Source organism: Ovis canadensis, chromosome 24, assembly GCF_042477335.2.
Source record: "Ovis canadensis isolate MfBH-ARS-UI-01 breed Bighorn chromosome 24, ARS-UI_OviCan_v2, whole genome shotgun sequence".
Taxonomy (NCBI): Eukaryota; Metazoa; Chordata; class Mammalia; order Artiodactyla; family Bovidae; genus Ovis; species Ovis canadensis.
Window position 1 is genome coordinate 49,460,865 of NC_091268.1, and position 67,809 is coordinate 49,528,673.

At 55.0% G+C, this 67,809-nt stretch overlaps 2 protein-coding genes across 2 annotated transcripts; both read left to right on the plus strand.

The window, feature by feature from the left end:
• Window positions 1-7,975: 7,975 nt before the first annotated feature.
• On the plus strand, window positions 7,976-39,229 carry SRRM3 (serine/arginine repetitive matrix 3). Its single transcript, XM_069569823.1, has 14 exons — window positions 7,976-8,208; window positions 13,352-13,453; window positions 19,698-19,826; window positions 19,948-20,028; window positions 20,435-20,464; window positions 20,935-20,997; window positions 21,101-21,136; window positions 23,169-23,219; window positions 23,781-23,885; window positions 24,451-24,628; window positions 34,697-35,052; window positions 35,647-35,862; window positions 35,950-36,087; window positions 37,685-39,229. The coding sequence occupies exons 1-14, from the start codon at window positions 7,976-7,978 to the stop codon at window positions 37,908-37,910; spliced, it is 1,944 nt and encodes a 647-aa protein (XP_069425924.1). The 3' UTR covers window positions 37,911-39,229.
• Window positions 39,230-46,335: 7,106 nt separating this feature from the next.
• HSPB1 (heat shock protein family B (small) member 1) lies at window positions 46,336-48,342 on the plus strand. The gene is made up of 3 exons (XM_069570749.1): window positions 46,336-47,134; window positions 47,866-47,929; window positions 48,028-48,342. The coding sequence occupies exons 1-3, from the start codon at window positions 46,783-46,785 to the stop codon at window positions 48,215-48,217; spliced, it is 606 nt and encodes a 201-aa protein (XP_069426850.1). The 5' UTR covers window positions 46,336-46,782; the 3' UTR covers window positions 48,218-48,342.
• Window positions 48,343-67,809: the final 19,467 nt, after the last annotated feature.

The following is a 67,809-nucleotide window of genomic DNA, read 5'->3' on the forward strand; positions in this document are numbered from 1 at the left end:
CCCTTCCTTAGACTCATCCTTGGACCGCTTCAAACACCTTTGCTCTTGTGAAACCTTCCCTGACCATAACAGGCAAATGAGACCCACCCTGGTCTCTTTTTTGCTCCTTTGGCTTGGGACAGGGTGGGGACGGGGGTAATCAGGATCTGTCTTCAGAACAAGCTTGTCACTGAAAGAATGAATGATCCCACCACCCTGTGAGGGAGGGAATTTTTTATTTTTTATTTTTTGCCACTCCACAGAGCATGTGGAATCTTAGTTCCCCGACCAGGGATCAAACCCATGTTCCCTGCGTTGGAAGAGCAGAGTCTTAAACACTGGACTGCTAGGGAAGTCCCGAGGTAGGGACTATTGTCTCCACTTTATGGATGAGAAAGCTCAGGCTCGGGGATGTTTGGTAACATTCCCTGATCACCCAGGGAGAACTGGTAGAAGCAGAACTCGAGCTCGAATCTTCTGATCCCAAACCGAATGCTGCTTGTTCCTGAGCCAGTGGGAGGCAGCAGAAGGATCTCAGTGGCAAGGTGGTTGAACTGTGTGCACAGGTTGAGAGTTTACGGGAAGCTGTAGGAACCTGTACCTTTGAAGGTGCAGAAGCCCTGCGCCCTCCCGTCATCACTGGGGAGCTGGGCCTCTGGCCAGCAGGGGGGCGGGGAGAAGGAGCCCCCCGGAGAGTGATGCTGCCCGCTGGGGGAGAGAAGTTTCTAAGCTTCAGGAAAAAAAGGGGTCCCTGGGTTGGTGCCATGTGGGCTGGGGACTGAGACAGTGCACGTGAGATGGGAGATGTTTGCTGAGGCCAGTGGGGGCGGCAGGGGGAGCCGGCGGCCCAGGCCATCCTTGCCCTGGGCTCCGGCCTCTGCCCTCTTCTCCCCCGACAAGCAGCACCTTGCTCATCCTTGGGTCTCAGTCCTTAGCCCCCAATCATAGCTCAGCCTTCTGGATATCTGGATGTCCAGGGACTCCTCGCCCCCTCCACGTCCGGAAGAGGACGGTCACCCCTGACAAATCACCGCTGCTTATGAGACATTCGCGGCATGCCCTGTGCTAGCATGCCACATGTATTAGCCCTTTACCACGGCCCTGCAAGGAGGGCGCTGTTATTAGTTCCAGATCATCAGCAAGGAGGGGCTCCCCTCGTCGCTCAGATGGTAAAGAATCTGCCTGCAGTGGAGGAGACCCAGGTTCGATCCCTGGGTTGGGAAGATCCCCTGGAGAAGGAAATGACAACCCACTCCAGTATCCTTGCCTGGAAAATCCCATGAACAGAGAAGCCTGGTGGGCTGCAGTCCATGGGGTCGCAAAGAGTTGGGCACGACTGAGCGACAAACACTTGTGACTTGTGTGATTAGCAAGGAAACCAAGGCACAGAGTTTAAGCTACATGATGAAGGTCACTCAGCTCATGAGTTCCCAAAGGGCACAGCCCTGTTTCCCGGCCTCAAGCCAGGTTCCCCAGGGCAGGACCCAGTCTCCTCAGACGCATACCTGTACCTCTGTTCCCTCCCCCCCGACCTGGGCCGGTCACTCCCGCCCTCAGCATCTACCCCTCTGAGCTTCGGGGTGAGTGATGAGCTCATTAACTCAGAGACCTCTGTGCCTGTCAGCAGGCTGGACCCTGCAGGACGGATGGGCTGTTGCCCCATCAGTTAATGTCTACCAGCAGGGCTGGACTTGCAGGTACCAGCTGCCAGACTGTGTTCCATCCTGTCCTCAGCCAGGCCTGCTCAGGGGACCCAGGCTGGGGTCTGAGGGAAGGAGGCAGGCCCAGGGACTCAGCTGTGAGGCTTGGAAGTCAGAGCTCAGGCCTTTTAACCACTTCCTGGCTGGCAGAAGGGAGGATGCTCCTCCTCCCCCCATGACTTAATCCGCACATGGGTTTGGCCTACCCGTGGGACCTGACCCAGTGCTGGGACGGCCCCAGGCTGAGCTCTGGGCAGAGCTGGTGTGGCTCTGGCCACTGGCTACAGATGCAGGGAGGAAGCGGGCTGAAGGCTTGGCTCATACATACATTGCTAGTATAACCTAGACTTCCGGACAAGACTTGTGGGGTCTTTGAGTCCAGCCCCTCATTGTCCAGTGACGAAGCAAAGGTCCAGAGATAGAAACAGACTCATTCAGGGTCTCACAGCCAAACGGGTAGAGAAAAGACTTTCCATTTGTTGCCCTGTCTCCAAGGAGATGCAGCGTCAATGTCCCCAAGCGTCTTAACAAGTCAGGGTCAGGGTCAGGTTCACGGCTCTAGACCTCACTGCTGCCTGTTTGACCCCACAAGCCCCTCCCCCTTAACACAGCCCAGTTTATCCTCCATATTCTCCATCACAGCAAATGGCTGCACCTGGTCACCCAAGCCAGGGACCCAGTATCATCTGAGGCACCTTCCTCCACCCCACACCCAGTCTTGCCCAGTCTGTCTATTTATTTCTCGAATCCTGGTCAGGCCCCCGCTGCTCTGGAGTCCCCGTCTCCAGCTCCTTCCGCCCCTTCTGGGAAGCCTGCCCCGACCAACTGCCTGGAGACGCAGACTCTTCTCAAATTCTCTTCCATCACACTATGCTGTGATTACCTATGGTTTCCCAAACCAACTGGTGAGCACCCAGAGGGCCAGGATGGGGTCTTGTTTGTCTCCAAATCTCCAGTTTGTTGGTAGGGGAGGGAGAAGATGGCAAAGAAGTGTGTGCTGTGTTGTCAAGTGAACATAATAGTCTAGCTCCTATTTAAGCAGCTCCTGTAATGGGAAACTCACTCATCCTGGGATGAGCCACCTAGCTTTTATTTAAATTAAATTACTTATTTGTTTGGTGGCACTGGGTCTTAGCTGTGGTGCGTGGGATCTTCCACCTTCCTTGCTGTGTGCAGGATTTTTTTTTTTTAGTTGCTGAATGTGTGGGATCTAGTTCCCGGACCAGGGATCAAACCCAGGCCCCATGCATTGGAGTCTTAGCCACCGGACCACCAGGGAAGTCCCCCTACTACTTAGTTTTTGTAAAGTTTTGTTAGCGGGGGAAAAATCCTATCTTGGGCTTATATGAAGTCCACTTCCTCACAGGAGTCCTGGTTTTGTCTTCTAAAACCATCCCGTTTGGCTAGGGGCTTGCTCCTTTAAGTGGGGTTCAAGATCTGGCAAAGAGGAAACTTGTTAGAAAAGCAGATTATCAGCACCCACCCCAGATCTACTGAGTCAGAAATTCTAGGGGTAGACTCTGGTCATGGGCTTTCCAGGTGGGTAAAGAATCTGCCTGCCAATCAGGAGGTGTGGGTTCGATCCCTGGGTCAGGAAGATCCCCTGGAGAAGGAAATGGCAACCTACTCCAGTATCCTTGCCTGAGAAAGCCCATGGACAGAGAAGCCTGGCGGGCAACCGTCCATGTAATCTCAAAAGAGTCAAACACGACTTAGCAACTAAACAAGACCCTGGCCATCTATGGTTTAACAAGCCCTTCAGGTGACTCTACTAATAAGATTCGAGAACTGCTGTTCTAGACACTGGCTCCCAATTGCTGTTCCATAGATGGTCTGTATCAGAATCACCTGGAGAACACTGACAATTTCACCCTCAGAGATTTTGATTCAGTAGGTTTCGACAGGAATCATATAAGATACAAGACACTTAGTTTAATTTGAATTTCAGATAAACAATGAATAATTCTTTTTAGTATGAGGATGCCCCAAATATGAAATTCATGAAATTCAAATTATTTTAACTGTGCATCCTGTATTTTTATTTGCAACATCAGGCATCCCAACCTACTTCTAACAAGCTTCTCAGCAGACTCAGCCAGGTTTGGCCTAAATTCTCCAACCACTTGTATATTCTTATCACTTCCCCCTTCCAGACATTATATTTTTGTTGATGTAGGCTAAGATAACATGCGCTTTTGGCAGCCACATTATGATATTGACTCAAATTGAGCCTATGACCACTGAAAACCCCTAAATTCTTCCTAAATATGCTCCTTCTAACATATGTCTACCTCACTCCAATTTTAGAAAGTTCATTTGGGACCCAGCGTCAGGATGTGGCATTTCTCGTTATCCGGCTTCACCTTCTCAGACTCCTCCCATCTTTTCCGTCTGTTGAGTCTTTTTAGATTCTGACTCTGGATTTCTGAACCTTCCCAAGTGGTCATCTCAGTGAATCTGGTCATCAGGTTTTCAAAGTTCTCTCCAGTCAATGGTGAACATACTAGATCAGACATGGGTGAGGACTGAGCCCTGCGGTCCTTCTCTAGATACCCCCATCTAATGTGACAGGGACCCATTCATCAGCTCCCTCTGAGCACAGGTTAATCCACCCACCAATTAAAATAGCACAGAATATTAGTTCCCACCAATGCAGTGTCTCTCTCTCCTTATGAAATTTCACAATAATTCTGTAATAGATAATATCAGATAAGGGCTTCCCTGGTGGCTCAGAGGGTAGAGTCTGCCTGTAACTCGGGAGACCCAGGTTCAATCTCTAGGTCAGGAAGATCCTCTGGAGAAGGGAATGGCAACCCACTCCAGACCTGACATCTGCAATAACTTCCTGGTCTGCTGGTCCAGCAACCCTGACTAGGAAAGAAGTGGGCTCAGCATACAATGATTTGGTCTTAGGGGCCTGGCTGCTCCGCTAGGGGCTCAGGGGTCATTCTTTTAATAACGTCCCTCAGATTCCTGCCTGGCGCCCTCCATTCCCAGGTGAAGCTGGCAGAATTCACCATCTGTGCTAGTGGAAACCCAGACAGCATCCGTCTTGTCTTCCCGCCCCTCTCCTCTACTTCAGTCGCTTCTGAAAAACTGCCCCCCAGCAGCCTAGCCATCTCAGCCAGGCATTCTCCTAGTGCTGGCGATGGGGTTTCTCAGGGTGTGGAGACCTGAGTGCACTCAGAACTGCTCCCACCAGCTTCCCCTGCCCCGCCCTCAAGGAGCTCAGGCCAAGTTCTTGGCTGGGGAGCCTCCCCCACATCGAGGGCAAGCATGCAGAGCAGCATCACTGAGAACCTACCTGTCTCCACGGCTCTCTCGGGGCCTGAGCACTTTGCTCCCACACCCCCAGTGCATCTTTGGCATTGCCAGGTGCTGGGTAGGCTCAGGGGAGCTGGAATGAAGGGCTGGTCCCCTCTCCTCGAAGGGCTAGACCAGGGGTCAGACGCAGACAATAAATTGAGCCTCAGTATCTAAAGAGGTGAGAACAAAAGCTGTGGGGGCACAAGGAGGGAACGGCTCATCCTTCATCAGAAGCAGGGAAGGCTTCCCGGAGGAGGTGACATTGGGACTGAACTCTGAAGGATGTGCTGGAGTTCCCCAGGTACGGAAGAGAAGCAATGGAATTCTAGCACTGGGAACCACATGGGCAAAGGCTCAAAGGAGTGGGAGTGCATGTTTGGGGACAGGTGACCCAGGCTGAGGAGCTGGATGTTGGAGCTTCAGGATAAAGTTTAGCACTGGATAAAGCTGCAAGATTGCATAAGAAGAAATACAAAGGGGTCTTGAAGGCTGTATCAGGGACCCCACCTATAGTCCTCAGTCCTATCTCCCTTTTTTTCAAACTTTAAATTTTTCATTTTGTATTGGGGTATAGCTGATTAACAATGTTGCAGTAGTTTCAGGTGAACAGAGAAGGGACTCAGCCATACGTATACAAGGATCCTTTCTCCCCCAAATGCCCCTCCCATCCAGGCTGGGACATAACACTGAGCAGAGTTCCAGGTGCTATACAATAGGTCTGTCTCCCTGTTTGTCTCTTTATTCCGCTCATAGGCACTGAGCCCCATGTGTTTCAGACGCTTTGCTGGCACCAGGAATTGGGGCTAAAAAGCCCTCAGCCCACAGGTGGAGTGAAACCTGTGAGCCCACGATGACAGTGAGCTGGGAGAGCGCCAGAGAGGGGAGGAGGGAGGCTTCCAGAAAGTGGTGATGCCTGTGAGCAGTGACTTTGAGATCATGCCAGAGTCAAGTACAGAGCATCCTAGGGAAAGGGAGCAGCGGTGGGAGGGAGGGGAGGCCTGGATGCAAGAGGGATGGAGGATCTGTGTGGGCGTGGCAGTGGACAGGCTGGTTCAGGAAGCAGGTCCAAGCTGTGTCAGGACTAGGAGCCAGGGTGACCGGAAGCCACTGGAGGCTGTTAACTAGGGCATGGCAGGGTCTGATTTGCTCCTGGCCCAGTCTCCCATGTTGCTGATGGAAGATGAACAGAAAGAGGTCAGGGCAGGGGGGTGGGCAGACAGGATGCTGATGCCAGAATGGACCAGAAGCAGAGGCTTAAACTGAGGTGGTAATGAGAGAGAAGGAGATGGGTAAATGTGAGCAGTGTCAAGATGGAATATGAGACCAAACGTGATGCTGGTAAGCTGTGGTGGGCCAGGACAATGGGGGTCTCCAAGCTCCATGCATGTCCCTGGCTCAGGGCATGAGACAAGCAGAGCTCTGTGTGGGGCTTGGTGAGTGGGTGATACTTGTGAGTTACCCTCGGAGAAAGCGTGGTAGAGCTAGGGTTGCAGGGCTGGGGTAGGGACAGGCAGGAAGCAGGCAGGGCTTAGAAAAACAGCTTTGTTCTGTAAAGCCCAAAGAGCCTTCCTGAAGAATCTGGATGATGCTTCCAGGCACAGGTTGAGAACAGAGGCTCAGAGAGGGGCAGGAACATCCTCACGGTCACACAGCAAGGCATGGAGAACCCTGGCCTAGACCCCGACACTTGGGCAGATGAACATGTGAAAGGAGCTTGTGTTACAATTGTCACCTCCTGTCACTGTCTCCTTCAAGGCCTTTTTCCTCTCCTGGTCCCCCTCTCTCCTCTCTGCCTTTCAGACTCCATGGCTCTGGACACTTTGAAGCCAGTGAGGAGAGTATGTGTTGTGGGGGCTGGGGGGGTATTGCAGGAAGGCCCCATCTGGGATGTCCAGACATGCCCGGTTCCTTCTCTTCCCACCTCCCTCCACCCCTTCCCTCCCTCCCATCCCACTCCCTGGGAAGGCGGCCTCCCTGTTGCTTAGCAACTAGCAGAGCCTTGGAGAAAGGAATTGGAAATAGCTCGGGAGGTGCCTCCCCTCTGTTAAGATAAGTCCATGGTGTGTAGGTGCTTGTGTGTGTGTGTATGTGCGTGTGTGTGTGTATGCATGTCTGTGCAGGGTACATACAGGTGCACGCTCTACTTTGGGCGGTGGAGCCACCACTTCTCACCTTGCAAGCCATGCTTACTCCCTTCCCACCCTGAGCTGGCGAAAGGATGTGGCTGCCTAGAAAGTTAATGTCAGTGCCACTTCTGGTCTCAGCCTCACAAGCGATGTTTCCAGAACAAAGGAGGGGACGGCCCTGTGGGCTTCAGCCCAGATAGGCCCCCACCTGGAATGCTGACTTTGGAAAAGTTAGCCAGATCGAAGCAGGAACTGAAAACTGCATCTGTAGTGAGAATGGAGGTGAGCCTGGAGAAGGTTCCATCTTCTGGTCTCTGCACAGCTGTCCTGGAGCAGACTGGGATGGGGAGCACGTGTGGTCTGTGACTCCAGGGACCAGAGCCAGAAAAGTGGGTACTGGGGAGTGAGAAGCTGGTATTAAACTGAACCTGAAGGAAAAACAAGAATAAAACCTGGGGAACTGCCAGGTGTGCAGGCAGGGAACAGGCAGTGACCAGGCAGTCAGGCCCAGGCATTGGAACCGGGGCAGAGAGCTTTGTCCTGGATGGTAACTAGGTCCCTGAAGGAGACAAACCTCCTTTAGAAGCCATCTAGTCCGCCTTGAATCCACCTCACCTTACCGATGGGGACAGCCCAGTGTCCGATGCCCCCTCATGCCCTGAGGTGTGACCCACAGGTGCAAACCTGCCACCGCCCGGCTCTGCAGCCAGAGTGGAAGCGGATTAGAGCCTTGAGTGGGCCTTTAAATCTCCAGGATTAACCCGCGCCGAGAAGAGCTTAGCAGGTGGCCGAGAAGTGACCATCCCGCCGGATGTCTGTGTGTGTCCCGCAGGGCCGAGGCCAGCCGCTCCAGGGGCAGCCACTATGTCATCCACCGTGAACAACGGGGCGGCCAGCGTGCCGTCCCCGCCGGACGCGGCGAACGGCTTCCCGCAGCCGGGCGCCTCGTCGGGGGCCTGGCCGCGGGCAGAGGAGGAGCTGCGCGCCGCGGAGCCCGGCCTGGTGAAGCGCGCGCACCGCGAGATCCTGGACCACGAGCGCAAGCGGCGAGTGGAGCTCAAGTGCATGGAACTGCAGGAGATGATGGAGGAGCAAGGGTGAGCGGGGAAGGGGGCGGGGCGGGCTGTGGGCGGGGTCGGGAGGGACTCGGGGCGGGGCCAGCGTTGGGATCCCGGAGCCTGAAAGGTCAGAATCTGAGCTATTGCAGGCCCAGTAGAACTTTCATTCATGTGTTACTTTATTCTACCAATAAGCTGTCTTGAACTCCTGCTCTATATAAAGTTCTCATCTGGGCTTAGAGTCACAGCAGCCAAGGAGACACAGCCCATGCCTATGAGAAACATCCAGTCTGGTGTAGGAGAGGGGCATGTAAACGTTAATGACAACTTGAGGCCTCAGTTTTCCCGTCTGTAAGATGGGCATTTCGAGCTGCCTGGTCTATAGCCACGTGCGGCAGACAGGCAGGAATGCACAGCGGGCCCCTACTACGTGTGAGGACTGCCTGTGATTTCAGCAAGGGAATGTCAGCCAGCATCCACACCCAGAAGCTTAGATTTCACCCTGTCTAGTTCAGAACCAGGGGCACACAAGTGGGCCAGATGCTGTGCTGGGCAACACTGGTCCCCAGAGCCGAATTGGAGTCACTTCCTCAAAGACTCCTCTCCCAACCCCTATTCCTTCCCCATCTCAGAAGGGAAACAGGCATGTTAACACCAACTCCACCATAAAATAGGTTAGGATCAGGATTATAGAAAGGACAGCAGGACAGGAAAGGTCAAGTACTTCAGGAGCTCGGAGGGGAGATTCTGATAGAAGACATTTGAATGGGCCTTGAGGGATGAGTAGGAGTTCGTCAGGCTGAAAAGGAAGGATAGTGCATCAGTCAGTAAGGATTTAGGGACCTCCCCTGAAAATCCTGTGGAGATGGGACAGCCATCGTAATGTGGAACTGGAGGCAAAAAAGAAAAAAAAAAAGAGAAAAAAACAGAGTCATTCCCATCTCTACCTCTCCAAGGAAAACTGGAGTTCCCAAGGCTCCTTTCTGCATTTGGCTGAGTACTTTGAAACTACTGGGCTTGCTGTTGAGGGAGTCAAAGTGGGGAGCAGGGCGTGCCCAACAGGCTGGCACTGTCAGTGAGCTGAGAAATCGGAAAGGCCCAGTGCCTTAGTGCCTGGAGCCACGCAGACCGCCTGTGCACAGCGGCCCTTCCAGACCACACCTGTGTCTGTTCATCCCCAAGAGGCAGCCAGGACAAGGCTCACTCTCCCCTGTGGAGCCCAGAAGACACTGAGGCTCAGACAGAGACTGTCACTGCCACCACAGGCCCTTAGGAAGGCAGGGCCAAGGCTGCCAGGCAGGGCGGCTTGTAAGAAAAGGGCGCAGGAATTTGCTGTTCACCTCCAGCTGGAGACCAGGTGGGGGTGGGGAGGATCCCTGCAGAGAGGAATGGATGGGCGGAAGGCTGTTGAGGACAGAAAGGAGATTTCCAGCTAGTAATGAAAACAGGCTTGATGAGCTGTGGATGTGACCGAAGAAATGAGATCCCTGGGGGTTAGGGTGGGGAGTGGAGTATCCTTATGCAGAGAGAGTCCCACACCTTAATTAAACCTGCAGATCCTGCTGAATTGAGAAACTCCGGGAGTGGAGGGAGTGTGGGCGGGTGGGCGTTGCTAGGGAACAGATGCCTGGGACAGATGAGACCCAGCCTTCCGTGCTGCGTTCTAGGGAAATACCCCTTTCCCCACACAAGCCCCGCCCCTTCTCCCTCACAGAGCCCTGCCCACTTCCCCTCACAAACCCCGCCCTCTTCCACTCTCAAAGCCCCGCCCCCTTATGGGGCCCTGCCCCCTTCCTAAACGCCACCTTCTTTACCTAACTTTGTCCATAGGAAAGTTCTCGCCCCAAGCTTTCAGAGAACTCCTAAGGGCCCTCACTCATGGCAGACCCTCCCCACAAGTCCGCTATCTCCCCCTGCCGTGGCAGGGTTATTATCCCAGGGGGGCAGCCTCAGGTGAAGGGGGATGGCTGTTGACCCTGTCTTTGGTATCTAATCACCTGGCATCAAAGGCTCATTCCTCCCTGGGATGCTCCCAACAGGTCGTCTCCAGATATTCTATCAGGGGCCCTTCCACCACCCAAGCCCTCACTCCAGGTGGTCCTTAGACTGGAGTCTCCCATAAAGCTAGCTCTCCGGTTATCAACCCGCTCCCTCTGCCATCTCTCTTAGCGGCTGCCCCGGCGGTAGAGGCCACAGCCACTCTGGAACCCAACAGTCGGGGCTTCCAGCTCTGCCCTGTGACCTTGGGCAAGCCGTAGCTACTGGCCTGTTAAGTAGGGGGTTGTTCTGAGGGGCCTGTGGACTAAGGCAAGTACAGGGCTCCTGCACCCCACTCCAGTCCCCAGAAAGTGCTCCACAAATGCTAGGGATCTTTGCTCTGCTAAAAATCCGGTCATTAATATCTGTTTCAAGAAACACTGGTTCATTTGCATATATTTACCTGGTTCGCAGGCATTTGACAAATATTCCTGCTAGTCATTTTGGAGAAGGAAATGGCAATCCACTCCATCACTCTTGCCTGGAAAATCCCATGGACGGAGGAGCCTGATAGGCTACAGTTCATGGGGTTGAAAAGAGTCGGACACGACTGAGCGACTTCACTTTCCCGCTAGTCATGGAAACACACATTCTTTGGCCCCACTGAAAAGCAGTCCCTTTCTTAATACTGATGGATGGTGGCTAATTCACTGGTGATGGATGCTGCCTTTGGCGCCATCTTCCTGGGCAGTCTCTATGAGCAGCCCACAGTCACTGTGGAGGCGGGGACAAAGCCCCCAGCCTCTATGAGGTGATGTTCCAGCCTTGGCCCCAAACATCCCCCTTCCCACATCCTACCCACCATGCCCCTTCTCATGAGGACTACTAAGCTGGGCTTGGAGCTTTGAACCCTCCCCTCTCCCTGCTCTATTTCTTCATCTGTAAAATGGGCCACTACCACCACGTGATGAAGATCAACTTAATGACCAAGGAAGTGATTTTCTAGGAAATGCTGGATCTGGGCAAAGGCAGGCAGAAGGAGACATTTTCCGCTCTGGGGAGCTCTTTAAAAATGTATTGTCCCCTCACCCCACCCCAGCCCCAAAGGGCAACCCAAGAAGTCCCCAGAGCAAAAATGAATTTGATGCATTTTTCCCAAATGGTGGAAGTGGCAGTGAGGGAGCCAGACTGGCTGGGGAAGGAGCTGAGCCAGGAGGCTGGGGCGCTGAGACAGGCATCCTCGCCCTGCCTACCCTCTTCCCCGTCCGAGCCCTTGCCTGTTATCCAGCTGGGCCTCCTGCATGGCCTTGAGTTGGCACGTGCTGTCACACCCACAGGGCATGGAAGGTTTGGGTACCAGCCTCCTTCTCCATCTCAGCCTTTGCCTCCTGGGAGAGCAGAGGGGAGAGGTTCAGGTGATTTCTGACCCAGGACCCTGCTGACCTGCGAGGGGTCTAGGGTAGAAAAAGGCACAGAGCCTGGGACAATTAGACCCTCTGTCCCCATCGCTCTGGGACAAATAATCCTCAATCACCACCATTTCTTGAACACCTGCTGTGTGCTAGGCACTGTGCAAAGTGCTTTTACGTATCATCCCCCTTAATCCTGCAACAATATTGAAAGGCGGGTTACTATCCCATTGCACAGATGTACAGACTCAGACTAAGAGAAGCATGTGGACTTGTGCAAGGTCACAGATCTAGAAAGTGGGAGCACTGAGATTCAAAAACTGTCACGCCAGAATTCAAAAGCATTTTTGGAGGCCCCATGTGGCAGGCAAGGTGCCAGATGCTGGGGACACAAGGTCAATTCAGACAGACAAGGTCCCTGTCCTCGGGGAATTCTCAGGCCAATGTAAGGTGCAGAAGAGTCAACAGATGAAGACTAGCCCAGAAACCACCCCTCCAGGAGGAACCAGGAGGCTGAGGTTGCTATGGAAACACAAATGTTAGCGCCCAACCTGGCTGGGGAGGCAGGAGGACTCGTCCTGCTGTAAACTTCCCATGAGTCACATCTTTGTGTTCAGCCATGGTTGTTTCCGCAGAGTAAACCTGGAAGTTAATTTATGAATCAAAGCTGTATTCCTTTTTTTTTTTTTTAAGGTTTTTGAAAACAATTGCGAAATTGCTCTCCAAAAAGGCTGAGTCAATCCCAAATGCTTGTTGAAGGAGAGGAGGGAAGAAGGGAGAAAAGAAATGGGGTCCCTGACAAGGAAGGATGTACCGTTTTCATGGATAGGGTTGGGGGGATGGGCTTGCTGTGTGCACAGAGAGCTCATAGCCACATGACAGATGGGGTGGGACTCCAGGTCCTATTTGGCCACCATGGTTTCTGTCCAGGGCAGCCCAGGAGGAGGAGAGGGTGGCAGCTTAGGAGACAAGACTCAGTCAGCAACAGCCACTGACAGCTGGTGTGTGCTGGGCACAGGGCCAGGGGCTGGGTGAGCACAGACGCCCCAGGGGTCAGCATGGACATGGGCTGGGAGGCCTGGACAGCTGTCACACTGGTGGTGTGGGAGAGGTGACAACGACCCCGGATGTGGGAACAAAGATGAGGAGTAGGTGATTCTGGGCCTTGGTCCTCAGCCTGAGACTGGGCTCAGGGAGGGAGGGAGGGCGGAGGAGAGAAGTCAGGAGCCTCCATCCAAAGCCCAGACTACATCCCCCCCACCCCCATCCCAAGCTGGGTAGCCATGGATCTACCTCTGGGATCCTGGACCGGCCACTTGGCAGCCTTGACGTTGTAGAGGCAGGGATGCCCTGAGGCCCTCCCCAGGATATGGTGAGGAAGGCAGAAAAGGCCACATATGTGTCAAGGTCAGGGGTCTCACTTCTCCCCTAAAATGTCTCCAGAGAGGGACTGCAGCCTGGATGTGGGAGGGAGGCCTGTCCCAGGGTGGGACAGGGCCAGGAGGAAGAGCCCGGTCTCCCCTGGGAGATCTCCTCACCCCTGGGAACACCCCTTTAGTTTAGGTGTTGGCTTGCCTGGTTGTTGGCTTAGTTGGCTCGTTGACTGATCTGGTGCAAAATGGGTCAGCTTTGAGCTTCCCCAGTGCTGAGAACCTTGGTGGTGGTGTGACCTTGGACAGGTCATATCAAGCTGGAGAGTGCCTACCTGACTGAAGGCTGGGAGGAGGGGCTGGGGGGGCAGGTGGGGAGGAAACCAGAGCCCAGACTGCAGCTCTCACCTTCCCTGTGCCCCGCAGGTACTCAGAGGAGGAGACCCGGCAGAAGGTCAGGACTTTCCGGCAGATGCTGATGGAGAAGGAGGGAATGCTCACCAGGGAGGACCGGCCTGGGGGCCACGTGTGAGTGCTGCCAGGGCGGGGGAGGGGGCAGCCTCCGGCCAGCCCTGGGCAGCCTTCCCAGGGCTCACTCAGGTGGTCGGGGCTGGAGGTGGGAAGAAAGAAGAGGAGACAGAGAGGGTATGGTTCTTGTCCACTGGAGGGCACTAGGCAAGAGCCGCTGGGCACCTGGGCATCACTGAAGTCCTCTCCCTGCCAACCTGGGTTCTATGTCTGGCCTAGTGGTGGGAGAGAGAGCCCATATCTCATCTCTGGGAATCTTGGGCTGCAAACCAGGAGACTAGAGAAGTGTTCTGCCCTCAGTGTTGTTATTGGCTGATAGTCCCTCCGCCCCAACTATTATCACCTAGATAGTGGACTGCTGAGTAAACACGGATGCTGGAGAGAAATGACCAGCGCACCAAAAGCCATCACTGGCTCGGCCAAAGGCCCATCTGGTAAAGAGAGCACAGGCTCTGTAGGGGTGACATCTCTGCAGCTGACACAGGACAGGAGCACTGGGTGCCGTGGGCTGCGGACAAGACAAGGAGGTTACAGGGAGGCAGACTTCTTCTCGGAGAACTATCAACCGCTCGAAACCATATAAAGTTGAGCAGCTGCCGTAGGAGGGCAGGGCCAGCCTGTCTCTGCGAGTGTCCTGTTGTGACGGCAGGGTGGGCATCTTGCTGAGGCCTTAAGTCCCTGGGCACCTTTGTTGGCAGGAAAGTAAAACAGCAGCAGCGCCTTCTGAATGCTTTTCCTTGCTGTTGTCTTGAGGGCAAACAGCATTGCAGGAAGAGATGGATCTCGAAGACAGGAAGCCCAGCCTATAGAAATTATAGACTATTTCGGGTGAGGGGGTTCCCCTCCTAACCCCACTTAATCTCACTTCTCTGGCTTGAGCAAGAGCACGAAGCAGAGTCAGTGACGGTCCAACAGTTAGGGCTCCACGCATCCACTGCAGGGGGCACCGGTTCAATCCCCAGTCAGGGAACTAAGATCTCAGATGCCATGTGGTATGGCCAAAAAGGGGGGAAAACCCCCAAACCAGAGTCAGGCCAGCCTCAGGCTTGTGGGGGTTTGTGGGTGCTCTAGGGGAGCCAGGCTCAGCCGGCCTGTTCTCTCCCCTCAGAGGTCACACCACACCATTGTCTCCCGAGCCCCCCAGAGCCCACAGCACCCCCTCGGCAGGGGCTGTGGCTGCCTCAGTAACACCCCGCAGGCTCATCCCCGCCCCCAGGCCAGGGTGAGCTCCTCCCTCCCTTCCCTTCTCAAACCTCCAGACAGCCAGATCTTTGCGCTACAACCCGTACCACCTCCAAAACCATCAGGTCCTGCCTGTCTGATCCGTGCCCCCTCAAATGCCCCCCAGGGCTCCTCTGGAAAAGCAGCCACCCTCTCCCCTTCCATCCAGTGTGAAGGCAAGAGGCCTCTTCCAGAACCTGCCTTTGCCACCTTCTCAGGGTCCTTCCAGCAATAACCGCCCCTCCAACCCACACCTTCCCTTGGGCTCCTTCCTCTTAGTCGGCTTCCGGTCCTTCCCCAACTCTGCTTTCTCCTCCAGCTGCCAGCCCACACGTTTCTCTCTTTTCTCCATCAGATTTCTATAGAGCGTGCAGTACACATTGTCTCCGCTTCCTTAAGCCACGGAGATCCGGCTTCTGCCCCCGTGACTCCCGTGACCTGCTGCAGCTGTCTGAGTCTTGCTTGGCCTGGCCCGGGTGCCTCCGCAGGCCTGGCCTCTCCTGGCACGTGCCACCGCTCCGTTTCCCCTCTGGAAACCTGCTTTCCCTCTCCCTGGCTTCCAAGAGTCAGCCCTTTGTGACTGTCTTCCTGCCCCTCTGATGGCTTTCTGCCCCTCCCTTCCTCCTGCCCACTTCTCAGGTCTTGGCTCCCCACGAGGATCTGCTAGGTCCTCAGGTCTGCCTTCCCTCTTCTTCCTGGGGATCCCATCCATCCCCAGCTGGAATGCCCTCCTGTTAGTGGATGACTTCCAAGTCTTTTCCAGTAGTCCTGATCTTCTCTTTCCTTGAATGAATGAATAATGCATTTAAGAACCAGGACATGTTGGGAAGGAGGTCACGGAAAGGTTGCAATGTCCACCGTCTGAAGAAATGTCCTTGAGGGTCTGTGCTGTACACCCAACCCTGTATTAGTGCTATGAGGTGGGGATGGAAAAAGAAAAAGACACGCTCCCTGCTCTCTGGGTGGAAACACAAACCTCCAAGGAGGACTCCTGCTCTGGAAGCAGGGGAGAATATAGACTTGGCAGGGTCCCAGGATCCTACTAAAATGTTAAAGACATAGAAGACAAGTTTGTTAGCAGTTTGTTTGGTGGCTGGGACAATAAAGAATCCACCTGCAAAGGAGGAGACCTGGGTTTGACCTCTGGTTCAGGAAGATCCCCTGGAGAAGGGAATAGCAACCCATTCCAGTATTCTTGCCTGGAGAATCCCATGGGCAGAGGATCCTGGTGGGCTACAGTCCATGGCATTCCAAAGAGCCTCATATATTTGTCCTGTGCTATGAGGAGCTATAGGAGAGGCCCCAGGCCTGATTTATCTCTGTTCCTGCCACCCTTGCCCCTCCCCCCAGCCCCAGTAGGCCTGGCACCCAGGCTGTGAGCAGAAAGGGCCTCCCCTTTGCCTGGAAGCCTCCTTCTCCCCTGTGTGAACTCAGTCATCTGTCAATTGGCCATTAGGCTCCTGGCAAAAGGGAAACAGAACTAGTTAATTAGTGAAACTGCTGTCAGGAGGAAGAGCGTGTGACAGGCATCTCTTCCTAGGTCAGAGCCCTTCCCGGGAGCAGCCGGTCCAGCAGGTGTCCCGGGTGATGCTGGGTTCAGCCCCGATTGGCCCTTGGTCCCTCTGCAGTGGACTCTGGCTGGGCCTGCTTTGGTCAGCTCTGTGGGGCTCGGTGTGTTCTGTCGCTGGGGAAGAAGGCCTCCCTGGCCTATTCCACAGACGTGGTGAGGGGTAAACTTGCTAACAAATGTGAACTTAAGAGCAGAAATCACTAAATAAATCTAGAATTCAGTGCAGACACTCACAACTGTGTCTACAAAGCAGGAAGGGGACGGCTGAGCTAACATCCACAGTGAGGAAGCCCAGCCGGTAGAGTCCAGGGCCGGCCTGTGTGCACATGAACTCTCAAAGTCAATTGCTTAGGTGAACTTGCATTCTTAATCAAAGGTCCCCAAACCATAGATATTTCTTTCCGTCCCTGGGGCCTCAATTTTCTCATCTGTGAAATGGGAGAATGCAATTTCTCTAAATCAGGGATTGGTTCTGAGTGGAATGTGAACCATGGAGAACCATTTATACATTAGAGAACATTCTCATGAGTGGCATTATTTATGATATATATTATAATGAGCCAGGAAGGTCAGAACAGGAGAACCCAGTGTCCTGGCCCTGAGAGAGCCTGCAAAGTGGATGTGGTGGCACCAGCTGCACAAAACCAGCAATACAGGCCTCAGCCTAAGTCTGTTTACATCACTGGAACTGCCAGGACAAGTCTTACCAGAAGGTTCTGAGACCTTGTATGTCTCTCCAAACATGCATCTCCTCTATGCCTGTCTATGTCTTTAAAAATTTTTTTATTTATTTGGCTACATTGGGTCTTAGTTACAGCACATGGGATCTTCATTGCAGCATACAGGACCTTTTTTTTTTTTTTTAGCTGCAGCATGCAAATTCTTAGCTGTATCATATGGCCTCTAGTTCTGTGACCAGGGATTGAACCTGGGCCCTCCTGCATTAGAAGCACAGAGTCTTAACCACTGGACTACTAGGGAAGTCCCCATGCCTGTCTTTCAATGCTTCCAGCAGATAAAAGATCCCAAGTCAGCCTCTTAGAAAAGCCTGGAAAGTAAGAGAGATCAAACAATAAGGTCTCAGGCAGGGAGGATGGGGCGGGGCAGGGGTGGGGAGCCCTGTCCCCGACACAGGGGTAGAAAGGAAAGGCGTGTCTAGGAGTGCAGCCAGCACAATAAGGAGGGCCCAGCGAGGGTCTGGACTCAGTGGCTAACCCAGCTCGATGTCAGGAGGCAAGAAAGGATTCCCTGCCTTCTGTCAGGATCAAGGGAAGTTCCCTCCTCCCACCAGCTCACCCACACAATGTTTGTGGTGCCCTGAAGTTTTGCCAAAGTCTATGGTGTATGTGTCAGGCATTTGTGTGGCTGAGGGCTATGTGTGGGGATGATGGGCCCTGGGATAGGCTGTGGAGTTCAAGGGACAGGAAGTAGGAGGCCCCTGGCTTCAGGAAGAGGAGCATGGGGAAGAGAGGAGAGGTTTGAATGAAGGGATGTGCAGGTGTTTGGCTCTGAGGGAGCAGAGCAATGACATGACCGTCCATCCCCCCAGAAAAACCTCTCATAACACCTGTGTGACTTCTAGGCTGCCAAGGCCAGGATGGTGTTTGGGATCCAAATAACATTCTTTTTTTTTTTTCCCCCGCACTGTGAGGCATGTGGGATCTTGGTTCCCTGACCAGGGATCAAACCTGTGCCCCCTGCAGTGGGAGCAGGGAGACTGAACCACCAGGGAAGTCCAGCAAATGACATTCTTGACACAGGCCTCAAGGCTATCGAACCTTGTCCAATTTGGGTTACATTCTTCTTTCTTTCTTTTTTTTAAATACAAAAATCAGTCTTCAAAGAACTGCTAAGTGGGTGCTCTGCTGGAGTTTGTGCCTGAAAATCTCACCTGTAGCTGTGATCTTGCCCAGTCTCTTTCATGTGTCAAAACCACTTTTCTCCCTGGAAGAGGAGGTGTTGGTGTGTGTGTCTGACTGAGGTTCCTCTGTCTAGCAATGGTGACCATGCGGAAGACCACAGTCGCAGGCCAGGCCTCCTGTCAGGAGCTTCATAGCCAAACTCCTACTTAATCCTCTCCTCAAAGCTGGGCTATTCTTTACCCCATTGTATAGATAAGGACCCAGAGGCTCAGTGATCGCGGCCATGCCTGGATTCAGACCTGTCTGTGTGAATCCAAAGCTCATGTCACATCTTTAATGCTCTGCCATCCCAGCCCTGGCCTCCCTCACTCTGGGCAGGAAAAGGATGAGCCTGGCAAAACCAGGGCTGAGCCTCCATCTGGGAGGGGCACTGTCTGAGCCGGCGCAGGAATGAAAAATGGAAGATGAGGGGCCATTACCCTGGACCTGGGCCTTTGGAGGGTCTGTTTCTGGGCGTGTCCAGTAAAAAAGCAAATGTGCGCACATCGGGACTTCAGAGAATTGTCATAACCATCCTATAAGGTAATTAGGATGCCCCTGTTGAAGAAAGAGGCTCAGAGAGGGAGCAAGAGTGACAGGCACTGGGTCACACAGCGACTCAGGGACAGCGCATAATTAGGGCACATGTGCAGCTTCAAAGCTCCCACCCTTGCCTTAAGCCCAGCAGCCTTTAAGGACAAAGCACCCGCTCCTCCAAGTGCCCTCCGGGAACAGCCATCGGTGGCAGAAGATGGCTGGGGGCTCCTGAGCCCGGGAGCGGGGACCAGATGCTGCGGTCCCTGCGGAGTGAAGGGGAGAGCGCGGCAAGATGGATGGGGAGCCCCGGAGGCGGGCAGGGTGCCGAGGCCGGCGCCCGCTGCCACTGGGCAGTGATTGATGACAGCCCAGCAGCGGGAGAAGAGCCACCAGGCCTCCGGAGGCTGCCGAGAGAAGGAGGAGAGGCTATGAATATTTCAGAGAGGCAGCGGGGCTGGAGGGAGGACCCGGCTGGGGGGAGGCGGGGAGGGGGCGAAGGGTCTGCGGGATTAAGGAAGGACAGACATCAGAGACGCGAGGGGGGAAGGGCCTCAGAGAGAGAGCGGCTCGGTGGCGGAAAAGGGGGACTGCGGAGGGGAAAGGGGCTCGGGACGAGGCCTCTGGGGTTAAGGGTGCAGGGGGGCTCAATGAAGGGGACTGAGGGACAAAGAATCCTTGTCGGGAGGGGCCTCAGCGAGGGGAGGGGCCTCACTGAGGAGGAGGGGGCGCCCAGAGGGTGAGAACCTAGAAGGGGGGGCTAAGCGAGGGGGGAGGGCTCGGTGCTCTTCTTTCTCTTTTGCAAAATAGGGCACGGTTGGTTGGTTGAGGATGGGGACAAAATAGAGCATCGCTGAGGCTGGCGCCCTGTGAGGGAGGCTCCCGGTGTGGTTCCCCAGATCCCCTCCCCACCCCCGATGACCTTCGAGGGGTCGGGGCCATCCCCACCTCGCTGCCCGGGTCAGCGGGAAGGCGCGGCGGCCGGGCGGCAGGTGCTGAGCGTCCCTGTCGCCGGCAGCGTGGCGGAGACCCCGCGGCTGATCGAGGGCACCGAGCTGGGCCTGGAGTACGCGCCCTTCGACGAGGACGACGGCCCGGTGGACTGCGACTGCCCGGCCTCCTGCTACCGCGGGCACCGGGGGGACAGGTCAGCGCCCACCGCGGCGGCGAATGGGGGGTGGGATGGGGGCCGCCCCTCCCCCGTCACCTCTGCCCTCACCACTCCCCTCCCCCCCGCCCTGCCCCACCCTGTCCCCCTTCTCACCCAGGACCAAGCACTGGTCCAGCAGTTCCGCGTCGCCCCCTCCCAAGAAGAAGAAGAAAAAGAAAGGCGGCCACCGGAGAAGCCGGTGAGAGCCGCCCCCCGGGCTGGAGGCGGTGGGAGGGGCGCAGTGGGGCCCCCAGGTGCCCATCCCTGGGCGGGCAGAGCTCTGACACCCAGCACTGTGGGCCCTGCCCCTCACTGAGCCCCCTCCCTTCACCAGGCCCTTTCCCCCACTGAGTTCCCCCTCCCCACCCCACCCCAATGTCCAGCCACCCCCGAATTGCTCAGGCCCACGACCCAGCCTCACACCTCGGAGCACCTGCTCTTGGTCCCCAGCACCCTCCCAGCACACCCCCGGCTGGGGTCACCTATGGCTCCCCATCTCTACACGCGCCTTCTCCCCTGTCCTAAGTGAGGCCCTGGCAAATGTCTGGAGCCCACACTAATCCCATCCAATTGTCTGTCTCCCCCTCTTTCTGCCCCGCCCTCAGCAAAAAGAGGAGACTAGACTCTGAGTGCAGGTCAGTGATGAGGGTGGGGCAGGGAGGGATGGGCTGGGCCAGGAGAGGGTGTCTTTGGGTGGGAGAGGGTCCCAGGCCATTCCCCAGAGGCTGGAGGCCTGCACCTCAGGGCCTGGGCACCAGCCAACGTTCCAGCACTTCTCCGCAGAGGCCGGAAATCCCATCACTGGAGCCTCTAACCTTTGGGTTTGAAACAGTCCTGGCTCACAGTGCCCAGGGGGCTGGAAAGGTGACGAGGGGACAACACAGGCAGCTCCATCAACTTCTCTCAGGGACCTAGTGGACCCTCAGGGCCTTGATTCGCTGTAGGATGGCTGTTGGCTTGAAGCCCTGGAATCCCCTTTTCAACTTCAAGGCCCCAGGCACCCGGGCTTCCCCAGCCATTTCCACCACCATGCCACCCCCACCCATCCCAGGGCCCCAGTTCACTAGACAGCCCCCACCCCCGACCCCCGTCATTATGTCCGCAGCTGTGGGAGCTCCTCACCCCTTCGCAAGAAGAAGAAGAGTGTGAAGAAACACCGCCGAGACAGGTACCCTCTGTCCCCGGGGGCCTCCACTTACTTCCGTGGGACTGCCCCCCTCCATGACCAAGGCTGTGTGTGGGCTTAAGAGAACCCTTCTGTGGCCCTACAGGTCTGAATCTGGGTCCCGGAGGAAGAGGCGGCACAGGTGAGTGGCGCCCCGTGGAGGCGGGGCAGGAGGACATGGACAGAGGCCAGTGGCCCCCCTGCAGGGCCTGAGGAAGCCACGATGCGAGGAGGGTTGCCAGGGTCCTGTCCACTCCATCTTCCCACACCAGGGACTCCTCCCCAGAGCCAGACAGAGCGTTGGAGGGTTGGGGAGGAGGAAGGCCATTGCAACTCTCATTTGCCCCATGAGTCAGCCTTGCCTTGGGAGCCCCAAGAATGTCCAAACAACACAGTATACTGGTCCAGTGTCCACAGGATATATCTGTGGAGGTGCCAGTCAGGAAGGCAGAAACATCAGGACCCCAAATTCGCAGAGAAAGGGCCTGCAGGCAGAAGGATCTCCCTGAAGTAGAAAGGCTCAGTAAGTAGGAGACAGGGCAAGCGGGCTGTGCCTGCATGTGAAGTTTCTGGGGGGCTGGTGCCAGCCGCCAACAGGCCTAATTGCCAGACTGTGAAACCTCCACTCTGTGGGGCTGGGAGCCAGCAAGGGACTCTGAGCACGACAGCAGGACAGTGACTTTTTCAGGACGGATTGCAGAGAAGGAGGTGTAAGGCCAGAACCCAAGTAGAGGCAGGCATGTGGAAAGTGGAATAAAACTCAGCGCGGAGGGCAGGAGGCTGTGGGGCAGTCACATCCCCACTGTTGGAACTGGAGCCAGACCCACCACCCGCAGCTCCCCTGAGGAGGGGCAGAGTTCTCAGTTTCCTTTCCGGCAGTGAGCATCTATCTGCCCATGGCCACACCTTACTCCCAGAGCTTCCCCGGTGGCTCAGAGGTAAAAGAATCTGCCTGCATTGCAGGAGATGCAGAGATGTGGATTCGATCCCTGGGTTGGGAAGATCCCCTGGAGAGGGAAATAGCAATCCACTCCAAGTCTTCTTGCCCAGAACATTCCATGGACAAAGAAGCTGGGGGGCTATAGTCCATGGGATCAGAAAGCAGTGGGACATGACTGAGCGACTAAACAACAGCACCTAATCCTGGCTCTCCCAGTCCCCCAGTTTCCCATCTCCCTCCTCCCCTGCCGCCCTCCTCTAGTCCTTCTGGGCCCATGGGGGCCCCTCCTGCCCCTCAGTGGTCAGCATCAGCTTGCATAGATCCTCTGTCCCATTCCCGTCAGTCCTGGGAAGGACCTAGAGATGATCTGAGGCCAGACCGGCTCCCCGCCCAAAGCAGGAAGCTTGGGTTCTAGAACCCAAACCTCTGGAATCCTGGGCCTGCCCCCGACCCACTCTGCTCTCAGGTGAAACACATTCTGGCATTTCTTAGCATCACCTTGTTTCTGGTCAGAAGGAGGCATGTGTTCAGGGCTAGAGGGATTGAGCAGGAGTCTGGCGACATCAAGGAGAATGGGGCTGAGAGACCCACAGGGGTGAGACCTTAGAAGCCTGAGCGGAAGCTTCTTGGTCCATCTCGGTCAAAGGCAGGAGGAGCTGGGCTGAGGGGCTCACCCCAGAGAGCAGGATGAGATGGGAGAGGATCCAGAAGAGTAATCCCAGAGCAGGAAGATCATCAAACCCAGGGGAAAGCATTTCTTTCCTAGGCACCAGGCCTGGACCACGTAAGACAGAGGGGCAGGAGGCCTGGACTCTGCCCTAGAGAGACCTGTCCGAGGGAACCTGGGGCCCCGGGGTCACAGATGAGGTCTGGAGGGGCCACCCTCACCGTGGCGACTCATCAGAGGGGCCTCTCCCCAGACCAATGCCAGAAGGAAAGGGCAGGTCACCCCTCCTTCTGGGGCCGGGGTCACATCTCCTGTGGCACTCCTGGGGGGAACAGAAGTGGGACCCAGATACAAGGTGATCCAGGCCAGGGCTTACAGGAGAAGGAGGGAAGAAGGCCTGCAGAGTAACAGGGACCAAAGCAGTGGGGTGGGGTGGGCGGGTCCACACCAGCCCAAGAGAGGAGCACACCTCAGGATACAGCCCAGCTGCAGGGCTCCCAGGCCCCGCCCTCCCCGAGCCAGCTCCGGCTCAGGCTGTGCTGTCACGGTAGTCTCTGCTTTCTGTAGATCTCGAAGCCCCAAGAGCAAACGAAAAGAAAAGAACAAAGAGAGGAAAAGGTGAGTACCCTCTCCCATTCTCCAGACCCTCAGCCCGCCCCTCCCCCATCCTCCTCAAAAAAAAGCCCTGGCCTTCTGGAATCACAGAATCAGGCCCTTGAAGATAGCTCATTTTTGTCCCTGCTGCCCAGATGGAAAAATTCAGACCCAGAGAGGAAGCGGAGAGTGCCCCCCACCCCTGCCCCCATCGCAGTCATAAGAACACCAGCTGAGGGCCGAATGAGATCCTGGGAGGCTGGGATTGCCTAGAGAGAAGGACGCCTTTTTCCTAATACTGACAAATGACCCACATGGACTAGCTCTGTACCCAGGATGGGCACAGCTTGTGTTATTTTTGTAGGAGACTATGTGGGGGGAGGTATGGGGGCCACAGGAGGAGAGGGAGGTTTTGGGGTGCAGGTTATGGGAGGGGAGAGTATGGGGTGGCCCCCATGGGCTATGGGGGCAGGGGTAAACTACATGAGGGGGGTCAGGGATGGAAGCAGAGGCTTCCATCAGGCCTTCACAGGGATCCCCCAGGGAGATGGGGCAGACCATGAGGGCAGCCGATTTCTCTCCCAGGCCGCACGCAGAGTCCCCAGGCCGCAGGTCCCATCGTCACAGCAGCGGCAGCTCCCACAGCCCCTCCCTGTCCTCCCATTACAGTAATTCCAGATCACCCAGCAGGTAGGTGCCAGGCGACCAGGGGGGTCTAAGGGGTGGCTGAGCTCCCTTTCTGCTGGAGGGAGGGTGCCTGCAGTCCCCAAGGCTGGTTAGTGGCACTGGTGAACAGACAGGAACAGCATCAGTGGGTAAATTTACTAGGACAGCTGTGCTGGGCATATGCTAGGTCGCTTCCGTCGTGTTCAACTTTTTGTGACCCCATAGACTATAGCTTCGCTATAGCCCTGCCAGGCTTTTCTGTCCATGGGATTCTCCAGGCAAGGAGACTGGAGTGGGTTGCCATGGCCTCCTCCAGGGGATCTTCCCCACCCACGGATCGAACCCGCACCTTTTACATCTGCAGCTTCGGCGGGCGGGTCCCAGCGCCACATGGGACCGTGGTACTGCCCTTGCCCAAAGGCGCCCCCGACTGTGATTGGGGACCAAGGCAATGTGAGGGCTCGGAACTTGCTCTCTCCCCGGAAGGGTTTCCTGGCGAAGGGAGGGGGCAGGGGAGGGAGTGCGGGAGGAAGGAGGGAGGGTCGGGAGCTTGCAGACCGGGAGTCCGACGCTGGCTCCCCCGATGCAGGCTAAGCCCCAAACACCGAGACGACGGGCGGAAGACGGGTAGCCAGCGGTCCAGCGGGAGCCGGTCGCCGTCCCCATCCGGCGGCAGCGGATGGGGGTCGCCCCAGCAGAACGGCGGCAGCAGGCAGCGGAGCGGAGCGCACGGGGGCCGCCCGGGCTCGGCGCAGAGCCCTCTCGATGTACGTACGCTTGGCTTTGCGGAGGGTTCGCGCGCCTCGCGGGCTGCGCCGAGCGGGGTCGGGGGCGGAGCGGGGTCGCACCGGGTCGCCGCGGGGTAGGGGCCAGTGAGTGCGAGGGGGCCGGCCGCTCCCCCCTCCCTGGGGCCCTGCCCGCACCAGAGCGGCCAGGAAGGCCGGGTGGTTTCGCCCAGTTGGCCTTAGTGTCAGGGTGAGGGAGGTCTGCACCCCTGACCTTGGCACACTGAAGGCCAGAGCAGGTTGACCACTGGGGCATCAGCCAGTTGGGTAAAGAGCTGAAAAGGAACCCAGGCCTTCGGCCCCGCTTCCCGCAGGCGTATGGGGGGGTAGGAGGGGGCATGGGCTGTGGTAGGAGTCGCAGTTGGGATACAAGGTTCAAGAGTCAGGACCGCCCCCTCACACCCCACCCCCCGACCTCGGGGCGTCACTGGCGCCCCGAGCCTCCCTCTCCCCACCGAGTCCTTTCCCCCTCTGGAGAGCCCTTCCTTCCTCAGCCCCCTCACAGCCCCTCTGCCTCTCTCAGATCCCTCCCCCGTCTGTCCCCTTGCATTTCTGCAGTCCCTGCTCCAGGGAAAACTTGTCCTTTCGAGGGCATTGCTTAGACAAGGGTCTCAAACCTGCAGCTTCACTTCCCTCGGCCCATCCTTCCTAAGGCACCTCCCCACACACACGTCTCCCTCAGAGGTGCTGTCCCCACCCAACTTCTAGTAGGTGCACAGACTCCGGGAGACCCATGGGGCTGTGTGGTGACTGATGAAGAAGCCTTTGCTGGGTGGATGGGCTGGGCCAGGGTGGGAGGCTCTCCCAGGTTCCCCCAGAGGCCCACATCCCCTTTTGTCTGTCCATCTTAGAGTCCAGGGTGGAGCCCCCCACAGGGAGAAGGGGACTGCAGTGCCGGCAGGGGCACTGGATGGGCACAGGGGACTTGGGGTGGGTAGGCCAGCAGGTCCCCCCCCCCAGACCTGCAGGCTACCCCTAGGAGCCTCAGTGGCGGTGGGGGCTGTCCCTCCCCAGACCTCAGGTCTCAGCAGCAAACATGTACGTGTTGGTCAGTTTCATTTTGATTTTTGGCTGTTTCCTTTCACCCCTTTTCTTTTCTCAAACACCCTTACTCCTATGGCCTCCGCGAGGAAAGCCAAGGCAGCTGACAAAAGGCTCTGAGTCTCAGGATCATTTTTATTTAAGGACATCCCCTGTCTTGAAACCGTCCCCCCTGGACAGGGTGCCAGGCTCCTGGGCTCCAAAGGGCCTCATTGGGCCACATGGAGAGGATCACTCCTGTGTCCCTGGGTCTGTCTTGGTTGGGGGAGAGGGCTCACAGAGGTAGCTGAGGGCGGCCAGGACAGGGACTGGTGCCACAGGCCGCAGAGGAGATGTCCAACTTGGGCAAACCCCATAGAGCGTCCCCATCCCCAACCCCATGGGCACAGAGCTGGATTAGCACAGCGGCCCAGACACCTTCTCCAGGAAACTTCCTATCTTCTGACAAGCGCAGAAATGCAGGTTCTCTCCATCAGGGCCTTCTGCCTCCCCCACCCTGGAGGCCCAAACAACAGCCAGCAAGGGCCCAGGGCCTGTGCAGACATAATGGCCAATTAAGTAAAACCCCAGGAGAGGGCAATCAGGGAAGGCTGCCTAGCTTCCGGTGGGGAGGAAGCCTCTGCAGCACCCCAGTCCTGTCTCCCTAACAAACATGGAAGTTGGCACTGCCCTGGGAGTTTTCTAGAAGACAACACTTTGTTACTCTTCCCGCCAAGCATGCCCCCCAGATCCGCTCTACCCCTTGCATCCTAGGAGGTCTGGGACTTCGGAACATCCTAGGCCTCTCACCCGAACCTCATCCCCTCTTGCCTGCACATCCTTTCGGAGGAGTGAAATGACATGAGTTCTCATTCCAGGGAGGTGAGGTGGGCTCTGGGGTCACAGACTTTGGCCAGTAACCAAAAATGTCTTTGGGAAAAAGTACCCGAGGGTGGGCTGATATTCTTGGATGCTACCTTTAAAAAAAAAGGAAAGAGAGAGAAACAAATGGGAAAAGAAAAAGCTCACCGTTTTTTAACCCCGTCTATGTTTTTGTTTGTTTTTTTTTAGCCTCCCATTTGAAACGTGGTAATACTGTGATTCCATTTCTTGTTTAGCTGGCAAGGGGAGAGGGTGGGGAAGTTTATGTAATTTTTCCTGTTATTTTGTTTTTATTCGTATTTCCTTTCTTTTTTTTCATTTTGTAACGTACAGAAATGCAAAGCATCTCTCGGGGTTTTTTTCCTCTATCTTCTATGTTGTTCTAGACTTTTGCTTTTGTGTGTGTTACTGTGGGGATTGCTCCTTCTAATGCAGAGATGGTTTTTGAATCTCAAGTGAACATTAGTCATATACATATCTATATTTTTTTCCTTTGTAATCAGGATTTAAAAGGGAAGATAACTCCTAAAAAAAAAAAAAAAAAGACTCCAGTACCAACAGCTCCTGCCAAACCTTGGGCACCAACTAGCCCTCCCCTCTACCTCAGGGCATAAGCTGGAACTGCTTCAGCTTTTAAATTAACAAAAGATGGTGTGTCCATGTCTCAGTCTATAAGGAACCTTGGTGAGAAGCTGAGAAACACAGGGAAGGCAAGAGGTCATCATCCATTGCTTCCCAGAGCCCTGAACTTTCTCAGTTCCATTCCTTCCAGGTCTCAGATCCTTAGGAGGCCCTGGAGCAGGGAGCTGAAGACGCACGATAGAATTTAATTCAGGTGAGGGTTGCAAAGCCAGATACTCTCAGGCAAATGAAAAAGTCCATCCTGGGTTGGACTGAGTGCTAGCTCCTGACACATCTGTTAGTTGTCCCATTCCAGGGCAGAGCTGAGCCCCAGAGGGTTTATTGTTCCCTGCGACTCAGAGAGGTCAAGTGACCAGCTCAAGGTCACACCGCTTTTTAGAGGTTGATCCAAAAGGAGACTGCAGCCTTCTAACCTCAAGATTCCCAGGCACAGCCAAGATGTGGGAGGGTTGTCAATAGAAAACCCACTTCAAGGAGCCCTGAGCAAGGGGAGGAGGATGTGGGAGGTGGCTGCTGGGTGTCTCAGCTCCTGCTTCCCTCCCTGGGGATCCCAACAGGTGTCAAGGCCAGCTTCCAGCTCTCTCAGCTCCCCAGCACGGGAGCCTGCCTGCACCAAAAGCAGGCTATGGGGGGCCCAACGTTACACAGCCCAGTCCTACATGATTGCTGCCTCAGAGACCCACAGAGCCCCGCACCCCCACAGTTCCCATACATGTGGGGAAATAAACAGGCACAGAAAGGGAAGGGAGTGACTCAAAGCAAGCTATGTGGGACAGACGAGGAAGATGACCTCACGGGACAAGTCCTTCCATCCCATCTCACCTGCCTCTCTCCACCCCCAAGAACATACCTGCTAGCTCTGCCCTCCCCAACACACAGGCTGCAGGCTTTGCAGCCTTAGGCAGCAGGGTCCCCTGCCTCAGCTGCACCTGCCCCTAGTGTCGAAAGTGTTGAGGGAAGCCTTGCTGTTTGGTGAGGATGGCAGAGGACTTGGGGAGCAAGGCCCCCGGGCTCTCTCTGGCCTCTGCCTCAGGCTCAAGTCTCATCATCCAATGGGTGGCCTAGAGTGACTCCAAGAAAAGGTGCCCGTGGATCTCCCAACCTGCCTCATCTCAGCCTCCCCGTCCCACCCTACCCAACCCCCCCCCAGGAAAGAGCAGTGATCATAGCTGTAGGGGGGCAGTCAGGATAGGAAGGGACATCCTGGCATTTCTTCCAGGATGAAACCAGAAGACAGAAGGGATGAATTTTGGTAAAATGATACTGAAAGTGAAAGTGCAGTCGCTCAGTCGTGTCCGACTCTTTGCGACCCCAGGGACTGTAGCCCACCAGGCTCCTCTGTCCATGGGATTTTCCAGGCAATAGTACTGGAGTGGATTGCCATTTCCTTCTCCAGCAGATCTTCCTGACCCAGGGATTGAACCCAGGTCTCCTGCATTGTAGACAGACACTTTACTGTCTGAGCCACCAGGGCCAGCAAAAATGATACTGAAGCCAGGGGTAAAGGGGAGTTGAGGCTGAGCCAGTCCTCCAAATTGAGTCTGTGGTTGCCTTCCCTTTTAAATGCATGATCCCTTTCACCCCATCAGTCCACTCTGATTGGCCTTGTTTAAACAGCTTTTCTCTTCTGTGTGGGTCCACCTTCCCCTCTGTCTTCCCCCCTCTGTCTGTGTTTCCTTCTGCCCTTGTTTCTCTGTGTCTCTTGGTCTGTCTGTCTCTATGTGTGTCTCTCTGTCTCTTCCTCACCACCTCTCGCCCCTGACTTGGGCCTCCCTCCCCATACGCTGCCAGCCCTTCCTTCACCGTGCAGTGGTTCTGTTCCCATCAGCTGCTTCCTGCATGCCCTCTGGAGGTTTTCTGTTGTTTAAAGAGTTAAGGAAAGGTTGACTCTTGGAGTGTGTGGGTTTAAAAAAAAAAGCAAACAGAAATGGCTGGGCAGGATCTCACTCCCATCCCTGGGACTAGACCAAAAGCCGAAAGCCGCAAGGCTGCCCCGTGCGATTCAGAGGGGGAGCACAGCTTAGCGTCTCTGTCTTCCCGGATTCTGCATTCCCAGTGCGGAGACCTTCTTTTCTCTTTTATTATTGCATTCCCGTCCCTGACCACTGAGAAGGTAGGTATTCTGGCTCCGCTGTGCGCCGCTCCCATCTCCAGATAAGCCCCGCCACTCTGCTTGGTTTGAATGTGGTTTTCTTTCTCTCTCAATCTCTCGATCTCGCTCTGGTTGGTTTTTCTCCCCTCCCATTTTCTTTCTTTCTTTTAGTGACTACTCATTTGTAACTTGCATTTTCTCCAAATGAGCTGCAAAGCTGTGTTTCCTGGTTTGTCGTTTAGTTTTCTTGACTTTTCACCCCCGCCCCCCCCCCACAGCTTTTCTGGTTCATTCTACCCTCCTTTCCCACCTTCCCCTTCTTCTCCATCCCGCCCCCAGCCCCTCCCTTATGGCCCTCTCTCTTTCTCATTTTTTTGTCCAAATGCATTTCTGTGTCGTTTAGCATTCTGAGTTTGTGTTCCCTTCCTGAATTGTATGCTGCGATCGAGCCAACTTGATTTCTGTTTTCTGGAGTAGCTGTTAAGCCCCTGACCCTTCACCCCTGCCCATCCCCGGAGCCACCCTGGGCAATAAGCAATGTTGGAGGGGGTCTGTGCTGGGCCTGTTGGCCTCCAGATCCTGGAAGAAGTTCCAGCTGAGGTCAGTCCTAAGGAAACAGCTCTGTCCCACCCTCCAGGCCCTGCTGGGCCCCTTCGGTCCTGCCCTGGCGGCAGGTGGAGCTTTAGCAGGGAGCCACAGACTCTGGGGTGGTAGCTGGCATCAGGGCTGAACTGCCTCCCTGCTGTATCTTTCAGGTGTTAAATGGTAGTTGAACTTCAGGGGTAATGCCAGCTGGCCAGGAACAGGTGCCGGAAGTACACAATAAGATGGCTGCTTGGCTAAGTCTCTGTGGGGCAATCTGAGAGATGGAGAGGATGACACTCAGCTCACCTGCCCACTGCCTGGACCATAACCCAACCAGACCGGGGCTCCCTCAGTCCCCCAGCGTCCTTCCATTCTTTCAGATTTGAGCTAAATGCAGTGCTCCAGTGCAGATGACCCAGAAGGGACAGTCAACAAGGGCCAGGGTCCCCCTGAGATGCTGAGGCAGAACTAGGCCTCGATCTGGGGACCTGGGACTCCCAGCTCAGTGCACATGCAGGCACGCAGAGGATACACATCAGCAGTTGGTCCTCAGGGGCCTCCCCTCCCCATACCTGCCCTTGACACTGTTTCCTCTCCCACCTGGGAGCTGCTGCAGAAGTTTGATATCACAGCCCTTGGGAGGCCTCAGCAGGGCTCCATCCTGAGCTTTTGACAAGAGAAAGGCTGCCTATTCATCCTCTCCTTCCCACCCCCATGTTTGGCCCAAAAGTAGGTCCTGGGGAGGTCGCCCTCATTCCTGGGTGGTGCTGGAGGGCAGAGAAGGAAACTGCTCGGGGAGGGAGAAAGCACTGTTGTTCCGCTGGAGGAGACTCTGTCCCACCCTCATGGGAGAGTGGAGGCCTCACCTTCGAGGAGTGTCCAATGTGACCAGAGCTCCTGAAATGGGATTTTCAGATGCTGAGTTAGAGGGGGTAATGGTTTCAGATGCTCACTTGTTCTTGCCCTAAAGGATACCAGAATCAGGTGAGCGCCCTCTCCCTTACTATTCTTGTCTTTCCCCCACAAAAATGTCTTGCATAATAAGCAAAAGATGGCAAGTAGCAAGTGGTACCAAGGAGCAGAGAGGCTCCTGAGAGCAAGGCTCAGAGGCAGGTGAGGTCCTTCATTCCTGCATGCACACATTAGGCCAGCACCTGCTGATCCTCCTCCATGCCAGGCCCGATCTGGGTATCCATGCCAGGGAGAGGCAGGCAGACCTGGGTTCACAGCCCCCACCTGCCAGGCCGGAGGACTGACAAAGATCACTCAGAACGATGCAAGGGAAGAGATGAACCATGGATAAGGAGCTAGTTCCTGCTGGTCATGGTACCCCCAGCCCTGGCACAGCCTGGCTCAGTCCACACCGAGGGAAGGAACAAGGATCTGTGGGATCATAGAGGAGAGTACCCAACTCAGGGTGAGGATCAAGAGAGGCTTCCTGGAGGGAGCGGCCTTGAGCTAGGGTAGAGGACTGATAGGAATTAGCCATGCTGTTGCCTGAAGAATCCCAGGGACGGCGGAGTCTGGTGGGCTGCACAGAGTTGGACACGACTGAAGCGACTCAGCAGCAACAGCAGCAGCCATGCTGTGGGAAAGAAAGTGAAGGGGAAAGAGGCAAGAAGGGACAAGAGTCCCTAAGAGCAGGCTCCTGGAGATGTTTGGAGGTCCTTGGCCATCAGTTCTGTCCAGCTATGAAGTTCCATGGTGTCTGGACTTGGATGTCCCTAGACTCCTGGGAAGAATGAGAGCCCAACTGGGGATGAGGCTTACCCTCTGGCAGGATCAGGGTGATTCTTTATCCCTGGCTTCTGGAGGCATGGGTGGATCAGGGTGAGACAGGCTCTAGAAGTCTCCCCAGGGAGGTGCTATCTGCTACCCTGTCCGTCACAGCCTTCCTCATATCCTCTTCCATCTGGGTACTTGGGTGATACCTCATGGGGCCCCAGGCCTTCCTGCCCTGCTCAGACCCTATTCATCTGTAAAGGGACCATGAGTCAGTCGACCTCTGAAGAGAACCTCTCAACCCCTGTACAGGCCTACCAAGCAAAGATCCACTTATCCCCCGTGATACCAACAGAGAAACTGAGGTTCTCAGAGTTGATCACTTCCTTAAGGTTTTGTAACGAACTCAAATCAGAGCTAATCCCAAGGTGTTTCACCTTGCCAGTTAGTATCATCTTGGCCTCTGGCAGCCATTTGCCTTGAAGGAGGTGAGAGGGAAGTGGGGAAGAGCTTGGACTTCAAGACATGCTAAGTGGAAGGCATCCAGATCCATGCTGGGGTCTGGTTCAGGGGCCTGGACCTTAGTGGTTAGGATCCTGGAGACGTCTTTCTCATTTGCCTCCTCTGGAAGGAAAAGGATGCTGGATAACAGAACCTAGTTCTGAGAGCTTGGGCGCTGGGGAGGAGGGGGGTCTGTGTTAGAAGAGACGAAGGTCTCCTGGTGATGTCTACTGAGAGCGGACTGCCATTTCAGAGGGGCCATGGCCGAACACTCCAGTCTCCCTCTCTCCCAGCAGAGGTGAGCTGGTGATCAGGAAGGTCAGGGTGCTCAAGGGGCACCCCAGTCCCCAGTGATATCCACTCTGCCTGCCTATGCCTGCCTCTGCTCTAAACAGAGACTCTGGGCTTCATGGCCCATTGGGCTTTGAACAGTTGCTTTCCCCACTATGGCTGGTGTTCACTGACTGCTGCACCCACCAATCACGAGCTAGCTACACCCTGCCCCAAGTGGGGCTAACTTCTTGGTCGATGGGTTCATGCTTGCACAGAGAGGTCTTGACACCCCCAACCCCCGACACTGCCTCCATCCGGAAGTATCCAGGACCATACCAAGGAAGCCACACTCCTTCCGGTCCCTGGCAGCAAGGTGCCCTGAGACGTGGCAGCTGGTTTTGCTTTTTCTTCCAAAGAGGCTGCCAAAGGAGCTTGGCCCAGAGCCTGCCCCTTTCCCAGGACTCCCTGATTGGGCCCTGGCCCATGTAAGGGCCTGACTTCCTTCCTCAGTAACTCGTATTGAGGCCCTATTAGATGCCAAGTGCTGTGATAAAAACTGAGGTTATAGGGGACTTCCCTGGTTAAGTAGTTAAGATCCTGCACTTCCAATGCACAGGGTGCGGGTTTGATCCCTGGTTGTGGAATTAAGATCCCACATGCTGCTCAGTGTGGTACAGCAAAAAAAAAAAAAAAAAAACAACCGAGGTTACAAAGCTGACTCCTACACCAGATTGGCCCTGAAGGTGCTCAGAGTCAAGTTGGTGCTGGTGACTGAGGGATGGGGAGGAATGAGGGACAGACAGACTCACAGACAAGTACAATCAACTGTTACTGGCCGGAAGCCCAAGGACAGGAGGAAGGGTCAGTTCTGCGGAGGGAGGGGGATGGAAAGGGGAGTCAGGGAATCCTGGAACATTTGCTCTGGAAGGGACAGCCAGAAGCAAAGTCTGGCCCTGTCATTTTGTGGATGGGAGACTGAGGCCCAGATCGGGCAAGTGACTTGGCCAAGGTCACTCAGTGAGGTCAGTAGTGGCAGGCTCTCAGAGCCCTGCTTCCCAGCCAGGGCCCTTTCCGGTTTTCCATAGCCCGATCCTTGTGTCCTGAGTCCACTTTCAGAAAATACATTCCACATCTCTATCCAGTGGTCACTCCAGAGGTGACCCCTGGGCACAGGCGCAAGGAGCCAGGCGCTGCCCATCCTTCCTCCAGAGGCGGCGTGGCCTCCTCCCAGCCTAGAATGGGGTGGTTGCGTTTCTCTCTCTCTCTCTCTATCTCTCTTGCATTTTTGTGAATCTAATGATGAACTTACGCTACCACACTTTTCCCTTCTCTTACACATCTTACCTACTAAAGGAGGAAGTGCCACTTTATTGGTAAGTGGACGTTAACCAAGAGGGACTTAAAAAATCAGAACTTAAAAAAAAAGAAAAAGGAAAAGAAAAGAGAGAAACAGAAAGACAGTCGGGTGCTACTGACAGCTCCACAGATCTCTGCAGGGTCGGAAAACAAAGAAAGAAAAAAAATGTTAACAGAAAAATGTCAGTTCCCCAGGAGTTCAGACATTGTTTTTGATTTTTGGTATCTAATGACATTTGTGGATTTTTTTTTTTTAATTTCTGTTTTTCCTCCCTTTCTTCGGTTCAGTTTTGAGTTCAGTTGTCCCGACCCGCCCCCACCCCATCTGTGTGCCGTGTGCCCCCCCATCCCACACCCCCCCACACCCACCCCCACGCGTTGGGCGGCCTGGCCTGGTGGGCTGGCCCTGGCCCGGCCTCCCCGGTGCCCACCCTCTCTCTTCTCTCTGCCGGGATCCTCCATCCCGTCGAGGGGCGGGGGCAATGCCAGCCCCCACCCGGTGCCCGTCCTGGATGCCCCTCCCTGTCAGCCCCCCCCCCCAGCCCCCACCGCTCCGTCCCTCTTGTGTTCTGCATGCCGAGAACCTTGCATGAGCTGCACTGTTGAGGCCAGAAGGTGGACACTCAGGAGAGGCAGAGGCAGGGCAGGCGCGGGGAACCGTGTGTGCGATGCTCCGGGACTGGCAGGCCCCCGGCCCGGGCCCGGTGAAAGCTCCCTCTCCTTCTCTCCCCCCACCCCACCCGCCCGCTCTCTCCCCCTTCGCCCTCTCTGGTTCCTCCTCTGGATCTGCCCTCTCCGTCTGTCCTCTTCTTTCTCTCTGCTGCGCTAACCTCTTCCCCGTCTCTTTCCTCTCTGCTCGGCTCTGTCTGCCCCCCTCTGGACTCTCCGTCTCTGCCCCGTCTCTGCCCGCCCCTGTCGCCCCCGCCCCGTCCCCTCTCCACCCCGCTCCGTGCCCTCTCTGCCTCTCTCCCCGTCAGAAGCCCAGCTCGCCCTCGCCCAGGGCCCGCGACCAGGCGGAGGCCGGCGCAGCCACGCCGCCCGCGCGGGGGAAGGAGAGCCCGAGCCCGCGCTCGGCGCCGTCGTCGCGAGGCAGAGGAGGCCGCGCGGCGGGCGGGGCGGCCAGGAGGCGGCGGCGGCGGCGGCGGAGGCGGCGATCGCGGTCCTCGGCGTCCGCGCCCCGCCGCAGGGGCCGCCGGCGCGCCCGGCCCGCGCCGCCCCGGGGCTCGTCGCGCTCGCTCAGCAGGGCCCGCTCCAGCAGCGACTCGGGCGGCGGCGCCCCCGGCCCCGGGCCCGAGCCCGGCTCCGAGCGAGGCCACGGCGGGCACGGGAAACGGTGAGCGGGCTCGGCCCCTGGGACCCGCCCGGGGCTCCCCTCCCCGCACTGAGCACTTACTCCCGTCAGCCCCTCTGCCCACCAGGCCCTCGACCCCGTCATTCTCCGTGCACCGAGTTCCCCCCACCCCGCGGATCACCCTCCTCCGACGGAGCCCTCCCCCCTCCCTGGTGGTCCTCCCTCCCCACGCACTGAGTTCCCCCTCCCTCCCTCCTCCCCCAAGCAGACCTCTTTCCCCATCTCCCCGCTAAAATCCAGGCCCCATTCCCATGCTAGCAAACCCTCCTTCCTTACGAGCCCCTCCAACCCCAAGATCACTCTCCCTCGACGGCACGGAAAGGCCTCTTCCTCACTGATTTCCTCTCCCCGCAGCAGAGCCCCCCTCCCTCCTCCTGGAACCCACTCCCTGCCCCTCCCCCAACACCACCCCCGTCCCCTCGCCAACCCCATAGAACCCCTTACCTTCCCAAGACCTTTCCCTTCGAGGGGGCCCCCTCACTCCCTTTCCTGTCACCCGAGGCCCCCCTCCCCTGCTCAGGGCCCACTCTCTGCCAGCTGAGAGTCCCCCTCCTGTCGCCGTGCCCCCTCCTCCAGGGCCAAGGAGCGAGCCCCGCGCGCCCGGCCCGCCAGCACCTCGCCGTCCCCGGGCAGGCACGGCGGGCCCGAGGGGAGGAGCTCGTCGCGCAGCCCGGACCCGCACCCGCGCTCCTGGAGCTCCAGCCGCTCGCCCTCCAAATCCCGATCGCGCTCGGCGGAGAAGAGGGCCCGCAGCCCCAGCCGCTCGCCGTCGCCCAAGAAAACCCTGGGTCGGTAAGTGCGGGTCCAGGGGTGGCGGCGGCGGCGGGACCGGACGGGGGCGGCCGGGCCGCGTCGCTCACCCCGGGCCGGGCCCCGCAGGGACAAGGACGGGGAAAGCCGCGCGAGGCACGCCGAGGCCGAGGCCGCCCGCGCCCGGCGCCGCTCCCGCAGCTACTCGCCCATCCGCAAACGGCGCCGGGACTCGCCCAGCTTCATGGAGCCGCGGCGCATCACCAGGTAGGCAGGGGCCGGACCACGGGGCTCCCCCACCCACTGAACCTGGTGCAGGGCCGGGTAGGGGGGCGCCGGAGGAGAGAAGGTGGGGGTTGGGGAAGGGAAATGGTGGGGTAGGACCCGAAGACTGGGGCAGGCTCGGGAGGAGGGAGGCCTCCGGACGGGAAGCCGTCTGGGAGGCCTGGAGGGGAGGGGCCGGTACTCGGTCTGGGGACAGCAGCAGGCAAGGAGTTCGGCTCTGGAAGGTTCCAGCCATCCCTGTTGGAGCCCCTCCCTCCTCCTTCCCGCCCCTCATTCACCTCCTGGCAATGATGTCTCTCTCCTTCTCTCCTTCATCTTAAGGTCCAGCCTGCTGAGTGGCCTGTGGCCAGCCTGGGGGCCGGGTGGACCCCCTCTCCACAGGCCGCAGGGGAGATATCCATGTGAGCTGACTGGCTCTATTCAGCTGTCTGTCTGCCTCTCCTTTTCCCACTAACCCTTTCTGCTCACTTCTCAGCAGCCCCCACCCCGTGGGGGAATTTAGAGGAGGGGGCAACAGCAGTCTGGTCTCTGGGGCAGTTGAGAGAGGAGCCAATCCCTCCCACTGTGCCCACACAGTCTGTCAGGACTGGGGCTCTGGGCCTGGGTCTCCAGGTGAGAGGATGGTCTGCATTTGTGGAAATCACTCTGCAGCCCCAGGTCCCTGACATGGGGTAAAGGACCACAGGCAAAATGCTGAGGCCGCCTCTGCTCTGGCCTTGCTGGGCAGCCTTAGGAGATAAGCCTGCCTCTCTGGGCTTCAGTTCTCCTATCAGAGCTAGAGGCCAGCCTGCCAGGCTTGGGATACCCCCCCAGTAGATACCCACATAAGCCGGGTGCCCTAAGACAGCTAGACCTCCACGCCTTCCACCTGGCACCCACTCCTGCCCGCTCCCAGGCTGCCTCCTCCTCCCCTGCCAACTAACTTATACATGTTTTCTTTCTCAGAATTAACCCCACGCAGTGGGGCGCTGTCGCCTCCTTAACTCTATTTTCTTTCCTCTGGGTCACAGTCTCCTGGCTTCAGACTAACTCCGGGCCAGGGGGAGGTAGTGGAGTAAGGTGTGGGGGGCTGGGAGGCAGGGGGCCTTGGGCCAGGGCCTTGGGCCTGGGCAGCAGTGGCCAGGGGCCTCCTCCTGTTCCCTCTGAGTGACTTGAAAACCAAAATCCTCAATTCTTTGGGGGAACAAAGAAGCAGGACTCAGCTGTATTCACAAACCCTCCCAGGCACAGAAGCTGCTGCTTAGCTTGGCTGATGTGAGTTGACTATATTTAAAAGTATCGTTTATTCAACAAATATTTATCAAGCACCTGCTTCAATCAAGCAGAGACTTGGTCCCCTTTCCCTGCAGGAAAAACAAAGCGATCAACATGAAATTGGCTAGGAACCACTGCCTGTCTCATCCTGTGGGGGCAGAGGTGGAGGTGGAGGCGGGGAGAATTCCAAGGTGGAGATCAGGGGAAACTGAGGCCGGCAAGCCCTGGCCACTGATGGGGATGGGCTCAGAGCCAGAGTGAGGGCCCAGGACTGGCAGAGCTCAGGGCCCCTAATGGCCTGTAATCGGCTTTTCCCTCCCGGCAGTGCCCGGAAGCGTCCCATCCCCTACTACCGACCCAGCCCCTCGTCCTCCTCCAGCTGCCTGAGCAGTGACTACTCCAGCCGGAGCCCCAGCCACAGCCCCAGCCCCGGCCACAGCCACGGAAGCTACAGCAGCCGCAGTCGGACCCACAGCCGCACACGAAGTCCCTCCCAGAGCCCCACTCCCAGCTACCACAGCCGGAGCAGCTCAGAGAGTGGGGGCTTCTGAGCCCAGCGAACCCAGCCTCATGCCCTCTGGCACAGGGCAAGGCGAGGGCTCCAGGAGCCGTGGGAGGCAGTGGGGCCTGCACCCCACTGCTACAAAGAGGTCCCGGAACCGGGGAAGACCTTGAGGGTGGTGGGTGCCCTGAAGACAAAGAGGAGCTGGATTCTGCTGCTTCTGGAGGGTCCCCACCCCACCTCCTGCTCACCTACGCAGTCCAGGGAACAAAGAGCCGTTTCGAACACAGGGATCATCACCCTTTCCTGCTTGATGCCAGCTCACCAGGCTGAGGACCTCAGTCCAGTGGAGCCAGGGACACCCTGTTAAAAGTGCCAGACCTGGGAGCCTCCCCTGCCACTCCCTAGGGCCCTCAGTTCCTCTCCACCTCTGGGCGGACACGGAGTGGGACAGCAGGCGGGAGCTAAGTTAGACAGAAGGAGGAACGGCCTAACCCTTGGTGCACCACCCTCCAGGCTGGGGAACCCCTTCCTTCTGAGCTGGCTGCAGGAGGACCCTAGCTGCAGGCTAGAGGCTGGCCCCATGGCCTCCGCAAACCCCTTCCCTGGCCCAAGAGTGCCCAGACTCGGTGGGGGCCCTGAGCCTTAGCCCACAGGCCCAGGGAGCTCACCCTTGGTCCCACCTCTCCAGGTCAGGCTCTCCCCTCCAGCCGTTGCCCTGTGCTCTTCTGGGCCAGGGCTTCACCAGCCAGGCCGTCTGTGTGACCCAAGGTGGGCCCTACAGACCCCAGCTGCCTCTGACCCTGAGACCAAATGGGGTCCCGGTCAGGAGGTGGAAGGGAGAAGGGGGGATAGAGGAGGAGCCTGCGGGGGGAAAGCAGTGCAGTGGGAGGACTGAGCAGGCTCCGGAGTCCCGGCGTGCCCAGTGGCTGGAACCTGGGCCAGATGGCGCGGGCGTAGGATAATGTGCACTCCAGGGCATGCCCACGAGAGCAGGGAGCCGGGGGAGCACTTTCCCTCCTCTCCCAGAGAGGGGTGCTACAGCCCTTTGAAGGAAGGGTAGACTCTAGATTGAGGGCGGTGGCCTGGGGCACGGACGGACGGACAGATGGGGAAGCAGTGAGCCCCCAGCCCTCTCCTGCTGCTCCCAGCCCCCTCCTCCCGGGGCCCTCAGGGATCTCACAAAGTCTTCCTTGGCCCAACAGGGCAGATGCCCTGGGCTCCAGTTGGGGGAGGGGTCTGGGGTCTGATCCGGGTTTCCTCCCCCCACCTCACCCCCCCCCCCCCATTTCCCCTTCCTTCTCCGCGGTGCGGATAGAAATTGGACTCTAAATAATAAACACTTGGAGCCCAGATGGCAGGTGGTGAGACCAGGCCTCTGTGGATTTGAGTACCTGGGGAGTGCAGGGAGGGAAAGGGGGGTCCTGGGGTCCTTCCCTCTGAGAAATGAGAGGGACCCAGGAGAAGAGCGGGCACCGAGGAACCAGGGTGCAGCACCTCCACCTCTTGCTTCCATGCATGAGTCTGCAGATCGGTGGGGAGAAAAACAGGGCCCCCAAAAGGCCTTCTTCCTCTCAGACTGGAGGCCCTGTGGGCTTTGTTTTTTTAATATTTTTTTTTTTTTATTTGGCTGCTCCGGATTTTAGTTGTGGCATGTGGGATCTAAGTAGCCTGACCAGGGATGGAACCTGGGCCCCCAGCATTGGGAGCACGGAGTGTCATCCACTTTACCACCAGGGAAGACCCGCCCTGTGGGCTTTGAACACCCCTGTTTCCCCGACCCCCCAATACCTGGCCTCACTTCAGCAGTGAATGGGGAAGCAGGGTCCACGTGCAGGACCTTCCTTACAGGTGGGATGTTCAGAACAGCTGCAACACAGCTCAGAACAACACTGGCTCTGAATCCGGGCTCCACTCGGGGCTGGGAGGAAGCCGAAAGGGGAGATATTGTCCTGAAAGTGCTTGGCACAGGGCCTGCCTGCCATATAGCAAGTCACCCATGGGTGGCCACTTACAGAAAACACTGTGTGTCCAGCCCTGGCTGGAGGCTAGGATGGGGATTGAAAAGGGAGAGCTTGGTGTGGCTTTTTGCTGTTGTTTTTAACAGCTACTCACATTGTATTTATTTCTTTTACTTGTATGTGTTAGTCACTCAGTCGTGTCCGACTCTGCCACCCCATGGACTGTAGCCCGTCAGGCTCCTCTGTCCATGGATTCTCCAGGATAGAATACTGGAGTGGATTGCCATTCCCTTCTCCAGGGGATCTTCCCAACCCAGGGATCGAACCCAGGTCTCCCGCATTATGGCAGGCAGATTCTTTTATGTAGATTTAAACACACACATTCTGCTCATCTTCCTTCTCCTCTTAGAGTGACAGAGTCTAACCTTGCTTTGAATCAGCTGCTCTTTGGGAATCTGAAAGGAGGCCATCACGCCCGCATCTGCAGGCAGCCTGGTATCTCAGACATTCTGCAGTCCTTTAGGGCCCCGCACAGGAGATGCCCTGGGTCTGGTCTGGGCTGCAGACCCGAGGAGGGGTTGCCGTGCTCTGAAGCCTACGGCTCTGTCCACACGTGACCCCTCTCTAGTTTCTTTTCCCTCAGGCTGGAAGGGGCACCTGAGGAGGCCTTTGGCCACTGGCTCTGTTTCTGATCTGAGGAAGCTGTTCAAAGAAGCACTGGTGATCTCCTTAACCCTTTACACCGGTCCAGCAAGAACTGGGCTTCAGGCAGGGGTTGGGGCTACAGGGAAAGCAGACTTGGTCCTACTTTAGAGATGCCACTCTTTTGGAGGGGGCAGGCGGGGCATGAAACAGCCTGAAGGTGAGCACGCAAGTCCAGCCTGTCTCCCACCCAGCTGCCCCTGCCCCTCTGCCTTCCCCCTTCCCTGCCCTCCCTGCCCAGCCTTCCTCGTCCACACCCCACAGCCAGGCTGTGACCAGGCAGTACCACTCCCTTTTCTACCCTACCCCCGGCTCCTGGCCTCTCCCCACCACCCTGCCTCCCATGCCCACCTCCTCACTAGCTGGCCTGCCCCTTCTATCCCTGCCTGCCCCTCCCACCACATCTAAAATGCCAATCTGACCTTTCCCTCACTCCTCCCAACAGGCTTACTGAACACCTACTATGTGCTCTGAGGACCCAGTACTGGAATTAATGAAGCAGAACTCCCCACCCCGAGGATCCCAGGACCATGTCTACCAGGCATAGGGCTTGGAAGGCATTCCAAATGGCCCCTGAAACTGCCATCCTCCCATCCCTTTCCTGGAATCCAGCAGACCCTCCTCCCTGGAGGGTCCCTCGGCCCCCCACATGCCCTGTCCTCCAGTTCCCTAGGAGCTCCCGGTTTAGGTCCAGCTCAGCTGCCTCCTCCTCCAAGGAGACTTCCTGATTGCCAGCTGCAGTGGCCACTCACTCCCCCTGGTTTCCTCCAGCCTTGGTCTGTCCCTGCCTTTAGGGCATCAGGCAATTTGGGCTTTTTGTTTTTTGGTTTTGGCAGCGCTGGGTCTTTGCTGCGGCACTGTTGTTGTTTAGTCACTCAGTTGTGTCCGACTCTTTGCGACCCCATGGACGGTAGCCCATGAGACTCCTCTGTCCATGGACTTTTCCAGGCAAGAATACTCGAGTGGGTTGCCATTTCCTTCTCCAATAGGACTTCTTTGGGGGCCTCTGTTCTGCTGACCACAGGGGGGAGATGACAGCCCAGGGGGAAAGCAGGGCCAGGGCAGACAGGGTGCCCTCATCCAGCTGCACCAGCCACTAGCTGGGGGACCATGTGCCCTCTCGGCCTTGTGAGCTCAGTCCTCTACTGGTGGTCCCTGTACTCCAGACCCCCGACTCGAGGCCAGCTCCCAGCTTGTATCTTGGCTAGAGCCCCCATCTCTGACCTGCACATTTTCCTCATCTGCAAAATGGGATGAGTGACCAGGACCTTTGGATGGAGGGTGATCTGATCCAGAAACACCTGTGGGTTCGACAGGGGTTGCTGAAACTCAGTGCAGCCTCCTCATCACTCTAGGGATGTCCTGCTCAGTGCTGGGGGTGTTGCCCATTGACCTTGGACTGTGCAACATGACCGGCTCATTTCTGCTCTCTCCCCATCTGCGGTCCACCAGCCCCAGTGCTAAGGCTTCTCATTGCACCTTGGGGACTTCTCATGTTGCAGAGCCCAGAGACTGTCTATGCTGAGTAGTTTCAACTTGCAGGCTTACGTGCCCTGAGGCACGTGGGATCTTAATTCCCTGACCAGGAATCAAACCCGAGTCCCTCGCATCAGGAGGCAGATTCTTTAACTCTGAGCCACCAAGGAAGTCCCATAGCATCAAACTGTTGATGCAGTTATTTCTTGGCGTGTCTCGCTCACCCTACATCTGTGAGCTTCTGGAGCCCAGGCCATGCCTTCTTATCTTGGCATCCCCCAAACAGGCACCCTTGCGATGTTTGTTGAATGAGTAGAGGGGTGAACGAGGGAACTGAGAAATGAGGGGTTCCGGCCACTGTAGGGGAGGGTGGCGACAAACGGCGAGGTGGCAGCAAGAAGACCCCTAGAGGGCGACAGAGAGAAGGGAAAAAACTGCAGGTTGGTCCCGGGCCAGAAGGGATACAAAACTGGCCAGGACTGAGAGGCGAGATCCCTGGGGGAGGGTCCCTGTCAGCCTGAAAGCCCGAAGCTCTCGTCCTCAGCACTTCGCTGGATACTTGGCACCTGTTCTCCTGAAAAGGATGGGGAGGTACCCCACCCCCTCCTGCTCCCCTGCCATCCCTCCCCCAGAGGGTTGAGCCTGCACTCTTCTGCTCTGACCTTGGGAAAAGGGAAAAACACTGGAAGGCAGGCAGGAAAACAGGAAACTTGAATTCCATATCGGGTAGCAAGGAGGGGAGATGGGGGCAGGGGTGGGGGAACCTTTGGAAGATGTGGCATTTGGGGCATAGTAGTCCTCTCCTCTGCATGCGGGGCCTCAGGGACCCCTCTGTCCACTCCCTCCCAACACACACAGCAGCCAGGAGGCTGGACAAGGCTTTCCTGTGTCCTGGCAAATCCGCCCCCTTTACTTAATTTGTCTCCTACAGCCCCAGACCCAGCGTAGCAGGTCACAAGTGTTCATGCCCAATTTGGGGGTTCCAGCTGACTACCCCCCTCCCATGCCTCTCTGAAACGCTCTTGGAAGCACCCTGGCCTCCTCCCCAGCCTCTCTTTAGCTGAGGGCATATTCAGCAAACCAGCTTCATCACCAGGCACCTGCCCTTCCCTTGCCAAGCTCCCCTCCACCTGGGAAAGGATTTTCAGGACACCCAGCCCATGAGGGTGCTCCAGCCACCCGGGCTCCCACCGCCAATGGCCACTACCCGCCAGGGATTCCGAGTCTCAGCATCCTCTGGGCCCCTCTGTCTCCTCTCACCATATGCCCGTCCCTGGGGGGGAGGGGCTGCAGGATGGGGCGGGGGAGGGAGGGAGAGAGTGGAGGAGAATCTGTTGATTCACCAGTGCTGGAAGGAGTCTTCGAGAACATCCAGTCCGATGGTCTCACTGTACAGATGAAGCAAATGAGTCATAGAGACCGGCCCCTGGCCAAGGTCACAGTCAGAGACATGGACGTCCCCAGACTCCCAAGCCTGACGGATTCTTGTTGCTGGTGGCAGGGCAGGAAGAAGAGGATGGAACCCCAGCCCTCCCTCTGGCCCCTCCTTGGCGCCCCTCCCCCCACTTCAGAGATGGTGGAGATGAGGTGACCCCTCAGGCCAGCCAGAAGCCAAAGGCTCAGTTAGGAGCTGGGTTTGTGGAAATGAACTCCTGCAGGAGAAGTATCTAGATGCTTCCAGAGAGACCCAGTGCCTCCCACCCCCATTCTAATTACGGCTGCCCACATTTTTAGTTCCCAGCAGGCCCAGCGACTGGCAATTCATCAGCTGTCAGGCCTCTCCTGGGAGCTCCGGTAGCTGCCTGAACACTCTCGAGCTTTCTCTGAGGCTGGGCCAAGGGAAGGAGGGGCTGGAACAGCCGCAGTTGGCAAAGGCCTGCCAAGGGAGTGGCTAATGCGGCTGAGGCCTCCGGCACAGGGCCAGGAGGCTGGGAGGCTAGTCTCTAGGCTGCTGCAGGGTACTCCAGACTTTGAGGCTAGGGATGAAGGGAGGGGACCCTATGATTAAGGAGTCCCGGCAGTGCCCACCTGCTCCCCAACCCCTTGGCATCTGGGAAATCCCTGGGGGTGGAGTTATCCCCTTAATCCCCAGAAAGCTACCCCAGGCAGCTCAGTCCCCTGGAAGAGGGGTGCTCTGCTTGGTCAGGGCTGGAAGTGAACCCAGAGAGGCCGGCCCCACCCTCCCTGTCCCACAGGTAACCCTGGGCTGCACCCCTCAGCCCACAGCCCTCCCTGGATGGACTTCCCAGGCCGGAGAGGCAGGAGGCCCCAGGTTCCAATCCTTCCACCCATCACCAGCCTTGTGACCTTAGGCCAGTTGTGACTCAGTTTTCTCATCTCCAAAATAAGACCCTGATAAGATTCTTGAGTGTGCTGTAAAGTGCATCCACCCAGTTATTTCTCATTAATCTAAGCCTCAGTATCCAAGATTAAAGGCCCTCTTTCCTCCTTTGTTATTATAACAATGAACACTTCTGAGCACCAGGCTCTTCGCTGGAGTTATCATGTTATAGATTCAGCACAGCCCTGAAAGATGGGTGTGTTGTTATCTGCCGGCTCAGCGAGGTCAGCAGGCCAGTGAACAGCAGCAGATTCACACCCCACCCAGTCTGACCCCAAAACCCAGTTTCTCCCTCGCTCACCCCCTCTTACCACCACCTAGAGCCACCCAGGTCCCCTCCCTTGTGATTGGCAGCTCTGATCAGAGTCCCTCAAGAAGTGACCAACCAAAGATGGACGTGGGGAATTCCCTGGTGGTCCAATGGTTAGGACTCCACGCTTTCACTGCCAAGGGCCCAGGTTCAATCCCCTAGTTAGGGAGCTATGATCCTACAAGTCTCGTGGTGTGGGGGAAAAAAAAAAGTAAGATATGAAAGTTCTGTCTTATGCCACCCCTGTGGGTTGCACAACTTCCTCTGGCTGGGGCAACAGGGATGGAACCTCCCCACCCTGGTTTCAGGCAAATCGAAGGAAGCTCTGAAAGGAGCCTCTGTCTACAAGGTACTGGCGGCCAGGCAGGCAGCCCCCACCCAGAGCGTGGCTAGGCTGAACTTGAAAGCATCTGTGATTATACGTGACAGCTCCCGCGAGGGTGGGGCACCTGGGCTCCAGTCTGGGCCGAGGTGGGCAGGCAGGGAGCGGATGAGGGCCCTCCCTGGCTCCTGACCTCACCCTGACATTAAGAGCTGGGTCGGGTGGAGCTGGGAGTGCCAGGGAGCCAAGGCCTGGGGCTTCCTGAAGCTGAGACCCTTGGGGGTCGGGGCGGGGCGGGGGGTGGGTGGGCAGCAAGCAGAGTGTGTCTCGGGAGAAGAGAAAACAAGAGGAGTCCAAGGTGGGAGCTTGACCAGGGGAAGAGCCCTGAGCACAAGAGACGAGAGCCTTCCTCTGCTAGTGGCTTACGGGAGACTGTAGGCCCATCACCTCATCTCCAAACCTGTTTCCTCATTGAAAAAGGAGGGATACAGGACACATGTCAGGAGAAGGAAGGCAGGAGAGAGAGATTGTTAGGATTACGGCAGGAAGCTAGGGGCAGCATCTTTTCCCAGAGGGGATAGTGGGGGCGTGGATCTCACAGGCGGTCAGATAGGAGGAGGGGCGGGCCTCAGGCTCCAAGCAAGTTTGAAGGAATTGCCCCCTCTCCGTCTGCGGGAATATTCAACAGAACAGGCTCGAGGTAATAACCTGCCAACAGGGAAAGGAGCATTGGCCCAAATCACACAAACAGCAAAGCCCTGACTAGATTCAAGGTTGCTGCATTTCAAGTTCCCCTGTCTAGGGCTCCTCCAGAAAACTAGATATAATGGGGAGACTTGACCATAACCTTCTTCCTGACCCCTTCTCAGTACTGGCCCTCAAGGTTTGTGATCTGAGTCTACTCCACTGGGGTTCAGTGGGCAAATGGCCAAACCTACACATACCATTGCCTCTGCAACAGGGACACATACATGCTTTCCTTCTTGCCCCCTCCTTCAACTTCAGGGGCTAATAATAATTATAGATAATATATTATCTATATATATTATCTATATATAAATATAGATAATATATTCATTATCGTGTACCCTGGACTAAAATGTTTACTTGCATTGAGGCTGAATCTTCAAACCAACCTAGCGATGAAAGCATTATCATCACCACCATCATCCCATTTTCCCGATGGGGAAACTGAGGCAAAAGACTCTGAACTTGCACAAGTTCATCCAGTGAGTGGCAGAACCTGCATGTGAACTCAGGCGGTCTACCTCCCGAGACCGCCCTAACCACGCTGCTTCTTAAGGCATTATATCACAGACACACTGCCTTCCAAATCCTGGCTCGCTCTGCCAGTTCCTAGTTGTGCGCCCTGGGACTCACTGCTAGACCTCTCTCTCTCCCCTTGGGACTCACTGCTCGACCTCTTTCTCTCTTTCTCTCTCTCCCTCTCGGCTTTGTCCTCCCCGACTGTCCACAGATAGCGGCCCAGCGCTTTAGCACCCAGGCCTCCGAGCGTCCAGCAGTGGGCAGTGCTCCGACATCGAGGCTCTAGTCATTTGTTTTCTCGAACAAGAGAAGGTTCCAGATGTGGGCAGGGCCTTCCTCGCCCCGCCCCGCGCCCCGGTATGCAGTGGGGGGGAATGCAGGGGGAGGGGCTGCCCCCTGGCCCGTCATTGCCATTAATAGAGACCTGAAACACCGCCTGCTAAAAATACCCGGCTGGAGACCCATAAAAGCGCTACGGGGTCCGGCGCCCGCCACTTCTCCCGCTTCTCCGAGCCTACTCCGGACGCACCCAGACTAGCCAGCATGGCCGAGCGCCGAGTGCCCTTCTCGCTCCTAAGGGGCCCCAGCTGGGACCCTTTCCGCGACTGGTATCCGGCCCACAGCCGCCTCTTCGACCAGGCCTTCGGGCTGCCCCGGCTGCCCGAGGAGTGGTCGCAGTGGCTGAGCCACAGCGGATGGCCGGGCTACGTGCGCCCGCTGCCCGCCGCAGCGATCGAGGGTCCCGCCTACAGCCGCGCGCTCAGCCGACAGCTCAGCAGCGGGGTCTCCGAGATCCAGCAGACCGCCGACCGCTGGCGCGTGTCCCTGGACGTCAACCACTTCGCCCCCGAGGAGCTGACGGTCAAGACCAAGGACGGCGTGGTGGAGATCACTGGTAAGCACCCCCTGGCCCCCGCCCCAGGGACGCCGGCCCCTCGCCTCTCGCGGGTCCCGGGGAAGAGCTCTGGGTTGAAACATGGGCGGGGAGCCGGGAGAGGGGGCCGCTGGAAAGTGAAAACTTAGCCGAGGACGGGCGGTGGGGGGGAAGGCGGGGAGCCCCCAGAGCGGGGCCCGGCCTCTTCGCCCTACCCCTGGTCTGTATTCTCTGGAGTTGGGGTTTGCTGGAGTTCCTAAGGGATCTTTTAGCCCTAAAAAGTCTCCACTAAGGAAAGCAACGCCCCCTCCCAGCGGAGACTCCCCTCAACCCCAGCCCTCGGACCTGAGGACCTGGCCCCCAAGGGACCAGGCGCCCCCGCCACGCCCCACCCACCCGGGCCCGCAGTCGGTATGAAGAGGGCGTCGCCCTCGCCGCCCTGCCCCCCATGCCCCCCACGTCACGGTCCCTGCTCCCAGCCCGGGTCCGCGGAGGGGGCGTGTGCGCCTGCCCCGAGCCGCGCTTCCACCCCCACCCCCCACTCGCCAAGCCCCTGAACCCGAACTTTCCAAAAGCTTCTGAGTTCCCCAAAGCTTCTGAGTTCCCGGGACAGTCTCGGGCACCCAGATCCCTCCGTCAGTCTTGCCAGCCCGGAGTCCTGGCCCGCAGGTGGGGCGCGCTGGGCTGCGAGCCAGCGGCTAGGCCGCCCCTCCCCGCCTCCTCTGACCTACTTCCCCTCCCCCTCCTCCCAGGCAAACACGAGGAAAGGCAGGACGAGCACGGCTACATTTCCCGTTGCTTCACTCGCAAATACACGTGAGTCCTGGCTCCGGATCTGGGGGGCGGCGGGCGGGAGAGGGGCGCGCGGGGACGCCCTGGTGTGTAACTCTTGTCCACCCTCTTTGCCCGTCCAGGCTGCCCCCCGGTGTGGATCCCACCCTGGTCTCCTCCTCTCTGTCCCCTGAGGGCACACTCACCGTGGAGGCCCCGTTGCCCAAGTCAGCTACCCAGTCTGCCGAGATCACCATTCCCGTCACCTTCCAGGCGCGTGCCCAGCTTGGCGGCCCCGAAGCCGGAAAGTCCGAACAGCCGGCAAACAAGTAAAGGCCCTTTGCCCAGCGGCCCACCCCACAAGTAGCCATCACTGACCATCCTCACCCGCCAAACCTCTATGTTCTTTTGATACGTTTGCCTTCTGTTTTTCTCAAATAAAGTTTGAAGCCACTGCCCGCCACTGCCTCAGACCCTGCTGGTTTTGTGAAGGAAGAAGGGTTGGTGCTGGTTTGATGTTTGCTGAGGGCCCGCTGGGCACCAGGCCCCAGGCTGGGTCCTGTGGGTGCAGTATCATCTGTCACTGGGCACAGCCCTGCCCTCCTGTACCCCTTGTTCATTAAGAGAGAAGCAGTGATTGTTCACCGGAGTTAAAACGCCCAGGGCTGGAGGGGGAGCAGGGGAAATTATGAGAGGCACTTGACCCAGGCTTGGGCACTCAGGAACCACCTGGGCAAGGGGGCAGGTGAGGGAAGACAGGGCAGGGCTGGGGGAGAGGGCTTCCTGGGAGCTCAGATTCCTGACTTCATCGTAGAGGGTTTGGACCAGGTAGATTGGAGGGGAGGTGTGGCCACCCCTGGCGGCTTTCTGAGGGGCGATTCCCCCAGCCCAGCCCATGTAGGCAGCACGGGACCTGGGTCCTCAGGTCTGAGAGTGCCCCGCAGAGAGTGATGAGCAGGTGTGGCTTAGGTTTTGGTGGAAGAGAGAGGCAAAGACCTGATGTGGGAAGTAGTGGCCGCAGGAGGGCCTACCTTGCCTGTCCCTGCCAGGAACGGCCACGCCTGCCTTAGCCCTCTTCTTTGTCTCTGCCCTCCCCACCACCCTCTCCTACCCACTCACTCTCCCTGATGAAGGAGGGTCTGGGAAGACCTTGGGGAGGGAGGAAGAAGATGCAGGCTTTGGAGCTCAGTCTGAACTGCTCAAGGTCTTGAGAGACCTTACAGTCTTCTCCACCAACAAGGTCCTAGAGCCTGGGGCTGTGGCCAAGACAGACCCTGTTCTGATTGCTCAGCCAGGCTTTGCCAGGGTTCCTGAAAGGAGCAGCACCTGCAGGGCAGGGCCTTGAGCACCCACCCACAACCATATCCCCGCACGCTGCCCAGCTTCCCAGTCTCTACTCCCTGGTGCAGGCTCCATGTTCGGACACCATGATCTGGAGCAGGCGTAAAGCCAAGGCAGGTCCCAGCCCTCCAGGGCCCCGCCGAACCTGGAGGGAGGCCCACAGAGAAATAAACACCTGGAATAAGGGTGGTGCTGGCCCAGCTGGCAGCGCGGGTCTGGACCTGTCGGCCCGGGCGCTGCCCAGTCCACCCACCCTCCCACCGCTGGTTCCCTGAGCTCTGATCTCTTAAATCTTCCGCCCGCCTCCCTGACATGCACACCCCCCACATCTCAGGTGTCTCCTGGACGCCTCCACTTTGCCGGGCCATGACCCAGAGTCAGCCCGTCTGCGTCTCACCCTCACTCTGCTGGCTCGCGCCCTTGCAGCTGGCAACAGGATGGACCTGACTTCCACGGGTGTGTCTGGGTCCTCCTGTCTGGTCAGAAAGAGCGATCTCGAGGCTGCCAGCTCCTCCGCCGGTGCCCTTGATGTGTGGCAGAGCTGGTGCCAAACCTTTGACAAGGTAATCCTCAGGCCAGCCCTGAGAAGAGGTGCCATTACTCCTGCTTGGCAACTGGGCAGCAAAGCCTCAAAGAAGTGAAGAGACCTGGGACTTCCCTGGTGGTCCAGTGGCTAAAACTCCAAGCTCCCAATGAAGGGGGTTCAATCTGGGGTCAGGGAACTAGATCCCATGTGCCACAACTAAGACCCAGTGCAGCCAAATCATAAATAAATAAAATTATAAAAAAAAAAATAAAGAGAGCTCCCTGGGTGCACCCAGTAGTCCTGGAGGGCCATCTGAGTGACCACAGGCACCAGAGAGCAAACGAGCTCAAGACCCAGGCCGGGGCGGGGGTGGGGAGCGGGCCTCCACAGCTTGAGGCCAGGGAGGCTCCATGGGGCCTCAGGAGGAGACGGATGGTGATGGAGGTGAGCCTGGGGGCCAGGGCCACTCAAGGAAGCCAGCCAGGCTGCAAAATGGAGAGAGCTGCCGGCTCTCAGGAAGACCCAGAGTCCAGGGCCATGGCCGGGGGCAGGCAGGGGTCAGCGCCTGGGTGCAGTCAGTGCTCCAACTGGAATATAGGTCTAGGGGCTCAGACCGTCCTCTAGGACACAGCTGGGGTATGAGGTCCATAGGAGGTGAAGAATTGGGGCTGCGGTCTCTGTTGGAAACCCAAAATAAGTGATGAGGAAGCAGGGATGGAAGCTCAGTAGGCTGCCTGGGTCGTACCGTCAGGAGCAGGGCAGAGGGAGGACCGAAGTCTGAGGCTGGGCTGGTCCTGTGTATGCCTGAGCTCAGCTCAGAAGATGTGGGATCTGGGACTTCCTTGGTGGTCTACCGGGCTTCCCCAGTGGCGCTAGTGGTAAAGAACCCGCCTGCCAATGCAGGAGACATGGGCCCATCCCTGGGTGGGGAAGATCCCCTGGAGGAGGGAATGGCACCCCACTCCAGTATTCTTGCCTCTAGAATCCCATGGACAGAGGAGCCTGGCAGGCTATAGTCCGTGGGGTTGCAAAGTGTCAGACACGACTGAAGCGACCACTCGCACTGGTGGTCCTGAAGAGGAAAAGTTAAAATTTTACATCACCTCCTGTTCCTTCTGCCTCTGTAACTCAGCTGGCTTTTTGCAAAGTCTGGATCACGTAGGTCACGTAGTCTCCAGAACGTGGGGACTTTACTAGGAGCTACACCTTATCTCACTCACCCTTGTCCTGCTCTTCGCAATTGCTCAGCCCCTGCAAACCTGCTTCATCATGCCTGTCCGTGTAAAGGTCAGGCATCCCCCTCCCTTAAACCAGCCTATTAGCAGCTAGTGTTGCCCGCTACAGTCTGTCTATAAAAACTCTGTAACCCCTTTGTTCGGGGCTCAGAGCTTGGAGTGGTAACTCCTCTGGGCCCGCCGGCATAATAAACCTGAGTTCTCCAACTCTCCGAGTGTGGTGCTTGGTTTCTCGATTACTGGTTTCTGTAACATTTCTGGAGGCCCCAGCGAGATTCCAAGCACGCCAGCCCCTTGAGCCGCTGGACTGGTGGGTGGCTCAGCCTGGCTAGAGCGAAGGAACCCCGAGACCAACAGGAGGCACGCCACTTGACGGTATTCCGGGTTCTCTTTCGGACCAGTGTTCTGACCGACTCTCTGGACAGCCAAGCCCTGACAGGACTCCGGGGAAGGAAGGCATTGTGACTGATAACCTCCTTGAAGCTCCCAGGAAGGCAGCAACAGTTAAGGAAACCTGGGGACTCTGGAGAAGGGAGGCATTGTGATAGCCTCTGAATGATTATGAGTGTGTGATTGCTGATTGAACAGAGAGAGAAATTTTGCTTCTTGGAAACTGCAAAACCAATTCTTTTTGCATATGCAATTAAAAATAACTAGCTTGTTAAAAGGCCTGCCTAGGAAAAAGCTTGAAGTTAACCCTTTCCATGTCCTTGACATACACAGCCCACTTTGCCTGAGACCTCGGCCTTGGGCAAATTAGAACTTCAAGCAAAGAAGAAAAAAGGAGTCAAAGAGAGATTTTAAATCTCACACTGAGAACTATAAGATCTCTGTCTGTCTGGATTTATGTATGTCTCAGTGTATGTCTTTTGTTTTTTTCTGATAATATTGTTGAAGTTGTAAATGAGTTCTAATTTAATTGCCCTAAAGAAAAGAAAGCGCTTACAAATCAAACAATTCTAAATACAAGAAAAGTTAACCTAAACAAATTTCAGATTCATGTGAACTGGGAAATATTCAATATTAAATATCTAATATTAATGTTTTGTTTGCTAATCTAATAAGGATGTAGGATGTATGTTTTAATAAAGAAGGTATAAGAAATAAAATTACATTTTATAAAGGAAAAGGAAAGTTCTGACTTACAGATGGCTGTTATAGAAAGTAATTAAAAAGTTTGTGGAAAGTGGACCCTAAAAAAAGTTTTGTGCATAGTTAGGACTAAGTTTAAAGTAAATTTAATTAAGTTTACCTAAATGAGTTTAAAGTAAGCTGGTGCAAAACTTGAATTTGGCCTTTCTCTCTGTTAAGAGGACATACTTTCTTCAGATGTTGAACTGCTTTTAATAATAGATTTAAGTTTCTTTACCTCTTAATTGTTCTGTATTTACCTTTGAAATCTTTTGTTAACTTTGGCTAAGTAAATAAGTATTATTTCACAGTAACTTATATGATCCTACCTGACTGAATATAGTTATAAACCCTTTTGACATTTATTGAAAAACTTCCTAAATAACTTGACTTCTAGCTAACTTTGGGATGCTTCAGAGGGCCCCTGAAACATCCCAAAGAGCTATTAAGCTACCTGGGTTCACTGGACATGTTCAATTATGTGGGAAGTACTGTTAGAGGGGTGAAAAATCTTATACTGTATGGTTGATGTTACTAATATAGATATCCTAAAATTATGTGAAATTCATATAGATCTGATATGCCCTGATAAAAAATATAGTCAGTTATAATTCTAGTTACCATATTAAAGTGTTAGGACCAGGTTTCTTTGTCAACCGCAATAGACTCAGATTCTAAACATGCCTTCTATGGTTTTACTCTCATGCCTTTGGAAAAATACTGCTAGTTCTTCAAGATTTATGGAGAAGACTTTCTAAGATTAAGCAGATTAAACAAATTTTGTTATTAACAGTAAGCTGGTAGCAGACTGGAATTTGGTCTTCTCTCTGTTTAGAGAACAAAGTTTTCTTAGAATGCAGCTTTTGATAACAAATTATTAATTTCTTTGCCTTTAAGTGATTTAGATTTGTTTTTAAAATCTTTGTGTTACTTTGCTAAAGTAAATAAACATTATTTAAAATTATGGTACATGTAGACAAAGTTCATTCTGCTTCTACAAAAAAATAACCCCTCACGGTTAGACTTTTGCTATCTTGAGGTCCTTAAAACATGGCAATAGTCTGCTCCTAAATCAGGAAATTAAAAATGGATAAACAACAGCTAAAAACCAAAGAGCCAGGGCTACGGAAATCTAAGAAGGCCCCTGGGCTTTTCCCAGCTCCCTGACAGACCTCATTTTTATCTGATGGGATTAAGCCTTCCCTAGCTACAGTGTTACTGCCGTCACAATGAGTTCTCCGAAGAAAGAAAAAATTATGTTTCACTGAATTTTAAATTTTAGTTTTGTTAATTAAGGTCTGTGCTTACTAAGACTCACTTCTGAGATAGTTCCTTGTCATGCTATATTGCTAAAAGGTTTAATTAAGTTATTAAAAAGGACACTCTAAGATTGTTTCTAAAGCTTAACTCAGTAACCAGTCTTTGGATAAAGGTCAGATGCTCCATGATGTACAACCAGGAGATTAACACTTGGCTATAATCATGTAACTGAGTCAGATGACCTGGGGTATACCGGGCTATACCCAATGAAAGTTCTTGACTTAAATTCTTGCTTGTGACCTTACTAATAACTGCCAGCTATATTATTTTCTATGTAGCTTGTTTCAGAAGATTATTTCTTACGTTACCAAATGTGTGACTGAGCCTGTGATAAATGCAGATATGCAGTTCCATGTGAGATCAATAACTGTAATAATGTAACTCTAGATGTGGGAAGAAGCAACAGGAGGAAATATTTTCCTGGACCAAGAGGCTAGTAAGACAGGTATGGTCCAGAGACTTTTGCTACCTACAAGGCCTGTTCTAGTGATAACACATTGAGTGGCCTGTCAATGGAATCTTTGTTAGACCTGGGAATGAGCCTTCCCAGCACCGTGGGACACAATGACCTTGAAATGCCCCCCAAACATGGTCAAATATGTGGCTATGAAGGGGCCCTGCTGACTGGAAGCTGGCCCTTGCCAGCTGCCTCTACAAAAATTACATTATGACCACTATAAGATGCTGACCTTCAACACCCTCTTGAAAGGAGTTCAGGATGGAGACAAAAAATAAGACACTCCGTGCTCTGGGAAAACCCTGGAAAACCAGGCCTCCAGATAGTCAGATGTTCTTAGGTAAAGGTTTTTATGAGTCCAAATTCTTACATCGTCTCCTACCTAGAGAAACACTAATGTCACAAACCAATGTCTGGCCCTGGATCTCCTGGCTAGCCCCCCAGCAGCTTTCCTACTTCTATTAATCTTTGGGCCATATATCTTTAACTTCTTGTTAAGCTTCTCCAAATAGTAGTACGACAAGAATATCTCCTGGCCATCACCCAGACAGTGCTAGAACAAGCTGCCCTATCATTCTCTGCACTCTCATCTCCCTCTGTAAATGCACCCTGAGGTCCTCAGGCTATTCTCCCTTTAAGATCTTATACGGGAGCCCTGGAGAAGGAAATGGCAACCCACTTCAGTACTCTTGCCTGGAAAATCCCATGGACGGAGGAGCCTGGTAGGCAAAGAGCTGGACACAACTGAGCAACTTTACTTTCACTTTCTTCTATACCATACACAAAAATTAACTTGAAATATTTCAATTTAAAGACTTGACTATATGACCTGAAAGCATAAAACTCCTAGAAGAAAACATAGGCAGTAAAGCTCTTCAACATCAGTCTTAGTGATGATTTTTTGGATTTGAATACCAAAAGCAAAAACAACAAAGGCAAAAATAAACAAGTGGCACTACAACAAAATCAAAAGCTCCTGCATAGCAAAGGAAACCATCAACAAAATGAAAAGGCAACTGGTGGAACCGGAGAAAATATTTGCAAACCATATACCTGATAAAAGGTTCATATCCAAAATATATAAAGAACTTATGCAACTCAATAGTTTAAAAAGAAAAAGAAGCAGTCTGATTTAAAAATGGGCAGAATTGACATTTTTCAGAAGATGACATACAGATAAGCAACAAGTATATGAAAAGATGCTCAGCATCACTAATCACCAGGGAAATGTAAATGAAAACCATAGCAAGATACCACCCAAGATACCATCTCACATTTAATTATTATCAAAGAGACAAAAAAATACAAGCATTGGAGTGGATGTGGGGAAAATGGAACTCTTGTGCACTGTTAACAGAATGCAAAGTAGCAAATTCACTATGGAAAATGGTATAGAAGTTCCTCAAAAAAAATTAACAGGAGAACTACCACATGATCCAACAATTCCACTTCTGGGTATTTATATGAAGAAAATAAAAATACAAACTGTGAAAAAAAAAAAAAGATCTTATACGGGAGACCACCGCCAGTGATACAAAAGCTGAAGGGAGACCACCAACAACTAGCTGACCTGGAGATGTCCCGACACCTCCAGGCCCTGGAAAAGTCTTCCGCCATATCGCCCAAGAAATCTTAGAAAGGACACCGATTCCTTTGGGCAATTGGGTTCATCCTTATCAGCCAGGAGATGAGGCATGGGTTAAAGATAAGACAAAAAAAAACCCACTTCAGCCAGTTTGGACAGGTCATCCTGGCAACCCCTACTGCTGTTAAAGTTATAGGTGCCATCCCTTGGATCCACCGCACCGAGTCGAGAAGGCAGCAGCTTCCTGTGATGAGGACACCTGGAAAGAAGCTCGGGACCCCAAAAACTTCCTCAAGGTCCAGTACCAAAGACAACAGCCCTCACCCACGAAGGACGCTGAGACCTGCTTTAGTCACTCTGGAAGCTGAGTAGTCAACGTTCGACAGAAGCTTGAGGATTCTTCAGCCTTGCTCCAGCCACGCACTGGCAGCTGGCTAGTCAATGCATGGCGGAAGCCTGAGGATCCGGCTATCAAAATATCGACGGATTTTCATTGTCAACCCTGGCCTCGATCCCTAATCGGTATTGTTGTTGGTCCTTACAGGACCAACTACACTCCCTGGCTGAGGTGGTTTCACAGAATAGGAGCGGGCTAGACCTACTGACAGCTGAAAAGCGAGGACTCCGCCTCTTCTTGAATGAAGAATGCTGCTTTTATGTAAACCAATCAGAAATAGTCAGGGACATGGCCCAACAGCTAAGGGAACAAATCATAAAAAGGAGAGAAAAACTAGCTAATTCCTGGGGTAACTAGAGCAATATCTGGAGCTGGGCCCTTGTGGCTTCTCCCTTTAACAGGTCCTCTCATCATGCTCTTAGCAGTGCTATTGTTTGGCCCTTATATTCTCAATGCAATTACCCAGTTCCTAACCTCTTGGATTGAATCCGTAAAGTTGCAAATGGTAATAGCTCAATATAGCCCCCTAAATGATGGGGAGCTCTGAATGTCCTACCAAAACATGAGATGATGCTTTCTACAATGAGTGATAGAAGCATCAAGAGGGGGGAATGAAGAGGAAAAGCTAAAATTTTATATCACCTCTTGCTCCTTCTGCCTCTGTAACTCAGCTGGCTCCTTGCAAAGTCTGGATCACGTAGGTCACGTAGTCTCAGAACGTGGGGACTTACAATACTAGGAGGTGGACCTTATCTCCCTTACCCTTGTCCTGCTCTTTGCAATTGCTCAGCCCCTGTAAACCTGCTTCATCATGCCTGTCTAGGTAAAGGTCAGGCATCCCCCTCTCTTAGTTTCAACCAGCCTATTAGCAGCTAGTGTTGCCCACTATAGTCTGTCTATGAAAACTCTGTAACCTCTTTGTTCGGGGCTCAGAGCTTGGAGTGTTAACTCCTCTGGGCCCGCCGGCGTAATAAACCTGAGTTCTCCAACTCTCCAAGTGTGGTGCTTGGTTTCTCGATTACTGGTTTCTGCAACAGTCCAGTGGCTAAGGCTCTGTGCTCCCAATGCAGGGGGTCTGGGTTCGATTCCTGTTAGGGGAACTAGATCCTGCATGCTGCAACTAAAGATCTCCTGTGCCACAACCAAGACCTGGCGTAGCCAAACAAATAAATAAATATGTTTTAAAAAGAAGAAGATGTAGGCCTGGCAGCTCCTCTGGGCAGGCGGGCTCAGGTCTGGGTTCCCCACAGGGAGAGACTGGCTCCGGGGTGTTGAGAGACTGGTGAGACTCTGCCCTACTGCTGTTCCCGCCTCTCCAGGCCTTTCTCTGATTTCCAGTGGGTTGCTCTCTAAAGGCTCCCATGTCCTTCAGGGCTGCAGACTCAGACACTGGCCTCGGTTCAGTGAACGCTAGGATCCGGGCCCCTCTGCTCAGCTGAAGAGCATCTAGGGGGCAATGCCCCTGTTACAGGTCAACGACAAAGGCTCCCTCTCAGACCTCAAACCCCTGAGGCTGCCACTCACCCCTCCCCAGCTCCCCTAGGGACTCATGGGGTGCGCAAGCCACTCTCAGCTCCAGGTCAATGATCCCTGGGTCTCTTCTTTCCTCTCTCCCTCCCAGTTGTGAAATCTGCCCTCCCTATTGGCACCTTCTCTGGACCCAGCATCCAGCCCGTCAGTCCAAGTCCCTGATTGAGCCCACGGGGGCAAGTGGAGGACACAGCCTCGTGACGCACACCACAGACAGGAGCTTGCACAGCCGGGGGGCGGGGGGCGGGGGGCGGGGGGTCTCGGTGGAGTGGGAAAGAGGGATTTCTGGAACTGTATCTTGTGTGATAGGTAAGGCAGGAATTGCATGGGTAAGGGTTGGAAGGCCGAGAGGCAGGGGGTAGTGTGCGGCTGAGATGCAGTGGGCACAGGTCCTGCCAGGGGAGGGGGGAAGAGGGCCACAAGCCAGGGGGTAGCAGCAATCAGGCCTCTGCAGGATGGGGGTGACAGACCAGATGTGGAGGTGCTGGGGGGCGGGAAAAGGAGGGGACCTCTGAAGTCCTGAGCTCCTGACTGCCATGATGCCCTGTCTGGGGCTTGCTGACCTCCCTGTCTCCGCAAAGTCAGGCAGCCCCCAGACCTTGGCTGCTGGAGGAGTGAATTGTTTCCAGCTGCTCTCATCTTCCCTGCTACTGAATCAGCCCCGGGGGTTTGCCAGGCGCAGACTGCTCCTGGAGAGGGTGGGGTGGAGAGTAAAAACTGCCCAGAGAATGGCTGCAGAGGACCTCGGGGCTGAGTCCAAAGGGCATGGCCAGACCACTTTTGGGATGGGAGAGGGGCAACCAAGGGAAGAATGGAGAGGAGGGTGGGGTAGGTCTGGAGTCCCTGCCCAGGCTTGGCCAGGAAGTTGACTGAGGGCCAGGGTGGGGCGGAGTTCAGGCTGGAGAGGTCCTATAGAGGTAGGAGATAGACTGGCTCTGGCTTGGACATTTACAATCAGCCACCCTTCTGTTTGCATTTTCTCTTGACAGGAGATAAGTGGGCTCCAACTGAGGAATTTACAATCAGCCTCCTGATTGCTCTCCAAAATGGAAGTAACAATAGGTAAATAGCCAGGGTAAAAAACAGGGTAAATAGCCAGTCTTTGTCTCTTGTTAACATCTCAAGGCAATAATCATGGCAAGGACAAAGAGAGGCAAAATCCTGTCTGAGTGAAGGATTACAGGTTCTCTTCTTCCCCCTAGTTAGGATAAGGGAGGCACTACACATGCGCAGAAAGGCTCCTTGGAGTCAAGTCAGAGGATAATTCCAGGCCATAATGAGTCTTGCCCCTCCCAGAAGACTTCACTTCGAGATCCATCTTGGCTGACTGTTTGCACCCCAGGGGTTAACTGTGGGGGGTAGAGGGGGAGGACAAAACAAGATGACTGGCCTGAGGGAAGACAGAGATCTGGAAAACTGCCCCCTTATAAACGATTTAAGATTTCCAACTCTCTCTCTGAACTTGCCCGAGTGCTTTTCTGCATGTCCTTTTCTTTTCAATAAACTTTCTACTTTACTCTTTACCTTCTGCCTCCTTGCCTGAATTCATTCTTGACTAGTCAGGCAGGGACTAGGGACTCTAGCCCTAACTGCTGGCTCCTGTGGTCCAGGGGTTAGGAGTCCGTGTCTGGGAGACTAAGTCCTTGCTTCAAGCTGCTGTTTACTGCTGCGAGTGCCTGAAATCATTATCTGCTGGCCTTACCCTGGACCCTCTGCCCCTCTACATTGCACCCAACCCCTACATGCACACAGAGGAACCTGGGACAACCCTGCAGCCAAGGCTTGGCCCTGGGTCCGGACCTGCTCAGCAGCGACTGAGTTACCTCTTAGGATCAAAGCAGGGATGGAGGATCGGCATGGCTGTGGGTAGCTGGGCGAGCCTGGGCGGGCCTTAGTCAGACTCTGGCACTGGGCCCTGCCGCTCAGACCCTGACGACATGGGGGCTAAGCCCTGCCTTCATGACTGCTCTCCTAGAGAAGCGGCCCCTAGGAATGTGCGCTCCACATCCCAAAGGGTGTACCATCTGTCCATCTAACACGTCCCTGGGTTCCAGCCCTGAAGAACAAGAGCCCGGAGGCGGGAATGACGCCATCCATGGCAAGTTCCTCTTAGTCTCTGGGCAGTTTTGACTCTCCCCTCCCTCCTCCACCTGCCCAGGTGCCTCTGACTTCATCGCATGCATCAAGCTCTGCCTCCTGAGGGTGAACTATATTCTCATGGGCATCTCATGAGACACCTCTGCTGGGAGAGCTGGAAGCATGAAAAATCTGACTCACTGGAAGAGTCGACTCATTGGAAAAAAAAAACAACTCTGAAGCTGGGAAAGACTGAAGGCAGGAGGAGAAGGGGACCACAGAGGATGAGATGGTTGGATGGCATCACCGACTCGATGGACATGAGTCTGAGCAAGCTCCAGGAGGTGGTGAAGGGCAGGGAAGCCTGGTGTGCTGCAGTCCATGGGGTCACAAAGAGTCAGACACAACTGAGAGACCAAACAACAACTTCTGAGACAGCTCTGCTGGGAGAGCTGGAAGCGTGAAAAATCCCAGGAATCCCAGGTTTGGCTAAGAAGGAACAACTCCAGATTAATAACAGAATCTCTGGATGGCCTTGGGTAGGAGCGTGGAGGGCGGAAGAGCCTCACTGGCCAGTTGTCAGCACCTCCATCTCTTCTGAAGGGCAGACTGAGGGCAAGGGAAACTCAAGCGCCCAGACAGGCCTCCCAACTCCCAGCCCAGAGAGAGAAGGTCATGTCTGGGGACCCTGGGGAAAACTGACCTTCCCTAGGAGAGGTCCCTGCAGTTTCATATCCACCCCACTCCACCACCCTTCCTTCCAGCCTTGCACACCAACCACCCTGGAACACCTCCCTGCACAGCCTAAGTGGCAATGGTTGGGTTAAGATGCAGCCCTGGTGGTCCAGAGGCCACCCCAGTGGAAGGACATCTACCCTCACCTCCACCTCAGGGCTGAACCGGGCAGAGCGTGCCAGGAATAGGGCAGAGCCTGCTCGGTTTAAAGAACCGACAGAAGTTGCAGGAGCCGCTTTGCATTCAGGAAAATGCATTGAGCTGAGGCCAGGTCCAAGTCTGAGTCAGCTCTGTCCCTTTTGGAGGCATGGCCTGGGGTCCAGCCCTGAGCTGGGCTCAGTTTCCATTCTGAGGGGTCTGGGTGGCTCCTGAGGCCCCTCCTGTTGGGATTGTTGGTGTTGCCAGCTCTGTGCGAGCTGGGAATCAAGGGAGAATGGCCAAGGTTGGCAGCTACCGAGGATTCCCTAACAATGGTAGGAAGGCCAAATTCCCAGGGGGACCCAAGGGTATAAGGATGGCTTTCTAACCAGGCCAACCAGGACCTGGTACAAGAAAGGCCTTCAGTCTTGGCCCTGACCCCGGGGCAGGTCTAGACAACCCCTTTCATTCCCCCTCATCAGATGGGTTCATGAAAATCCTTTGGAAAGTCCTTTAGGGATGGCTGTGTTGAGACTGGGAAGACAGCGGGGCAGGGGGATTGAGAACTTCATCGGGTGAATGGATGTGGTCCCTGAGCCCCCTTCCCCAGCCCCCTCTGAGCCCCTATCCTCCTTGCCAGGTCCGTGTCCCTCTCTGATCCTCCACTCCCTCACTACAACCCCCTCCCAGCACCAGGCCCCTTCTCCCACACTGGAACTCCCTTCTTTCTGGGAGTTCTCCCACTTCTCTGAACCCCTACATCCATCACCAAGCTCTCCCACTTTTGGAGCCTCCTCCCCCACCTCTCTGGGCCCTGGAGGCTGAGCTATCCTTGCACAATCCCTTTGGTGGCCCTGTTAAAGATCTCAAAAAACAAAAGAACAAAAACAAAACCCTTCTCTAGGTGTGACCAGCCTGAAAGGCTTGAACCCTAGAAGTGGTCTCAAAGGCCAGTCCCTCGGCTGGAGCCCCAAGGCTCTGGGTTGGGTGGGGCAGAACGGTTCTGGAAGAGTAACTGGCTCCCACCAAGCAGAGAGCAGGTCTCTAGGGCGTCAGGCTGTATCCACCAGAAGGGAAGGAAGGGAAGTCTCCGCTGTGAAGAGGGTGGAGCAGGGCCAAGGCAGGCCCTGAGACGCCCCCTGCAGGATGCCCTGGGTTCGGCCTCCCCAGCCTCCCTCCTCTCCCCGCCCCAACCCCAAATAGGACAGTAAGTGACTGCCCCCTGGTGCTCTCCCAGAGATCCCCAGATACCTGACACCACCCACCCCAGGGAGCTCAAGCCTCCCTCCTGGAGCACCTACCTCATTTCCTAGGTCAGGCTTTGCAGGGTCTGGGAGCCTATTCCACCTTCTGTTCCTTTGCCGCATGGGTGTTATGAATCACACTGGCCCAAGGCAGTGTGCTGGGCACCTGCTAGCTGCCAGTCACACCTTAGCTTATTAAACCCTCATAGCAACCGTGTGCCACTGAGAGGCAGCAGAGGATTACAGCTGTGCTTGTGGCCACTGATCACACTGGGTTCAAATCCCCACCACGGCACTTATGAGCTGTGTGACCATGGGCAAGTTACTAAATCCATTTCTTCCTCTGCAAAACGAAGTTGGTTATATGAATTAATACATGGGAAGTTAAAGTCGCTCAGTCGTGTCCCACTCTGCGACCCCATGGACAAAACAGTTCATGAAATTCTCCAGGCCAGAACACTAGAGTGGGTTGCCGTTCCCTTCTCCAGAGGATCTTCCCAACCCAGGGATCGAACCCAGGTTTCCCGAATTGCAGGCGGGTTCTTTACTAGCTGAGCCACAAGGGAAGCCAATACATGGGAAGCCTTTAGTTACCTATTTTTCGAGTAAGAAACAGTCATGGGAATTATGGGAAGATAACTTTGACCTTATTAAGAATGGAAATCACCCTTATTACAAAGTGAAATCACTGGTGATCTTTGTAAGTCAAAGTTTGAGGGAGGAATTCCCTGGTCATCCAGGGCTTAAAGACTGTGCTTCCACCGCAGGGGGCACAGGTTCTATCCCTGGTCTGGGAACTAAGATTCTGCTTGCTTGCATCTCAGCCAAAAGAAAAAAAAAGTCAAAGGCAATATGAGGAAACAGTGACTGTTCTTTCAGTTCTGTTACAAAATGGAAGGAAATGGGACTTGAGCTTTAGAAAGTAATCTTCTTTAGAGAAGATTTCCATTCAAGACTAAAGACACTTAACGAGTTTAAATGATGTGAGGATGGATGGAGAGAAGCAATGGAGCAATTGATAATGGAGATTTAGTTTATAAACAGGAACATAAAGTTCCAAGAAAGAACAGACTGTGAGGGAATTCTCCAGTGGTCCAGGAGTTAGGACTACGCTGCCATTTCACAGATACGGAAACTGACTTCTGAAGGACTAAGGAACTTCTCAAGTTATGAGAAGTTATGCCTCACAACTAGAACAGGATGGGAGAATTCAAATCCTAAACTTTTAAGCTTTCTACCACTGAAATCCCTTCATCTGGAAAATGACACATGTTGCTGGGGACAGAAATCTCGCCTTTCTAAATAGCCAGTAGCCACACCGAAGCTGGTCTTCAATTCCTCACTCCTGATTTGACACTGCCTCAGGCAACCCATCTCCCCTCCTAGCCTCAGATTACACAGCTCTAGGTTGGGAGATGAGAAGGGCGGAGATTTGGGTCGTCTGAGCTTCCTAATATTTCTGACATCCGCTTCTTGGGGGAAGAGCTCTGGCTGGCCACCGCTCAGAGCGGCCATCCCGGAAGTGTGGGGGAAAGAAGGGCGTTGAGTGGGAGGGGGTTTTGCAAGCGGCAGAGAAGGCTAGAGACCAGGGCGGGGGCCTGGCCGTGGAAGGTCTTGATGTCCGAGGCAGCAGTCCTCTGGACCGTGGGGCATGCGTGTGAGGTGATGGAACTCGGTGGCCAACCCCTGAGTCCCGCCAACTGCTGGGAGGATCAGGCAAGCAAGTGGTACAGAGAGACCCCCAGCTTTCTCTGCAATATGAAAAGAACGGGGACCTCCAGGGGCTGGTTCCAGAACAAGATCCACGTAGGTTAGAAAGCATGGCGAACCCGCCCTGGATTTGACAGGCTGCGTCGTTGTTCCAGAGGGGAACTCTGAGGGTCAGGCATTGGGTCGCGGGCCCCGCGGGATCCCGAACCCCGCCCTTCCAAACCAGCTCCTTCGGCCGGCCGATCGCGGCAACGGACAAGGCCCGCAGAGGTCGCTAACTCCCTATAAGGCGTTGTAATGCCCTACAGAAGCCTAGCCAGGTTACTCCGGGTGACAAAGGCCCGCGATGAGGGCGGAGACCCGGGGAGAAGAGAGGGGAGAGTGGAGAACGGAGGCGGGGTGGGTGTGGCTTAGGAAGCCCCGGCGGTGGGAGGAGAGCCGGGACGGAGCGCCTCGGTTGGGCTCCGGCAGCCGCCAGGCTGATCCCGGAGCAGAGCCCTAGCAACAAGCCGACCATTGGACGAGCGGGGCAGGCTGGCTGTGATTGGCTCTCGCTGCTGCCCCCGATTGGAAGGCGGCCCCGTCTCCGCCCTTGCTCACATCCGGGGTGGTCTGGCCTGGCCTGGCACAGTCGCCGATCCGAGGTTGTCAGGTTCCTCTTGGCCTCCAGGGGCAGCGCCCCCGGAGACACGGCTGACCGGCGCGCGGGCTCGTGAAGCTCACCCATGAGGAATCGCAGGTGTTGACGCGCGCCTGTGTGCCGGCGCATAAAAGGCCCCGGGGAACACGCAGGGGGCGAGATCCTGCCCCCCGGGGCCTAGGTGTTTGAGGATAGGTGACCCGAGAGAAGCCCAAGGATGGTGCTCCCCGATGGGTTGGAGCTGGGGCGGGGCGGGCCGAGCTCCAGGGCCCTGCTGCCGTCTCGGGGTCTGGGCCCAGCCCAGGGCCCGAAGGCTTGCAGAAAGCCGAACCTGGCCGCACCCGGGTTTGGCTGCAGAGCCGGGCAGTGCCCGGCGGGGGGCAGCAGAGGATGGAGCCACAGAAGCCGGCCCCTAGGTGGGGCGGGGTCGGGCCCCGGATGGATGCTGAGCCCTCCTAACGCCAGGGCCCTGCAAATTCAAGTAATGGGGCAGGAGCGGCCAGACCGGTTGCTGGTGCGTTCTTGAGTGCTGAAGCCCTGAGGGATGGACCAAGGCAGTTTTGTTTTCTTACCTTGGTTGTTATGGCCCTGTCACCACTGGGCTAAATACATTTTAGATCCTTAACCTTTAGGATATTGGGGGCAGGGGAGGGTGGAGTGCTCCTTTTGCCTTTGCCCATTAGTGTAATGAAGTGCGTGTCTGATTTTGAGGATCTGGACAGCATTTAGGGCAATTACAATGGAAATTAATTCACCCACAGTGCTTGCAGTCAGCGACAAGCTGCTCCCCGCTTTATACGTGTTACCCAGCCATTTACTAAATCTATTTTGTGTATTGAATGAATGTAATCCCTAATTTAGGTCAAAAGAATAATTTTCACTTGGTCCACCCACTACCCTCTCCAACCTAGCACTCATCACTGAGGGACCACAACATTCCCCAAAAAGAATTAAAAAAAAAAAACAACGGAGCAGGGAAAACCACCTATAAACTGTAACACCTCCATATTTTCAGAGGCAAGGACTTTTGGAAGGCAATATACTTTCATAAGGGAATCCAAAATCAGCTATCAGTCGGGCTTTAAATAACTGAAGGGACCATCCAAACTCCCCATCTCAATTCTGGCTTCAGAAGGCTAAAAGCCAGTAAGCAGTAGGGTAACTTGTCCATCGTGGAGACTGCATTAAGACAAGTCTAGATTCATTCTCCCAAGGTAGATCCAGTGTGAAGGCAGCCTCTCAGGCATGATTGCCGGTTCCTGACAACTTGGAATATGGTGGGCTGCACTATTTCGCTACCTAGGCCAGGCACGGGCAGAGCAGCTGCGGAGCACCAGGACTAACCAAACCGAGTAAATGGTTGCTGAGTCAACACAAGGGCTGAGCGGACACCTACCTAGTTTTTTATTTTTCCATCCAACGGAAGGAGATGGGTGTAAGGAGGCAAAACGCCATAACCTAAAGGACTAGTCAGAAAACAAGACAGTTCCCCTGCGTAACGGGCAGGTAGCTTTGTTCTTGTGGGCTCGGGTCACACAGACCCTGGTGCTGACTGCTGCTTAAGAACACCTGATTCTGAAGGAAGAGCCCTGGGCTGCCCATAATTCAATTCAAATTCAATTCCATCTGAATCAATGAAAAGGCTAGAGGGAGGGACAAAGAAAAATCTTTATGCAAGACCAAAAAAAAAGTGCCCCAACAGAGATGGGAACACATCAAAATGACACAGGAGGAAACAAATGGGCAAACTCAGAACCTGGCACTTTCTGTAAGACCACCAAGTGGCCTAGTCTCTGGAAAAGTCAGTGTTACACAAGTAGTGGAAGGAGCAGCAGCTTTACAGAAACCTAATCATTATTCCAATCGATCCATTTCATTTGATCAGAGGAGGGTGGTTAGGAAGTGCTATTAGAGGCATTCTGGGTATGTTCTGGGGAGCTCAGAATATGAGCTGATATCAGGAAGTTACTATAATTTCCTTAGGTGTGATGACAATGGGATCGTCCTAAGAGAATGTGCTTTTTAGGAGAAATATGAACATAGGGAGTGAAATGTCATTACTTTCAAGGTTCCACAAGACAAATATCAAGGAAATGTCGCAAAGCAGTGGATATTTACTTATCACTGCACCGTTCTTTTTTAATTTTTTTTTGAAATATTTCAAAATAAAAGGCTGGGGGCAAAGTCCCCTGATACCACCTAGCTATCCTTTGAACAGGGTTAAATCTAACGCAAGAGGCACTAACTGGGACTACCAGTTCCAAAACATTCACATTTAAAAACCACAAGGCAGGGAATCCTCCAGTGGGCCAGTGGCTAGGACTCTGCACTTTTACTGTCAAAGTCCCAGGCTCAACCTCTGGTCAGGGAACTAAGATCCCCAAAGTTACACAGTAAAGCCAGAAAAAGAAAATCACAAGGCAGAACCCTGTATGACCCACGGGTCACTTAAACCTCAAAAGCAGCAAAAGTCCTCCCATCAAACTGATTCCAACTGAGCCAGATTAGGGACAGTGGCTCACTACCTGTGGGAAGGAAAATGGGTGGCTGGGAAACAGCCAGGAGAGACTTAGTGTTACCTGATCTTGCCAAACTACTGACCGGATAGTAAATTTTTTTTTAAGTTTCACGGGCAACGTACTGTCTCTTTGCACTTTATCCCCCTTTACAGCCCTTTAAAAATATAAAGCTAGGTAGGGATTAAGTATGCAGATGAAATACCAAAAATCCTACGGGCTGGTACTAGGCACTCAGTTGGTGTGACCCAGCCACTCTCGCCACAATTCTTCACTGACCACAGGTATCTGGTTAATCAGAGGTAGGGTTTGTGGCCATTTAGATCCAACCACAGCTACCCATACCAGAACTGGAAAGTTCAAACCAGCAGCTAATTACTAAGTTGGTATACCACATTTTATTGCTGATTAGGCGGGAGACCACTAGGATCCGTCAGCTGTTAGAAATCAAGAACAGTGTTACCCCGGGTAGTGCTCAGAAGGCCGATTCTCCAAGTTTGCTTTGAGAACTGCGCCCAGTCGGGAGCTGCCGTTCTTGGCCACTCAGGTCAACGAGTGTGAGTCAACACACATACGTTCTGCTGACTGGCACAGAGGCCAAAGTGTGAGGTCATTACATATAAATAGAGCAGAGGGAAACTACACTCCCTCCACCAGGCAACTTATTTGCTACACTAAAAGGCTCCTTGCCACCAAGTCCCAACTGATGTCCCCCCAACTCCACCTGCAAAGCTCTATTTAGAGCAGGAATGGAAAGCCCTGCTCCGGAGGCCTGAAGCCAAGTAGATCATTCACTCCTTCACAATTACCCTCCTGCCCATCACCTTTACTGAATTCCTTCCCACTATCAGTTTTCCAAGTTCTAGAATGCACTGAGGAAGAGGGCCCCTACCATTGGTGCCTAACCCATGGTATCATTCAACTCCTGCATTAGGAGAGCTTTCTTAACCTCAGCTCTTTGGGGCCATTCTTTCCCAACTACTCATCACTGTGATGAAAGGTCGTCCCCTCCTTCTGCCAATACTTCACATATGAAATCTATCACTGGAGACTGAATGCAGGATGTTGGGAGAGTCCAGATGACTTCCAAGAGACCTGTGAAACTGTCAAATAAGGCTACTCTTCGGGTTTTTGTTTTGGAAAGCAATTACTTTCCATGAAATTGTTACATATCATAACATGTAATAGGTATCTATTATTTTTAAACAAATGAGTATTTTCAGCTTCTGGTTTCTGACATAAACTAGCCTCGAAACTTATATTTACATAAGAGTGATGTAAAGGGGTCCTGAGATGAAAAAGTTTAAGAAACACCTGCATTAAAGAATCCTTACAACTGGGCAG

What these genes read in the sequence shown, in the direction of transcription:
- SRRM3 (XM_069569823.1), top strand. Translation starts at nt 7,976, where the DNA reads ATGTCATCCACCGTGAACAACGGGGCGGCCAGCGTGCCGTCCCCGCCG. An exon ending in GACCGGCCTGGGGGCCACGT is followed by an intron (nt 13,454 to 19,697) that starts GTGAGTGCTGCC and finishes TGTCGCCGGCAG; the next exon opens with CGTGGCGGAGACCCCGCGGC. An exon ending in AAGAACAAAGAGAGGAAAAG is followed by an intron (nt 23,220 to 23,780) that starts GTGAGTACCCTC and finishes TTTCTCTCCCAG; the next exon opens with GCCGCACGCAGAGTCCCCAG.
- HSPB1 (XM_069570749.1), top strand. Translation starts at nt 46,783, where the DNA reads ATGGCCGAGCGCCGAGTGCCCTTCTCGCTCCTAAGGGGCCCCAGCTGG. An exon ending in CGGCGTGGTGGAGATCACTG is followed by an intron (nt 47,135 to 47,865) that starts GTAAGCACCCCC and finishes CCCTCCTCCCAG; the next exon opens with GCAAACACGAGGAAAGGCAG. An exon ending in TGCTTCACTCGCAAATACAC is followed by an intron (nt 47,930 to 48,027) that starts GTGAGTCCTGGC and finishes TTGCCCGTCCAG; the next exon opens with GCTGCCCCCCGGTGTGGATC.